At 40.6% G+C, this 65,372-nt stretch overlaps 2 protein-coding genes across 10 annotated transcripts; both read right to left on the bottom strand.

The window, feature by feature from the left end:
• Nucleotides 1-5,690: 5,690 nt before the first annotated feature.
• Nucleotides 5,691-31,619, bottom strand: LOC147135295 (uncharacterized). 9 transcript variants are annotated; one of them, XM_086054519.1, is made up of 12 exons: nucleotides 31,451-31,619; nucleotides 28,575-30,100; nucleotides 25,703-26,462; nucleotides 25,245-25,299; nucleotides 25,066-25,146; nucleotides 24,948-24,985; nucleotides 24,650-24,706; nucleotides 21,963-22,009; nucleotides 17,695-17,852; nucleotides 14,816-14,947; nucleotides 7,522-7,680; nucleotides 5,691-6,143 (listed from the first exon to the last, which is right to left on the bottom strand). In XM_086054519.1, exons 3-9 carry the CDS (start codon nucleotides 25,706-25,708, stop codon nucleotides 17,804-17,806), a joined length of 333 nt encoding a protein of 110 aa, XP_085910645.1. In that variant the 5' UTR covers nucleotides 25,709-26,462; nucleotides 28,575-30,100; nucleotides 31,451-31,619; the 3' UTR covers nucleotides 5,691-6,143; nucleotides 7,522-7,680; nucleotides 14,816-14,947; nucleotides 17,695-17,803. The 9 variants fall into 9 exon arrangements, 8 of the variants coding, with proteins under 8 accessions (XP_085910645.1, XP_085910640.1, XP_085910639.1 ...); XM_086054514.1 differs by lacking the exon at nucleotides 24,948-24,985 and adding an exon at nucleotides 17,492-17,605; XM_086054513.1 differs by lacking the exon at nucleotides 24,948-24,985 and having other exon boundaries at nucleotides 5,691-5,976; nucleotides 6,075-6,143.
• Nucleotides 31,620-34,984: 3,365 nt separating this feature from the next.
• Nucleotides 34,985-46,169, bottom strand: tmem38b (transmembrane protein 38B). The gene is made up of 6 exons (XM_086054334.1): nucleotides 45,673-46,169; nucleotides 39,464-39,620; nucleotides 38,539-38,723; nucleotides 38,336-38,423; nucleotides 37,555-37,672; nucleotides 34,985-35,579 (listed from the first exon to the last, which is right to left on the bottom strand). Exons 1-6 carry the CDS (start codon nucleotides 45,782-45,784, stop codon nucleotides 35,355-35,357), a joined length of 885 nt encoding a protein of 294 aa, XP_085910460.1. The 5' UTR covers nucleotides 45,785-46,169; the 3' UTR covers nucleotides 34,985-35,354.
• Between the last annotated feature and the right edge of the window lie 19,203 nt (nucleotides 46,170-65,372).

Genomic DNA, 65,372 nt, shown 5'->3' with positions numbered 1-65,372 from the left:
CATTGGCAGTAATCCACGCATTTAGCTAAACGTTCAATCGGATTCCAGTGATGTCATGTTGATACTGCTCACAGCCACTGGGGGGCATATTTGTATACTACCTAGAGGTTGCCATAATAGGTTGTGATGTTTTAACAGACAGTCATTTCAGTTGAACGTTATATTAGCCCATACTTTTCACTGTCTTCATAATTTTGACTTTAGAACCGGTAGATAGTCACAGCCACGGCTGATCATTTACACTCCTTAATGAGGAGCCAAGCCAATGTAATGTGATCAGCGATGTTAAGAATACTGTTGCAGTCTGAGTGGCACAGTAGAAACGTCGATGCTGCCTCTGCTGCAGGCTGGCTGCTTTCACTAACAAAGAGGATCCCCAAACAAAAGGTGTTCACATGCATGTTGTCAGTGCAAGGATGGCTTGGTGGGTGGTGGGGGCCGAGGGAAGGGAGAGGGTGTGGGGGGGTTGAGCTTGGGGCAGCGAGCAGGGGTGGTGGCGTCAAGGGAACCCCGCCTGATGGGACATTTATCTGCCTTTGATGGCTTTGTGTCATTGGTGAGGATTTTCACAGTAAATCTTCCGGTCATGTGGCAGCAGTTGTGTGCTTCCAGGAGGAAGTGCAGCAATCTGGGACAATGCACAGGTTGTATAATTATGGTTATGTCGGACTCAACACCAATATTCAACTGTCACATTGTGGCTCATATGAAAGCACTTAACACACAGTGGTTAACTTTTTGGGGGGTTTGATGATCTTAGAACAGAAGAAAACTTATCCTGAAAAAATAGTTCTCCGCAATTACTATATGAGCTGTACAGTACAGTAAATCATCCATCCATTACAATTGCTTAATTATATTCACGTTTATTTACAAGTAAATGCAAAAAATGCCTAAGTGTGTGGCCTGCAAAATCTTGATTATTGAGTCCACTCCACACACAAATCCTATATACAGTATCGTTCTCATCGGGTGGAATTAGGGCTGTTCGATTTCGATTCGTGCGGATGTTTGTCTCTGTGTGCCCTGCGATTGGCTGGCAACCAATTTAGGGTGTCCCCTGCCTACTGCCCAAAGACAGCTGGGATAGGCTCCAGCACGCCCCGCGACCCTTGTGGGGATAAGCGGTATCGATAATGGATGGATGGATGAAAAATGAAGTATTTTGAATGTCTTTTATTTCAACTTAATTTTTCTTTCTTTGAACTCAAAATGCCAGTTAATTTAACTTAATACACACAGAACAATCCACTGGGTTTAACAGCATTTTACTTACGCAATAGATTTCAGATCTGTTCTTAATTAAACCAAGAATGAAAGAAGAAAGTGCATATACCATCTGAAACGAAATCATCAACAAGAGAGAAGGTAGACCTTAGGTAGACTTCGGCCCCATTTTAGCAAATGTCCCCACCTTAACTGAAAAATGGAAGCTATATGTAGCCTACAGTCTACAGGGCGCGTCTTTGAGTGGCTACATTCTGTTCACGTCACATGAAGATATTTGCATGCAAATATTGAAAACATTTGATATTTAAGATTCTCTGCCCCGACCCATTTGTTGTGACTTAGATGATCAGATCTCATCTGATGGCACACTTATGCAAAAATTCAGGTAATTCCAAAGGGTTCACATACTTGCAACTGTAAACATCGTGTAGCCACTAATGAGCAGCATGACTCTTGTCTCATCAAAAATTGAAGCATTTATACTTTATTTTTAGTTTGAATTACTTTTACAATACATTGGTTTACTTTTACACTTATATGACAGTTCATGTTAAGCACTACTAAAACATCACCTCGATTGTTAATAAAGGTTTTACAATGGCAACAGTGTGAACACATTCCTATGGGAAAAGGAGGGACAAAATGACACATTATGAGAGTGTGAGGTAAATATATAAAATAATGAGACACCTCAGAGCGGTGTGAAACATATGATGTGTTATTCAGACAACAGATGGAATACCTTCATATGTTGTGTTGTAGTGACGCACGTAGCCCCATGTATTTCCCCAAACCATTACACTAGCACACATTATTGTTGACAGAGTGCCCTGTGGGTGCCAGGTAGCAGCCGGGGGTTTATCACACTGCTTGGACATATGGCCGCTGCAACAAATCTGATTAATATGGGATGGCCTCTAGTCCAGAGTGCAGGCAGGACAGACTGCACCACAGCATCCGGGTTGAACCACCAACCCACTCCAAGCAAGCCCAAACCTGCATGCAATCCCAAGCATGGCTAAAAACAGACTGATTAATGGGGAGGCACACGGTCCAAAAAGGTGTTTATTTTATATTTATTTAATTCATATTTAGCTTACGATTGGCTGGTAACCAGACCAGTCCAGGATGTACCCCACCTCTCACAGGGGGTTGCCTCTGTGCCAGCAAATGGATGGATAGCTGGATAATATGTATTTATGTCTTGTTTTACTTCATTATCTTATTACAATAAAATGTATAATTTCATTCCATTAAAATATAAATATGTTTCTGCATTTTACATATTAATTCTATTTGTTTCCTTATTCTTTCTCTCTCTCTCATGACAACAAGAAACTCATTGCATCGTACTTTCTCGATGTTCGAATCCTAATCCCACTCAATTGAACTGCAGTGCATCGTTCCACTTTAAAATGAACCATTCTTGAATTGTTTTGCACCCCATGTATCAAGATACATAGCGTATCATATTTCATTAGAGAGATGCACACCCCTAGTAACCGTAGTAGTCGTCACCTCTGTGGTTGAATGTGCGCACGCTCCCAGTGGAGGCCAGCAAGAAATGCTGAACCTCCAGCCATTCCTGACAACACTACCTAAGATAAAAGGAGAAAAAGAAGGTCACATGACTTCCCCATGAGCAATGTATGACTAACCTCAAAAGAAGCAGACGCGCAATGTGCGTCAAGAGATGACAAATAACACATCACGCAAAGAGTCTCCACTTACATTCACGTTTAACCTCGCTTCACAATCCTTATTTACAGTTGCCATGGCGACGAGGCGTTTGCAGTCTAAGGTGCCTCATCTTTGTCCCCTACCATTATCCGCAATAAATCTGCTCTCTGAACGGAAAAGTCCCCCAGGTGAGAGGGAACAAGCAAACAGTGGACAGTCCCTGGGATTAAAAACTGCAGCATCCACTCTTTCTGGCACTCTTTGACGGATGGATAAAGCCTTGGACGGCATCTTCCAGCGAGACAGTGAAAGGCAGAGAGAGAGTGAGACAAACAGACAGACAGAGAAAGAGAGCCCGGGGAGCCTTGAAATCCATAGACCCTTCTTCAAATGGCTTTGCAAGAGGTTTGCACTGAGCACACTGCGGTTGAAAGGGCCCATTAAAGTATAGCCAGGGTCCTCAGTGTGGCGCCGGGGCAGATTCATCACACAGACCTAGGCAAAGATAATGGCGGCTTGCGGCCAGGATGTGACAGGTTATCAGGTGGGACTCTGTCAAAACAACAGCAAAAGCATCTCTTTTTCACGCATTCCTCTGTTGTGCACAGGCATTCCTCTGTTGCCTGCCGACTGGGAATGAGTCTTGAACACACACTATTCCCCAAAAGCTTCACACTATATAAGAACATATAAAACTGTCGGAAACCTTTGCTTCCATCAGCCAATACAGTTTGGCTAAATTTGGTATGGTATGTCATGTTCAGCATTAGGATTGCAAGGGGTTCTAAACTATAGGGCTTGTACCGTTCCATTTTTTAATCAGCTGATTGATTTGCTGTTCGCAGTAGTCCTAACAAAACTATAGTTCAACATGGTTTGCTTGTGTAAGAGCTCGAAAAGCTGATGTCCAATGATTGGGAGACCTTCCGATTTTGTTTGGAATTTAAGCAGTCAGCAGAAATGTATGCCTGGTTAGTAGAGCTATGCGCGAATAGGTACATGATGACTCGAATACAGAAGCGAATTGGCCGTTAAAAATGAACATCGAATTAGAATTTTCTGCTTCTAGTCAGAACGGGTCACAGAGAAATGTTTGGGTGGCAACACTCCCATCTCAGTATGGGTGACGTATTATAGCAATGTTAATTAATCAGGGGGCGGCACGGTGGTCGACTGGTTAGCACGTCTGCCTCACAGTTCAGAGGTCGTGGGTTCGATCTCGGCCCCGGCCTCCCTTTGTTGAGTTTGCATGTTCTCCCCGTGCCTGCGTGGGTTTTCTCCGGGTACTCCGGTTTCCTCCCACATTCCAAAAACATGCATGGTAAGTTGATTGGACTCTCTAAATTGCCCCTAGGTGTGATTGTGAGTGCGGATGTTTGTCTCTGTGTGCCCTGCGATTGGCTGGCAACCAATTCAGGGTGTCCCCCGCCTTCTGCCCAAAGACAGCTGGGATAGGCTCCAGCACGCCCCGCGACCCTTGCGAGGATGAGCGGTATAGATAATGGATGGATGGATGGATAATTAATCAGGCCAAGCAGGGAGCTAGCAGCAAACTCCTTAATAAGAACAAAAAGGATTACTGGCCGTAACCGTGCCAAAACAACAACACTAAACAGTATATAGCTTACAGTGTAATTTTTTCCTTCGCATTCTTGCCCTCCACACTCTAAAAACAGTGGGGTTATCATCATCTCATTCTGTACACGTATGCATTCTACTTTATGAAACCATGACTGAGGCCCGCACAACAAACAACTGCACAACAAACAATGACCACCCCGCCACATGACTCACTGCTTAAATGGTTAATGAATAGCAAACGCAGATTTTGTAAGTCAGAGCTCTACTGGTTAGGGTTTCGAAACCGTACCGGTGTGAAACAAACTGGACAGCTTGGTGTCCTAAAAGTAGCTTGTTTTTGTTTCACTTTAGTATAGTCTGAATGTTCCTGCATTTTAATTATAAAGGTTCACAAAATATCAGAGCAGTATCGTTTTGCATGCTTGCTTTGGGGTGCCAGTCACAATAGTATGTAATAGTATACAACAGTATGACTGACTCCATCGTGGAAACGCGTTCTGGATCAGGATTTACTGGTCCAACCCGTACCAGGGTGAGCCAAACTGAACTTGACTACCGTACAAGGTGGAAATGTGTCTTTAAGCCAAGATTTCATTCAGTTTGATATGAGATGCATTTTTGGGCCATTCTAAAGGTTCCCAAAAATTGGACTCGTCCTATGTCAACTATGAGTTCCCTTTTGTTGGGGTATTGTTGACAATGGAGCGAGCATTTTGCTTGCAAAGGGTTTTACAATTGCCTTCAGTTTAGAAAGGTATAGGTTTTTGGCATTTCTATCGAGAAATTAGGAAATAAGTGACTCTATGAATAACGCTCCTTGTTAACAAGCAGACTGGCGGCGCCCCCTACCGTTCTATCCTTGTTCGGCCGGAGTCACGCGAGGGACCGATTCCAAACCCTCCATTGGAAATTATTGTACTTTCCATGCTTATAACGTCCAAAAACGGCGATCAATTGGCACCAATATTTATTGGACATCTCTACTAATGCCCACTTCAACATATCAAAAGGATTAACCTCTCCGTGGCTGATTTATATGAGAGAGAGGAAATGTGGAAGTCAGCAGCGCTACATAGGCTGGAACCAGCGCACACTGCTTTGCTTGAAAAGAAAAAAAAAAAAAACACTGCTTCTTTGCTTATCGCGGTTAGGACGGGCGAGGCATTAAACATCAGTCAGGATATTTACAGAGACTGAAGTGGAAATGAGACATGCACATTTATTTGGATGAGGAGTGCCCCAGATTTTCTTCTTACAACGCGCCGTCCAATTTGGAAGGTAACAGGCGAAATGGCACGTTCCAATGCGGCCACACTCTCGGCTGTGCAGTCAGCCTCGCTGGAACTTTTCGTTCGCTGTTCGATGAGGGCTTTTGTCACTCTCAAGCCGCTTCACTCGGGCAGAAGAGGGCTGCAAGCAAAAAGCAGAGACACCGCACGCGACTGCGAGACGACGTGAAGACAGGCTCATCTTCACCTCCAGACGCTAGGCGGACAGTAAGGAGCTAATGTTGTTGTGCTAATGCCTTTTGTTTTAATGGCCTGAAGCTAGTTGTTGCTAAACTTCCGCTGTGCCAATCCTACCTTTTACCGGGGAAGGAAGCGGGGGCTCCAGTCTGCCTGCTGCTGCTGCAAGCCGCGTCTTTCTCCCTCCTGAGACATGAGTTTAGCATCGCTAAATGTCCGAAATATAACCATATCGGGGTTTGTGTGCACATTCATGCTCTTGTCCGCTTCAGCTTGTGAAAGTGGAGGAGCAATCACCACTGTATTTTTTATTTTGTGGAGGTGATCATGATGAGATCACGTTTGATGTCAATAAATCAAAACTATTGTGCAGAACACTTTTATACTTTCACAGTTTGAAGTGGACAAGAGCAGTAATGTGCATTTGCATTTTGGTGGCGATCGGTCACCGTTTTAGACATCAGAACTGACAAAGCGAGCAATATTACCAAGCATGCCTTTCCCGCGTGACGTAGACCGCTGAGACCAAAAACATAACATAACATAAGGGGCGTGGAAATTTGTCGTAAGCCTAATCACAAAAAAAGACCTTAAATCACTACAGAGTCTTTTGAGGTGGGCATTTTAGTGCTAATGGCGTTTTTACATGCAAACCTATTATATAAGTGCCAATGTTAAGCTCACCCAAAGCAACGGCAAAGGATAAGTGCTATACAAAATGGATGGATGATTCAACATTATCCATCATCATTTGTAATGTATTACAACATTTATCATATCTACAAAAGTAGCAGCTTTAACATAAAACACAACAATCCTGTGTACTGCTAGAAACTCACAAGACATTAAATACATATTAAAGACATTTGAGGTTAACATGCAGTACGATCCTCGATAATCACTCCGGTTTCTCACATGACCCCATTGGAGAATCAATTGCCCACCCCAGATCTAAATTATTCATAGGTGTGAATAAGAGTGTGATTTGTTATTTGTCTATGAGCCCTGCGATTAACCCAAGAAAGTCTGGCAACTAGGCTGGGATAGGTTAAAGCTCACCCATGACCCTAGTAAGGACAAGCAGTATAAAAAAAAAATGGAAAGATGGATGGAACATAGCATTGTGAATCGAATTCAACTGTACTACTTAGTAAGAAGGTTGTGAAGCATTGGAAAACCCTCTGTTGTTGTCTTGAATAGACCTTTGTCGCTACAGCCGATTAGAATGTGGTCAGACAGGATGAGAAGGGAAGAGTGTACGCCGAATGGGAAGGGAATTGGGGCGGGGGGGTTGTTGCTGGACTGGCTATATTTGAGACACGTTTGTCATTTGCTCTTCCTTCCACCTGCTCTCTCCCTCCCTGCCCTGTCATGCATCCTGCCAAAGGGGGAAATGCAGCCCGATGTCTGAGGACAACAGCGGGACGGGGAAAGCTGGCTGGATGTGAATGAGAAAGAAGACAAGTTAAATATATGCGTGCTGGTGGTGCAGAAGCTCTATGTAAATCGGCCTCAAGATTGCTCCTGCTTCATTTGCTATTCATATATTTGCAAGGTGACTCACTCCAGACAAAGCAGGTGAATCAAGAGCTCTCCTTTCTCCTTCATCCTCACACCAGGCGTGAAAGCGGAAGTCGTAAGCCCTTGCAAGCGCCAGAAGATTCCATGATATATGTACTCCATCAGCAAGCTTCATTTAATCCATTTTGCCTGTCATAAGCATCTTGGAGTGCGGAGCGAGGGAAAAACAAGAGGCACACAGACACACAACACATTTTCAGAATAAGAACGACATTGTGCTTTGTGATGTTTGTCTATCATGCGATTCGCTAAGCTGGTGTGAGTGCTCCTCCAAGGTCGCTCTTTTTATTATTATCTTTCTTTTTGTCTCCACCAGGGCTTGTCATTCACCACAGAAACATGGCGAGGACGCCGCATCTTCTGAGGAGGGAGTCGCCTCTTGTCTTCTGATAGTTGACGAGAGGGAATTTGTTTGGTTTGGACAAAATTCCTCCCATAATGAGTTTATAATTTAGGTTGCCCATAACCTGAATTCTGCAATGAATCCAACATAACATTTTAAACCGTCGTACAAGTATAAAATGAATTTAATCACTGTATAATAAAACAAACAAAAAAAGTAAAACTACTCACCATATTGTTACCTAGTGGGATTTTAGAGTTATGACTGTAATGAAGACAGCCTTTGATATTTTAATAGTATTCTTCATTTTGTATTGAGCATGCCTATGTCACACAATGTTCCATTTCCTGGTTTCCCTCACTAGTTTCCGCTTGCTATCACCCTTCCATTGGGCATCAAACCCCCCCAAGAAGGCGTTTGACGCTGATGGCACAAGATCACCCGAAGGGTCAAGTTAGTGGTCACACACATTGATGCACACATTCAGACGCTTCCCTCTCCTCTGACGTCAGGTGGAGACGACATGGACCATGTTCACAACGTCATGAGATATTAAAGTAACTGCACTGTGCAAGTAAATGGTGGCCGTTTATAATTTGGCTTCTTTGTTGAGATTTGTGCCAGCGACAAGTCTCGGTCGCATCAGCAGATTTCCCAGTTGGCATGAAATTCCTGAGACGAGCGTCCATGTCAGCATTTTCTTCTCCCTCAGCCTCAGTGTGTGTGTGCGCGTGTGTAATGCATTCCAAAGATGAGATGAAAAGTATCTAAAGTTGCACTTTTTTGGAGGTCATTTCTTTTTTTCCCTCTCATAGGCAATACTGGAAATAGAATTCCTTGGTTCCTGAGTCATCCTGACATGATAAAGTAGTCAATGACTGTTAAGGTTAAAACAATAGAATATTCATCTCACATATCAATTTTAAAACAACATCGCTATCCGTCAAGCTAAAAAGAAATCTTTGTCGTCATCTTTTCCTTTCAGCTTGTCAAGTTATGAGTCTAACCTTGGCTGTCCCTCTGTTGAGCTCATTTCTAATTCTATCCATTCTGGTGACTCCTAAAGAAAACCTCAACATCATCATTTCCGCTACTAAGATTTCTGTTGTTTTCTTCTGTGCCACTGTCTCTAATCCTTACATCATGGCCGGCCTCACCACAATCTTATAAACCTTCCCCTTCATCATAGCACAGACTCTTCTATCTTCTATCTTCTAACAGCCCTGACAGTTTCCCCACCCATTCCAACATTATTTTTCAATAACAAGCTCAGTTTATGTTTTGTATTTTTTTTTTTTTCGGAAACATGATATTAGCTTGCATTTTAAATGTTATCAATTTGTTTTAGAGAAATCAATAAAAAACTGACAAGTTTAAAAATGCCCCCTGGTTATGATCAATATGGCCATGCCCACCTTCCCTCCCCGCATGCCAGGGACTGATCACAAGTTGTCCATCCAAAGTCATTGAAAACAATTCATACATACATATAAATATACATATAAATATACATACATACATGCATACAACACCTTGTACCTAAAAAATAGTCACACTTCAGAAGACCCAAAAAATGGCAGGTTTGTTCAACCATTAGCATTGCATCGTGAAAGAGAGCAAGCCATTTTAAACACATTAGATTGGTCAATAACGTGTGTGGACTGACCAATAGTATAGATAATAAATATACATACATAAATGTATCATTATAAATTACATACAATAAATTACATACAATAAAATTAATAAAATTCCTTTAAATTCTCGGAAGAGAAGTGTCGCCATATGTAACATCTTTTGCCGGTTCTACATCTGAAGTGTTTCAGTGATATTTGAGCAATTTTTTCCCCTCTATCTTTGCGCAAAAAATGACAATGAAGCCAGAGTATTGGTGGTAGAGAAAAGCCAACCCGACTCTGGCTCCGTTACACTTGGATCGTGAGTCAGCCAGCTAAGAATTAAGCAGCGAGGAGGTGTGGATTAAGTTTCGGTCTTCATTAGACCGAAGGAAGTAGCCGAGCCGTAATCCGTGGCCTCCCCGCGACCCAAACAAACATCCGCCTCCATACGTCCAACAGTTTCCCTCACCCTCGCTCATTCGAAATCAGCCATTGGATGAACATTTTTGGGGATGAGTCAGCAAGAACTGGAGATTGGTGGTACATTGTGAGTGTTCCAAGCATACAGTGAATTTGGGATGATTGTGATGACTACGCGTGGGAAGTGACAAACAGGATGGGGCAAGATTTCCCAGCGGTCCCTGAGGTGGACCTTACAGAAGTGGTGCGGCTTTATGGGAGCTCGGCCCATGAGTCAGTAGAGCGGAGACGAGATCTCTACCAAGGAAGAACAAAAAGGCCAAACTGTGGGAGAGTCCATTGGCTTTGTGGAATGCTTGTCTCCGTACCTGACCCGAAGCTTCATCACAATCCATGGAAAGAATTTTGCAAGTAGAAACATTAATAACTATGAATGTAACTGCAATATTTTGGGGGAAGTATTTGTTAGAAATTACATTTGAATTATGACTCTAATCACAGAAATGAGAATCCTAAAGTTCTGAAAAAAATAAAACTGTCAAATTATAAAATTGTTCATTTGTAAAAATAAATTACAGAATAAAAAAAATCTAACGAAAAAAAAATCAATATAATAAAATAGAAATGTTTTTGCTGTAAAAAGCACGTACAAATAAATTTAAATTTATAATATACAATCATTTAATTATGAATTATAAATGAATACAATTCTAAAGTTATATAACTACAAAGTTTGTGTTTTTATAATTATAAAATTACAAAAGTTTAAAGTTATGAAATAATGCAATTATTAAATTGAAAAGTTAGACTAAAAGTTCAATTATAACATTTTACAATTAATTAAAGTAAAATCCGGTAAATCAAGAGCTTCGCCTTTGGGCTCAGCTCGTTCTCCACCACGAAAGACAGATGCACTGTATGCATCACACTTGGAGCGTGGTCTCAGATTTTGAGATGCTAATTCTCATCCCGACCGCTTCGCAGTCAGCTACGAACTGCTCGAGCGACAGCTGGAGATCGCGAACTGATGAAGCCAAAAATACCACATCATCCGCAAAAAGTAGAGGTGCAATACTAAGGCCACCATGTTGTAGAGGCATGTCAACCGGGACAGCCCCACAACATCTAAGAGCCTTTCGGAACTCCGGGCCCCGCCACTGAGGAGCAGTTTAACCACCTTGATCACTTCAACCCCAGAGATAGGAGAGCCCGCTTTAGCTTTCCAGACTAGTAATTCCTCACAGGAAGCAGCGCCCCGTCTCCACTATACACATTGTTATACAAAGCTGACAAAAACAACCCAGTGACTCGGCGTGACTCTGTAATGAAATGATTCGAGCAGCCAATAATTAGCAGCGACCTTTGGCATGAGCGGCAATGAAGTCGCCTCTCTTGTTGTTCCTCAGCTCACTTCGCATGCGCCTCATCACCCGCAAGCAGCATGGCAACAGCCACAACAAAAAAACGGGACGGCGACAGACACCACGAGAGACAGCCTGTCAGGGAGTCTCCCGCTTTATATTAGGTAGCTAATATGTGGATGGAGATGAACACGGGCACCCAGGTGTATGAGGCCTCTGTGTGTGTACGCGCAATTCAATCAAAGCCAAGTCACATCTGCCTTCCTGCTCCCTCTATTCTTCTTAATTTCACTCCAATACGCCGAGATGTCGGCATGAATGATGGATGAGAAGAGTTGGTGCAGCAGCATCATCGGACTATAAACATTTTTTGTGCATATAAGGAATATCAACACATCTCATTCTACTTTCACATCACAGGCAGAGATTTACACTCAGTGGACATTTTATAAGGACACTGGGAAAGTCCAGTTAAAGAGCTGAAGCGACAATTCCGGGAACAAAATCATATTTTGAAAGGATCAAGTCAGAAGTCGGAATATAACGTGAATGAAAGCATAATCTTTTCAGTGCCAAGGGCAAATATTACAATACAATGGTTGTGCTATTATGAACATAAAATTGTAAAACTAAAACTGCATTATTCTAGGAAAAAAGTACACAGTTTATGAGAACAAAAAGGCAATGGCTTGACAAACACAAGTTGTAATCTTACAAGGACAAAGTTGTAATTTTATGAGAATAAAGCCGTAATTTTACAGGAGTAAAGTCGTGATATGATAAAGTCACAATCCTAAGAAACTAGTCAGAATTTTAGGAGAAAGTCGTAAACCTTGTGAGAAAAAAATATTTTTTCTGAGGTAAGGTCAACGTTGTTTGCAATTAAGCTAACAACAAAAAAAAATTATTGAAAAAAATGTGAGAAAAAGTAATAATTAAAAAAAAATTGTACTTTGATGTGCATTTTTCTGTAAGAAATTAAGAGTTTTATGACAATTTTTTAGGATTAAAATGACAATTTTTCAGAAATTTTCAGAAAATGAGAAAAACTCAAAACATTTCTCAGGACAAAAAGTGCAATTTGATGAGAACAAAGTTGTAAGTCAGAATTTTATGACTATTTTATGAGTCAAATCATACATTTTCTGCCAAAAAATGTGATATTTTCTGAGAATATGTTCTAATTTTATCCAAGAAAATTCTTATGTTTGCATTCTTCACTAAAAGTGTATTTTTAAAAAATCACAAGAAAACTAAACAGTTTTTGATGAAAATTCACACTTTTTATAGAGAAAAAAATGACAGTAATTAATAATGCCATAATCTTAAGAAATGAAGTCATATTATTATGAGGAAAAACACTACATTTTATGAGGGTTCATTTAAAAAAAAAAAAAAAATCCTAATCTTTCCATAAAGCCAGAATTTTGCAGAAATATCGATGCAGACTGAGACGGAAGCTCAAGAGATGGTTGGCAAATTTGTCCCAAGACACTTTTCCTGCGTGTGCGAGTGCGTGTGCATGTGTGTATGCGCGTGTACGTGTGTGTGCGTGTGCATGTGTTTGTGTGTCATTTGCTGAAAGAGTGATGAGATTTGGGCCAGCGGTGATTAGATGAGTCCATGTCTGACTTTAATCCCTGTTGGAAGGAGCATCAAGTTGCATGGGGCGGGCACGCACACACACGTTGACACGCTCGCTACTTGGCATCCAGATGTATGCTGATCTCCGCCCCCCTCCCTCCCTCCCCCCCACCACCTACCCCCAAACGTGCGAGAAGCTACATCTGCAACTGTAACATCGGCCATCGTGGCGTTCTCCCAAGCTGCTTACGTACAGATTTAACCTGCATTCATTTCACTCACACACATTCCTTTGTCAGACCGAGCACACACACACAAACACACACACACACAGTAGTAGAGCACCATGTGCCAATGATGATGCCAGGGGTTGGGAGTCTTTGTGAAATCAATCTGCATAAAGAAATAATGGTGTCAGTGTCTGTCCACTCAGTATCCTCTCCTCCCACTCCATCGGTATTAACGCAATCATTCTGACAATTGGGGAAAAAAAATATGAATACTCAAAGAATAAAGTCATCGAACGACACGAATGTCGTTGAACTATTAATGAACTCATTCATCACTTTATGAGGCTGAAGTCACCATTTTTATGAGAGTAAAAAAAAAAAAAAGCTCATAATATTATGGCCGAAAAGTTGTCATAAGTTTTAACTTCATGAGGATAAAGTTGTCATAAAATGACAAAGTTTTCATTTTATGAGGAATATTAAAGGGAAATTATGAGGCTGAACGTCTAATAAATATAAGAAGAAAGTTGCCAAAATGTTGTAAATTTAATAACAGATTTTTATATGAAAAAACGTCAGGCCTGAGTGACAGTGGAGTTGCACTAGTACAAGACAGACGGATTTTACTAGGAAAAAAAAGGAATTTCATGAGAATAGATCCCCGTTTACAAAAGTTGTAGCATTTCAAGAAAAAGTCAGAATTTAACAATAAAACAGACATTTTATCAGAGCATTGTTAAAACAAGACATTTTACAACAAGAAATAAGTCACAGAGCATTATGTTAGGTTCAGTGAAGAGCTTCATTTGTCTTTGATGTTCGCCAAACATGCATTTGGGTCATTAAAGATCCAAAGTTCATGAATGATTGCCATTTGTCTCTTTTTTGCAAAAATCCATACATTCGTATCATTGAAAATCTTTATTTGTCTTTGACGTTTAAATAATTATGTGTGTTAGGTTGAAGAGCCTAATTTGTCTTTGATGTTACAAAACACATCCGTTAAATTGGGTCTTTAATTGCCTTTGAAGTTGACTAAAACCTACAAAAGGTTCATTAACGATCAGCAATTGTATGATGTTTGGAAAGTATCTTCACTATTTGTTTCATTGAAGGTCAAACATTGTGTGTTTACGATGCTAAATTGCTTTTGATGCTTATAGAAAACATGCATGTCTTTGATGTTGACAAAAAAAACAAAAAACATTCGGGTCTTTGAAACATACATTTCGGTTATTGAATATCCTAATTTGTCTTTTAAATCAACTGATTATATAGAACTTTCACGGGCTCATTGAACATCTTTATTTGCCTTTGATGTTCAAGAAATAATGACATTAGGTTAATTGAATATTGTACATTTATAAGAAAATGTTGCAATGGACATGAATTGGGAGGAATTTGGTAAAGAAAAAAAAAATACAGACTATTGACATGAAGGTGCCGTGCATCTTCTTGTCTTCCCCTAACAACCATATTGCATTAGTGCTTTTTGATATTCTGCAGCCTGTCGTGGGTGACACATCTTGGGGAAAAAAAAAATGCTTTCCTCAAAAGGTGACCACGGTGCAATTAGTATGCCACCACGAGCGTGACTGCGATGGGAAACGCACGAGCAAGGAGGAAAAAGATGATGTGTGTGCTGAGCACTGAGAAAGAAGGCCCTAATATGCATGTCAGTCAAAAGATAAAAACCAAGCAGAATATAAAACATACTGACCGGATGCTGTTTTTTGGAGGCGGTGACCTGCAAATGCGTTTACGCCAAGAAGTGACGCGTTTCTCCTGAATGTCATTCCGATCCGGACCAGAGTGACACTTCAATTAAGTAGCAGCTCCCACCAAACTTTACCTGTCAACGCAACGCAGTGCACCAATGGTTATCGGCGTTGACTCAAGGTTGCATAACATCCACCTTTATAAACGTCTTTTTTAACATCAGTTAAGGGCTTAAACAAATCCTCGAGTAATTTGGGTACCTCAGGTTCTGACGTCACGTTGTCTCAGACCAATAACTATGAGGAGAGATTTGTCTGAAATCTCATTAATGTTTCTAGATAGGAAAATAGTGTGCTGCTGGGCACATTTTAAATTTACGTATAAAATGTCGAATATCGAAAAATGAAAAACAGTTCATCGTTCATTATCTAGTGAAAATTTGTATTTTGGCTTCAGGACTTATAACCAAGAAAAAAATGTATATGCATTTTTTTTTTTTTTTTAATTGAATTTTTTTTTAACTTCCAGCTAAAGCTGTTTTCCCAAATCCAGAAGACACACTTGGTAGTGTTCCACTTCTGGACTGCGTCTCTGCAAATGTTATGTCCACAATGTTGGCAGCAACATACAGTATGTTCCTCTTAGTCATGGTTTGTGAGTGATCCTGACATTGTTCATGCACTGGCCTACACGGCTCCGCTCCATTTCTGGAAAACTGCACTGACAAAGGAATGCGAGCATATGTTTGGAATTATAAATGGTGATGTGATGATGATGATCACTACGCCAGTGTATTGCTCATGCTGCACCAAGAGAGAACGTCTAGAGTTTCTAGACCTGCAATATGTTCCTCCTCCATCAACAGTCGTCGTTTCCTTTCGGCTTGCCCCATTAGGGGTTGCCACAGCATGTCATCCTTATCCATCGAGGTCCGTCTTCTGCATCCTCCTCTCTAACATCAACTGCCCTCATGTCTACCCTCACTTCATCCATCAACCTTCTCCTTGTTTTCTTTCCCGGCAGCTCCATCCTCATCACCCTTCTACCAATATACGCATCCTGTCTCCTCTGGAAATCTCCAAACTATCCAAATCGGCTCTCTCCAACTTTTTTGCCAAAAGTTCTAACCTTGGCTGTCCCTCTGATGAGCTCATTTCTAATCATATCCATCCTAGTGACTCCTAAAGAAAACCTCAACATCTTCATTTCCGCCACCTCCAGCCCTGCTTCCTGTTGTTTCCTCAGTCCCACTGTCTCTAATCATGGCCGGCCTCCTTCCCCTTCTTCTGAGCAGAGGCTATTGTATCACACAACACCCCTGACACTTTGCTCCACCCATTCCAACCTGCTTGGATCCTTTTCTTTACTTCCTTACCGCACTCATCATTGGTCTGGACTGTTGACCCTAAGTATTTAATGTCCTCCACCCTCACTATGTCTTCTCCCTACAGTGGTGTCTTTAATTTGTCCCATGACCAGACTCGTAACTTAAAGTGGAAATCAGCCCAAACAAATTTTTTTTCAAGAATATGTTCTATGAAAGTCCACTAGTTGAAACAATGATAAATATTGCGTTTGTGGAATAAGAGTTAATCCACCCGTTTTTAGCCATCTGTGGGGGCGGCCATTTCGTCACTTCTGTCAACTGAAAATGACATCACAACTACTCAGGGCTCAGTGAACGACCATTGACGGCTGACCTCTTTTCTGAAGCTGAGCAGTGATTTTGTGAGGTCATTTTCAGTCGACAGAAGTGACAAAATGGCCGCCCCCAGGGATGGCTACAAAGGGGTGGATTTTGCTGCTTAACTCATATTACACAAACGCAATATTAATGAGAATGCCTTGTTTCAACTAGTGGGCCTGCATAGAACATATTCTTGAAAAAAATATGTTTGGGTTGATTTCCTTCTTTAAAACACCCATACCTCAAATCAACTTTCTGTATTGAAATGAATGGAAGAGCCATTGATCCCCCCGCAAAAGACAACAAATATGTTTGTGTTTTTCAATAAGGGTAATAGCACTTAATGGCATACTTAAATTGAGTGTAAAATAATTTAACACACATTTTTTGTTTCAGTTCAATGGATGAAGTGCTGCTCCTGCTAGTCACGATCTCAGTAATCCCAGAATTAGTTGTTCTTCCCAGAGGATTTGTTGGGAGTCATTTTGTTTCTGTCAATAAGCTTGCATTTTTCAAAGTCACAATTTCACAAATGTTGCACAGAACAACCACAGAAAGTTGGGTCAAATTCACCCACATAGCAGGTCAGTCCAGTTTTGACCCAATTTTGATTATTATTGACTCAACCTTTTTAGTGTTAAAAATTTGGGGTAAATTGGGTTATTTTTACCCGTGGTTGTATTCCATATTTTGATCTATCAGATTGGGTGGAAGATTGGATTTGACACTGGTCGCCATTTTGTACAATTTGTTGTTGTATTGAAGTTGAAGTACATTTAATATAACATTCTTAGAAAATCTTGCTGGTCAATTCCTCAACCCAATGAGCTGGTTATAAATAAACCAGCACTGGCTTGGTCCCTTTTGGACCCAGCGCTTGATTAGTAGCTCACACAATTTGGGTTACTTTTAACCCAGCGGTTTTAAGAGTGTGTGAATTGATGCCATTATTTTCACATTCCTCTAAAACAAATCCTTCTGTAGACTCACCCGGTAAGACTTGGCTTGTTATCCGTCTGGAATGCATATCCGTGCATGTCAATTCAATGTGGCGTGAAGACACACTACTCTTCTGTGTATAATCATATTCACGCCTCACAGCAGCTAAGCAGTGTGAATAAATGCGACTTAAGAAGCCGATACAGTTACTTTGCAGTATGTTGTGTCGTAGCTAAAAATAACAGCAATTTTACCTTCATTACATGAAGCTCTCCTCTCTGCTTGTCTCGACGCTGCCGTGTGATCGTTCTTCATCGGCGATCACGCTGTATGGTGATGGTGATGATGACGGATATAATAGCATCAAGGTAAAAGAGCCATTATGGGGTTCCTGGTTGTTGATATTGTGTCCCTGACGGGTGATGACAAGGCTCATTAGCAGGGAGAAGGTCAGCAGTGCTAAGCTTGTGCACTTAAACTGGATGATGATTGATAGCCAGACAAAACGCAAATAACATATTTACTCAAATACACTGCCCAGCTGCTTCTGGGTGAATTTTATTAACCTAAAATTCACAATAACCTTTACAGGTGTACTTAATTGGACCTTCTCTAAACTTTTGAATGCACATCTGCAACTGTTTGGTGTTTCAGTACTTTTTGTATTATAAAGCGTCTGAATACCAAAACTCAATTTGAATCGATATTAAACAAAGATTCTTCGTCATCATGCTGATCAGTTGACAACGTTTATATGCAGTCAATAGACCTTTTAAAACCTGAATATTTGCAGTATTGGGGTTTTTAAAAGCTATGTAAATGCACGCAATAACCTGAATATGCCCTTATTCGGATATTTTAAATTTGCGAATATCATGCCTGGGTTACCCCCTTTTCAACCCAAATATGTGTGCATGTATATGTCGATCGGAATACCCCGATTGCATGGAACACTGTGTGCATCCTCAATCGCAAGGAACCTTGGTCTTGGAAGTGCATGTATGGAATCTTGGTCTTTATAGTACAGGATGTGCTTGTATGTTTTCTGTCTCTACGGCAAAAATTACACCGTGTGTGTATGTAGGCACATATATGTGTGTGTATAAGTCTGTGTGTCTGGCGTCCAACTCACTGGAGATACACAAGCAGAGGTAAACAATCTAAACTCAGAGATGCAACACAGAGGCACACTTTTAGAACGCGGAGGAAACCGACTGCTTTATTCCTGTGGTGTGTGACGTGAATATAATGCGTTTTATTGACGGTAGAAAGTAACAAGCGGAAATGACGTCTATTTGCGTCAGGACATCTGTGCGTTGCCGTTTCAAACGGGTTGTTCAAATGCGGGCGTACCTCTGTCCACTGTCCACGCATGTCAATTTTTTTCTTTTTTAATACTTCAGAAACCGGAATTTTGACCTTTACCCAAATATTCACAGCATGTATACGTAGTCAACGTGACCAAAACGAAACCTAACAACTGATCAACGGTACCTCACCATTTCGAGGCTTCAAACAGGATGACTGAGTTTAGAGTAGTTCTCAGCAGGTTGCAAGAGAAGTACTCAGAGATTGGAAGAGTCAAAGAAAGGCATAGAAGTGGATGTTTCACGGATCGAGCATGACACATGACAGTTTGTTGCAGCATAAATTCAACAAAAGCTTCCAATCCGTTGGATGGCTTGCAGTAATAAACCAACATAAGAATAAAGCAACCCTGGAAGTTTGCAGTCAGTCAGTCATGAGTGCAGACGTAGGAGGCAGATTAGTAAAAGAAGATTGTGGTGAAGGATTTGGGGATGTTTTCAATAATTGATTTACAGGATTGTAAAGGGGCGAGGTGCTGGGCTTTTCCTAATACCCTGTCAAAATGTGTTTTTCTAACACACATATATACATTGGCACCCGCACACACATATATACATACATACATCCATATAGTAAACAGTCAGTATATCGTCGCTGTCACGAGAAAAACACTTACCCTCCATTTTTTATCATTTTCTTATTTTTTCCTGAATCGTGTTTCTGCATTACAGATATCGCATTAAAGTGAAAACGAAAAACGTTTCCAAAATTGGAGATAAGTGTTTTGCACAGGGCAGCGACGATATACACATGCACACACACATACACATCAAACAAAAATGTCACTCAATGGAGCGCAGACCTCCTCTAAGTCTGAATTGGTAGTGGAGTGTTGTAGGTAAGTCGTCTGGGACTTTATGCTCCTGTCAGGGTGGGGAGCAGGAAGTCGGGGCTCCCCTGCTTAAGATGCCGCCCCCGTGACCCAATCTCAGATCAGCTGAAGAAAATGGATGGATGGGTGGTATTTTGTTTATTAGCAGGCTGCTTACTGGTTTATGGGCGATCATAAACAAACCAGCCGTACCATTACGGCAGTGGGGATTCTTCCACCTTTGTCATGATCCTGACCAAAATGTACTGGGCTCTCATTGGGATCTCATCTACTTAGCACAGTCACATGTAGTCTTCCACTATGCTGTGGGTTGCGTTACTTCTTAAGTCCCAATTTTAAGGTCTGAATGTGGTCTCAGTGGCTGACTTTTCAGTCGCTGTTCATGTAGTCATTGGGCAATTGTTGGAAATTTCAGCAGGTCAGTCACTTGGGATGCAAGCTCAATTATTAGTTCACAAAAAAAAACAAAAAAAAACTAGTTTCCAATGTGTGTTCATTTAATCTTTCAGGAAGGCATCCAATCAAGACTCACACAAGTTGATGAAATTTGCTCGTCTATTTCTTTCAATTTCTGAAATGCAGGAATCAGACAAGGTCAGATCTGAGCTTCTTTCCTTTCCTCGCGAACACGTAGACCCGTGGAGGCGAAGTGACAAAAGGGCGCTGTCGAAGATGCAACCCTCACATATATAGCGTTGTCCTGTCAGATAGGTCTAATCAAAAATGTTGGTTCGGATCTTCTCCATCTCTGGTTCATTACTTCAAGGACCAGGTCGTCTGTCCCGGAGACATCCTTGGTCACAAGGACTCGTACCCCTGTCAGATATCCCTCAAAGCCACATTCCATTCCACGCGGCAAAGTTGTATGCGTGCACTTATGTGAAGGCCTGTTGGTGTGTGTGTTACACAAGACACAAATAGTTTTCTTTCTTGATTGTTATATGACTGCTTATGTGTAAGGACATTTAGCTGTTTGTGTATGATGACCATTAATGTGTAATGCAATTACCATCTGATCAACATACGGCTAACATATTGGCCAGTATAAAGCCATCCATTGGAGTCAGTAATGACCAGCCTGATTCTAATATTGGACAAATCCTTCACAGTCAATATGTCAATAACCACAGTGGTGATGTCACTTGTTTCCATCGCAGCTGGAGTGAGTGGCACAACACCACAATGTCCTGTCCTCCCCAGTTGCTTCCTTCGCATCAAGTGCGTATTTCCTGCTCTTGTAGTTGGATCCTCAGTTTTTCATCCATTTCCTTGCTCCGCAAACTCTACGTCTTGCTTGCTTTCTAATGTATTCTCCCCCCCACTTGGTGGCCTCCAGCCTGCCTTGCTCTTATGCTCGACAACAATGGAGAGGGAGGAGGTCACTGTATGCCTCATCTAAGCTCCACTCTCTTTGGCTCTCCTTGTGTGCCCTCTCTCTCACTCTCTCTGCATTTTCTGTCTTTCTTTCTGCCTCCTCAGCCCTCTGGGTGAGGTCGTCCTAGCAGGCTGCCGCTATATCTATCACTCTGACTTTCGGGAAAAGAGCTGAGACAAGGCACATTGAAGCAGGCGAGCACTGCAGAGGGGCGATATTGTTGTTCCACATAACAGGAACAGGAAAACCAAATCATATCTTGGCCAGAGATATGATTTTGTTCATGTTAAGTTTGAGTGACAATAGCCAACAAAAGGTCTGGTTGAGGAATGTTCCTGTGTTTTCTTCTCCTGTTCCTTGGTTGGTCGAGGGACAGCAGAAAATGTTCCTTAATTGTCAGTCATATGCTCAAAGAATTACATTTACTATCCAAGGTTGTGGATAAATGGTCCATTAAAAAAAAATACATCTCAAAAACCTACCCCCAATTTCAATTGTTTTCTTAAAGAAGCATGTTCGCTGTTCAAAATTGTCAACACGGTTCATTAAAACAAAATGCGATGATCTGCACTTGATTTGACAGCATAGAGCAGGCGTCGGCAACCAAAGAGCCATTTCGACCCGTTTTCCACGCAGAAGAAACCACAGTCGCAAACACTTTTTGACATGTAAAAAAAAGTCAAATCTTTATACTTGTAAAATAGTGTTGCTTGTGAAATCCATGCAGTCCATCCATGTTTCAGAAAATTACATTGTATTTATTAAATGAACACATTTTGAATTCTTACCAAAAAAAAGCGCAGGGTTGAAGGTCTCTTTCAAATGAATTAAGAAGCAAAGTAAACAAAAATTCCTGAATTTAAAAATAGAATGGAAAAAAATGGCACCATTTCACTGAACAATGAAAATAAATATTTGAAAAATAACTACCTGAATATGTATTTTACCTGGTTAATGAGACTTCTGCTCCTGAACCTTTGCGCACAAGCAGCGTCTGCAAAATAGGGTGGGAAATCATTTTCATCTTTTTAAAAAGCTGCCATGTTTTTAAGAAAAATCCTTATTGGTGTGTGTGTGTGTTCATATTACATTACTCGTTCTCTTTTGTGTGTGGCGTCCCGAAAGTGATCCGCACGCGCAGAAGAGATGGTGTCACACACGACCTTGTGTTTACGGAAGTAAATTTGGTGCAGTTTGTCGGGGCATTTCGAGAGTGGAGCGAAGCGGTAAGATGTAGAAATACAGTATTTGGGTTAAATGATGAGGCAAAGCTTTTTCTATCTCATTTCATGGGGACCTCACTAAAGATGATGTCACGTCATAACCGCGTGTAAGAAACGAGCCGATTGGAGCCATAAAAGTCCATTATGCCTCATGTTTCAAGTGGGATTAAATTAAAGTCAAATAAAAGACAATACTGTACTCAAAACAACTCCCTGCTTATTTAGAAGACATCATGCACGTTTTTGAGACAAATAACATGCACTTAAATCGGACATTTACTTTCCCAAGCCACGCAGAGCCGCAACATAGGATGGAAGAGCCGCGGGTTGCCCACCCCTGGCATAGAGTATGTATCAATCTGACTATAAAAAAAAAAAAAAAAACAGAACTTTACTGTCAATCATCTGCTCAAAGCATTATGTTCACTTTCCAAGGTTGTCCCACACCCAGTTCATAAAACAAAAACAACAGCTGTCCTGATACCGTCGCATCATTCAATCAGAATCAATATACCTTGATTTTCAATTATGTGCTCAAAGCATTACATTCACGATCCAAGGTTGTGGACATTTGCTTTGCTGAAACTATGCAACGGTTCGATTGGCCTTCGTCGACACGGACGTCTTCAAAAAACACGACACCGTAAGACATGTTTGATGCATGAAGAGTGTATGATTCATGGCACCGAGGAAGGTTTTGATGGACAAGGGGGTGGAATCGGCACGTGTGCTTGTTTTTTTTAATGCATGTGACCTTCAGCGGTTCATCTCCTGCTACTCCGCCGCTCAAACGTCCTTGAGCAAGCTACTGAAGCCTGCAGCAGCGGCCGCATCATCATCATCATCATTCGTGTGTCATCACCGTGTGAGATGGAGCTGCTCGCTATGGCAGCACCTCCCATTGAAGCATAGCAGCATAAAGCACTTTGGAGTTTTGCGAGAGTAGAAAAAGAAAAAAAATCCCCGCATCTGAATAATACACCGTAACCGTGTATGTCTCACGTTTTATTTTTTCAGAAGCAATAAAAAAAAAAGTGTAGTATTTCATAAATAAACATCCTAAATGACTGTTAGCAGATAGATTAAGCACCAGAAATTTCAATCGGGATGTTTACAGACATAGGTTAAAGGTCATAAAATGTTTAAGCAGACTAAATGTAAAACAGTAATAGTTTCCTTTGATGAATGATTATGAAAAAGAAAAAGAAATTAATTGTCCATAGCTTTGAATGGTTATCTTTATCTGCCCTGCAATTGGCTGGCGAATCCCACCCAGGATTTACCCTGCCAATCAATCAATGCTCAGGCTCACCCGCATCCATTGTTGGATTGATGAGTACGTACGAGACTTGTATCCATGGCTAGTAATGTAAAGACACATCTTCAAAGCATCGGTTTTACATTGAGAATAAACAAAAGTAGAAGCAATTCAATTTTTTAAAACCAAGTAACGGAGAGGGCATTTGAGGTATTTAAAGGGGGAAGTCAACGCAAACATTTTTTTCAAGAATATGTTCTATGCAAGCCCACTAGTTGAAACAGGGAATTCAGATAAATATTGTGTTTGTGGAATAAGTGTTAATCCACTTGTTTTTAGCTATCTCTGAGGGTGGCCATTTTGTCTTCTGTCGACTGAAAATGACATCACAACTGCTCACAACGACCAATCGCGGCTCAGATTCAGAAACCAGGTCGGCCGTGATTGGTCGTTGGGAGCAGTTGTGACATCATTTTCAGTTGACAGAAGAAAAAATGGCCGCCCCCAGAGATGGATAAAAACAAGTGGATTAACACTTATTCCAGAAACGCAACATTTATCAGAATGCCCTGTTTCAACTAGTGGGCCTGCTGGGAACATATTCTTGAAAAAAATATGTTTGGGTTGACTTTCGCTTTAAGGTAGGGATTGCTTACTGGTATTACTTGAGGGACTAAGGAATGCTAGGTAGGTATTTAAAGGTAATTCAGGAGTACAGATGATTTAATAAAGCAAAATAATGAACAAATTTGAAGTATTGTAGCTGTTAAAAGTAGTTATTTTTTTACTGGTATTACCCAAGGTTTTTGAGGTAATACTTAGGTGCAATTGGTTTATTAAAACAGAGTAACTGTGAGGTGACTTATGGCATTTCAGGTAGGTACTGTTTATTGACATTACTTGAGCCATAGATGTATTGTAGGCAGGTGTTTAAGGTAATTCAGCAGTACAGCCGATTTAATAGAAGAAAGTAACAGTGATCATATTTGACGGATGATAGCTATAGCTTATTGGTATTACTTTTGATATATGGTAGGTATTGTAGGTATTTGAGGTAATTCATGGGTAGCCAACAGCTTTCCTCTAAAGCGTGTTGTGTTTTATTCCTCATTGCTACAAAGTGAATGAGGGCGTGGACATGTACAGTACTTACCAGTGTCACGGCTGCGTAACAGTACGGCGAGTTGAACCTCAAAGCAAACACCACAACCTGAGCAGATTTTACAGTATTGAACATAAATTCACAAGCATGAGAATACAAACAACAAGAGCCGATGTTACAAAAGGTCAACGTGGAAACAAAAGTAACAACCCCAACAAACTGAAAGTGGACGGAATGCCACAGGAGGCAGTTAACAGAAGCTAACAGGAAAACCAAAACTAAAAAAAAAAATCTGTGCATGGCAGAGAAAGATAAACGAGCACACACACACAAAAAACAGCGTACTTACAAAAAGGCAAAAGATGAGCGGTAGTACTGGCAAAATATCTAGAATGTTGGATTGCAAAACAGGCATAAGCTGTGGCAACTAGCAAGGTACAATAGCTCAGCAACTACTTCTTGCACACCTGCGTCTAAATATCTCGTTGATTTTAATAGCAGACAGGTGCAGTGCAGGGGACTCTGCCCACCGATACACCTCCAAGGAACTGCAACACAAAAAACAAAACAAACCAACAACAACCAGCAGACGGCAACGACGAAACAGGATATGACAAGTAGCCTTGTACAATGTAAACAATCTTACCAAAGGTTGTCAGCGCTTGAGTCAAGACACCAAAACGATCGCAAGCAGCTCTTGTCTTGACAGCAGTGGCAAAGCATCAATAATATTCAACTTTGTGATAATATTTCACTGTCACTGCGCCAGTAAACATTCGGTTCATTATCCAAGGTTGTTTGCTCTTGGTTAATTAAAAGAAAATAACAGTCAACAACTCTTTCCTTGATAGCACTGAGCATCTGTGAAAATATTTTTATTGTCTAAGGCTGTCGCAATATAGTTAATGAAAACTAATGAATAATTATAACAAAAATTGGAAACAAGAAAAAAAACATTTTCGTTAACAAAATTAAAGCGAAAGTGCTTTTTAAAAAAACAAAAACAAACTGAAACTACATCTTATGTTTATAAAACTAAAACAAACTATAATTATTATAACTTTTATAAAACTGGTCAACACTCAGGGCGTTAAAACAACATACCAGCATTCAGCACTCGTCTTGGGTGTGTTGTTTCATTGCTCGTATCCAATACAAATTGAATGGGGGCTTACTGTGAAGAACGACTACTTAAAAGCCTTGAAAAACAATGTATAACAATGTCTTCAAAAAGTGTCCACGCTCATTTCATTAAAAATAACGGCAATGAGCAAGCAGTCCCCGCTCTGCAACTGGCTTTGTCACTGATCCGCTCAAACATTACATTCATTACCCAAGGTTGTTGACCCTCGATTTATTCAAAACAAAGTAAGAGCCACTGTGTGTGAGTCCTGGAGGACAAAGACTATGTCATTACAAAACATGCTTGTCGGTGGTTGTTTAGCACACACTTCACATTACACGCGGGAGAACACACATAATGTCATGATGTAAACTCCATTCTTCACTTCAAGCTCATTCGCGGTATGCTGCATCAGCAGAGGAAGTCTCCATTAGGTCCTCCACCTCCGTCACCGTTATTGGACCCTGCCGGCGGCCATGTTGAATGATTCATCCCGAAAAGCGCTGACTCGTGGATTTGTTGTGGCCTCATATTTCCAAAGCAATGGCGCCTACAACTGATCCTGCACATTCAATAATGTTACCTGCCTGATTTTCAGCAGAGGCCATGTGAAGGGGTGCAAAATGTTCACATTTTCTATCCATCTATCCATTTTCTAATTGCGCTTCAGTTTCACGGGTGAGCGGAAGCCTATCCCAGCTGACTTTGGAAGAGAGCCGGAGTACACCCTGGACTGGTAGTCTGTAAATCCCAGGGCACACATATGGACAAGTAACTACTCACACTCACAACTACACACAAAAAAGTCTTTAGGGTGACAATGTAGGACATAGTACATGAAACGGAAGGAGTTCAAACAAACAATTTAGGCTTTTTGTTTTTAAATATTGAGATTGAAAATAGTAACGCAATGTATTTATGACGTGGTTTTCAAAACACAGCGAGACACCCAATGCACTAATATCAAGCACCCTGTAAGGCAATTAAAGTACACCCTTTGAGATGGGTCAAAACGGGTGAATTTTGCTGCTTAATTCATATTCCATATTAATCAGAAAAGTGTGTTGATGCTGGGCCTGGTCTGTTGAGTGACTTGGGGGTCACATGAGGACACAATTAGCTGGCTATTTACTAGCTATAGCTTGAACTACTCTGGTGTGTAGTGACAGTGCCAATTTGGCAGGTGTGCCAAGAATGTGCTTCACTGTATTCTGTTACTGTTTTTTAAATAAAGTGATTGAAAGAGCACAAGTGGTTGTTTTCATCGCCCTCTATCCAAACCACCTGTTATGGATTATAATTTGTTCTAAATAGGAGCGGTAGGCTTTATTCAATTAGCAATCAATGTTAACTTTACTGAAACGTTTTTTTCCACATGTTGGAATGGATCAACGGCATTTAAATGAGGAAAATTGATTGGGGATAGTAAATGGAATAAAAAACTTCTTGTCCCATGATATTGACCTTTAGTGAACCTTGATAACATTGGACTCCAATGAATCGGTAGATTGTTGTAAAATGATTACAATTTCATCTTCTAAATCAAGATACCGCTGCATATGAAATCACAGTTAACATGTGCCTCATAATTGATGTTTAAGGACCTGCATTGGTGTGACATTCCAAGATGGAGGGCATTTTAGTCGTGTTCCATTAACTGCTGGCTAGTAAAGGAGTCTGTGTGTGCGTGCGTGTGTGCGTGTGTCATTTTGGGCATTTGGAATTCTGTGCCAGCTTCTAGATTGAACAAGGAGGAGTGGGAGGGTGAGTGGGAGTGGAGGGGAGGGGAGTCGGGATTACACATCTGCCTCAGCCATGGCACTCCTCTTGCTTGCCTTCTTACTAATGAGAGCGGAAGGCTTTGTTATTGTCGGGAAGTGCATTGTGGGACAGAAGAGAAGATGTCATAGATTTGCATGCATGCTGTCCAGCTTTGGGAGCTTTGCAGTAGCTATACTGTATGCACTGTGAACAGCGCAGACATGGAATTGGATGGGCAAACGCGATCTTGAAATTTCCCGGCTTCAGAACTAGTGTCATGGCCGTAACAGAGGCAGGATGATACCGGTGTGTTTTGCACTGCCTATAACAGCAAACATTTGTTTTTCATGTCACTGTTCTGTATAAAGGCAGTGATGTAGAATTTGTTGACCTGTCTTTTTTGTTTTTGTTTGTTTAAGTACTGGTTCAAGTCCTTACATAAGAGTACAAAAGTACAGACTAGGATGTACAGTAGTCAAAACCACAAATTTGTTTCCCTCTGTTTTCGAATTACATATTACTTGTACAGTACTGAGAAGAAAAAAAGCTAGCTAGTGCTAGCTCAGCCGTTTATGCCATCACTATGTGTTGTCGTAGCTTTGCTAACGTCGAACTGAAAATGCTAAATTAGCCCATGATGATAACTGAAAAAAAGTATACCTTATCTGTAAATCATTTTTGAATCTGACTACTCCAAACAACTCTCTTGAATAAGACAGTGGATGGAGAATATCTGTTGCATCATCGTCGTTATTGGTCCCAGGTGCGCAATCCTCCATGTCACTGCTGTTTTTTTATGCCTCATAAGGCATCAAGATCTCAATTAATCAAGCTCTCAACTGCCATTGTCATCTGTGGAGGTTGAAAAAAAGCAACAAGCCTGTTTTGACAAAATAAGGAGTAAAGTACAGATGTCTTTTTTTTTCAAATGCGGGGCGGCTACAATTGTGATCTCGTAATGTCTCATCTTTGGAGGTAGTACCACAGCCATAACAATGTCTGTGTGTAAATCACTTTTTATATTTCCTGCAACAGCTGTAATTATTTTTCATTTCATTGCCTGTAAGGGCCAGCATTATTTCACCTTTTTACCTTGTCACCGTTCTGTGTGAATGGCGCCGACACTCAATGGAGGCAACCTAGCAATTGACCTGCTTCAGAAGTGTTTCTGTGTTTTACATTGCCTGTAAAATCCAGCATTTCCCTTCACGTGTGTACACCAACAAAGGGTTTGTGGCCTTCCCCGTCCCTGCTTCGCCATTCTTTCTCTCTTTCTTGCTTCACAATGACCTCGGTGGCGTTCTCATGGCAACACAATCTGCCACATCTGAAGGATTGGATTCTTCCAGGACACCGGGAGCTCCGCTGCCCTCCGTCTTTCCTCCTCGTCCATTCCGTCCTTCTCCCCAGTCTTTCCTTTAGTTATTTCATCCTTAGCGTCATTTTTCAGCACTGCTGGATACATCAACGGCATCTTCTCTTCATTTCATCATCCAGACCGATACCAACAATATGTGCTTTTTATCACTTAGTCGATCAAAATGCCATTTCGTCTGCTGCATCTGACGACTGGTATTTACCTCCCATGGGGTTTTCTCTGTCTATTGTAGTGGCAGTGATCATCATTTTAACACATTCAAATACAGTTGCATGCTTTGTGTGTGTTACTGCTCCATGTGTGTTAAATATCAACTGTTTCAACATTTAAAATTACCATAGCATCTATGCTAATTTCGGTTAGCACGTCCATGGTGTTTCATGTAGCATTAAACTATGAAATTCAATGGTTTCCTTGAGCATTTTGGACATTAAATATGAATTTAGAAGAACACATGTTTAAATTGGCTTTCCACTGTAGTGAGTGAAGCACAAAGTTAACATTCCAAGCATGGAGACGAGAACGGCTTTTGACTCACTATTAACTTTAGTGACTGATGCAATTTTGACATCTTGCATGCAGGTGAAATCATCATTGAAAGGTTAATTTGAAAAATTTATATCTCACACAGGAAGGGAAAAAAACCAAGTTTTGGGGTTTCTGCTTGATGATGTGCAACTAAAACAGCAAGTTTGCTCCATACAGGTGGATGCATATTTGGTCAAAGGAAGGACACAGCTGTTCCTTGGCTTTCTGAAGCCATCTGCGACACCAATTCCTCCAAACCTCCAAATCAAATCCAAGCTGGCTCTTTGTGTGTGCTGCTGTCATTTTTGCATCCACAAGGTGGGCTGGCACTACTCCTTCCTCTTCCCTCTCTTCCTCCTCTGACGCCATTGTAAACGGGACGAGTGCGGTTGCATCGCTGTATTACGGCGGGATAAAGTATCAGTGCTGGTAATCTTCCGTGGATTAATGGCTTCTTCTTTATCTGCGGCGGCGGCTGCTCCGCTCAGATGTCTGGGCCGGGCCAGGAGCCTCCTGCTGGAATACTAATGATGGACAGCTCCTTGCACTCCTTACCCCTCCTTCATGTGTGTGTGTGTGTGTGTGTGTGTGTGTGTGTGCGTTATAACAACCCCTTCCGAGACCCCTGTCGCCTCCTTTGTGAGGAAGTCGCTGCCTTCTCGTCCCGGCTGACACCCACTTTGCATATAAGAGCGGGATCGGCGAGGTGGACCTGAGGAAGAGGAAGATTGAGCGCTTTATTGGAATGAAATGAAGCAGATTGATGGAAGGCAGAAGTGAATGAAAACGAGATACAATGGAAAATAAATGCTTTCCAATCCTCCCTGTCCGCAAGGTCACGTTTACCCACACATGTGGACCCTCTAGCCTCAGAATATCTAGTAGGTCCTTTATGAAACGCAAAAACACCATCTGGCTCCTCGGTGCAGGGAGGAAGAGGAGGGGGAGTGACGGAAGCACACCATGTACCAACCACTGGCCATGCTGATGTGAACAAAAGAACACTGAGTAGACCTTGTTGGGAAGGTAGAACGTTCAAGAAGCTATATTGTTTGGAAAGTGTGCCGTATTTCTGCAAATAGTGATAGTAGTTTATTAGATCCAGACAAAGAGATCCAAACATATTACTCCAGCTCTAACACTGGCTACCAGTCAGCTGTAGAATAGAATTTAAAGTTGTGCTACTGGTCTATAAATCACTGGATGGTTTACATATCGCTGGCGTCGGGCCAAAACGTTGTACGTCCGTAATAGTCACTTTTCAGGAGACCTCTAAAATGTCAAATCCTTTCAACCATTAGCATTGCATCATGAAAGAGAAAAAGACATTTTCAACACTTGAGATCACGCTAAAGGAAGCCATTCAAAATGACAGTCGGACCGGCCTATAGGCGATTAGTATTTGGTCCGGCCGGACAAAATGGTGGATAAACGGACGGTGGAAGGGTACCCCGGCTGTAGGCGGAAGGCGATACACGGACCGCAGATTTTTAGTAAAAAGCCCAGCTCTGCATGTAGCCTTGGGGAGGTAGAGGAGCTTTACCGCCATCTTGTGGCATCTATAGGCAATTACTCATGTATTTTTCTAAGTCTCAACAGTGCTCAGTTCTTACATTGTTTTTTGTTTGTTTGTTTTTTAAAAGCGTTTTTGCTGTCAAGGCCCCTAGGCTGTGGAATTCCCTTCTGGGAGATATAAGGCAGGTGAGCTCACGGGCTGCTTTTAAATCTCCCCTTCACTCTTAAAGTTTGGCTTTCACTTTAAAGGGGGTATTTGCAGTGCTAAACTGAGATTTGAAGGTAGCCTCACTTTACTATTCCCCCCCACACACAAGTCTCTGACCGCGCATGAGGGCATGTCTCAAATTCACAGAGAACGCATATTCACCTTCAACAAAATGGCAGTGCTAGGAATGCTAAGCTACAACACAACAAGTCAACGTAACGTTAGCCAAGGCTGCTACAAAAGTAGCATAACCGAGTCGTAATGGAATATTACTATAATGAGTTTTATTTTATAGAACGTACAATTAATTAAAAATCAAAAAGAGATGATTAAACTTACCCGTTGAGCAGAAATGTTGCTAATTCTGTGTAGCATCTAAATCTTGTCTGCTACCTGTGGCCCCATCACCTCTAAAATGCAGCTCGTATGTTCACTTGTTTTGTCTCTGTCCGATTAGCTACTGAGTGTTCTATGCGCCGCTTCTGTTTGCTAGTACTTTGCTAGCCGCGTAGGGTTGCCTAATATGAGTGAGCCCGCGTTAAGTGCATGACAAATGAATTTTGTTAGCCACGCCTTTAATTTCTGATTGGTTGATTTTCCTCAATGCAGTGTTTCTTGCAAGTCAAATTACAGGCACAATTAAGATGATGCCACAGAGGGATAATTTTGTCACACCATTTTACGTGTGCCCCATACAAACTGACAGTGTTAACAAATATGACAAAGTGATTTTTTTTTGGACTCTCTTGCGTTCTATTACTGTTTGTATAAATTGCTCACTAGTTTTTTGGTTCATTTGGCTGTTCATGGTGAAATATTTTATAACTTTGTTTCAAAAGGTGCAACACAAATAAAGTTATTATATTTATATTATTATTACAGTAGGTCAATGGTATCAACCTCAAGGCTCGGGGGCCAGATCCGGTTCGCCACATCATTCTATGTGCAAGCAAATTATGTGCATCAATGTCATGTTTCTTGCTTAAAGGACCACAATTGGAGGGCTGGTTATCGCCAACAACCTCACGATGCAAGGCTTAACACGATACAGGGGTCACCATAGGATACCTATCCTGATTAATATATGGCCTACAAGGCAATAGGTATCCCGATATTTTACATTACTAACAGTCTTATGTATACCCAAATGGTATTTTTATTATGCTAGATGGCATAAATGTGTTCTTCTTCTACTGTTAGCAGCACTTTTGGTTTACAGCCAGCGCTGTGCCTGGTTGAAATGTGCACGCACTGCACAGCAAGGATTAGCTTTCAGACACATGCCGGCAAACTTTATGAATGAATGTACAATATTGATTCTGATGCCTGCGCGTCGATACGTGTATTGTAAAGATTTGAATTGTAAAGTTCACAGCCATAATGCACCTCCCAAAGGAAACCAACTATGATGTGGCCTAACAATACAGAAACATAATGCAATTTTGGTGGGGTTGTGAGCAAGCGAAAACCCTGAAAAAATGGGTTACTATAATGTTATTTGGCCGAAGAATAATCAAAAGAAAGCAATCAACTATGCTGGTGTAGGTGTGAATGTGCAAGCATGTAGCATTGGATAACTAAACTCCTCCTCGCTGGTGCACATCACAGCATTGTGTCCTCTTTGATGGCACGCCTTTGTCGCACAACCATATGGGTCTTTTAGTTTCTGAAAAAACAAAATTTTCTTTGTGTCCTTTAAACCTATGAACACTACACCAAAAACATCCTCCGTGTTGAAAGCTTGATGATCGTTCCGTGTGTGCTATTTGCTTCTAATGACATTGTTTTGCTTTTTATGTCCAAATGTCCTCTCAAGCCCAGAGATTTATCAATTTGTCCCCTCGAGCATAGAAAACGCGCACGCACATACACGTACACAAGCATGCAGCTACCATTGGCTTCACAAAGGACAAACCCCGCCCCCCTCCCCAATCCTAACCCTCCCGGCCTGCAGCTGCTCGCCAGCCTGTCAGTTCCCAGGCATCAAGAGGCATCAGTGCATCCTGATGACACCAAGTGGTCATCTCCTGCACTGCATAGTGGATGTAGAAGGAACCCCCGTTTATCACGGGGGATACGTTCCAGAGCCGCCATGTGATAGATGAAAATCTGTGATAAAGACAAACCATATAAAACATATTACTTCTTTGTTGCTGTTGTCACGCAGTGTTAAGAAATGGGAGAATTCACTTTGAGGAAACAAAGACATTGTTTGCGGTTGTGTGCTTTCCTCTAGCCGTTTATTTGTCCATCCGGTCAATGTTTACTTTAAAACTGACACATAAAACAAATGAGAATTAGCATTGTTCATTCAAACACCAAAATACTCATAATGTATCTTCCATGTCCCACCCATAAAAAGTTTAATGTTTCACAGTTAAAGGAAGTTAACCCAAACATTTATTTACAATAACATGTTCTATGCAGCCCCACCAGTCTAAACACAGCATTATGATTGATTATTTTGTTTTTGTGGTATATAAGTTAAGTAGTAAAATCCACCCGTTTTTGTCCATCTCAGGAGGCGACCATTTTGTCACTTGTTGTCAACTGAAAATTACATCACAGTAGCTCAGGTAACAACCAATCACGGTTCAGCTTCAGAAGACAGGTGAGCCGTAATTGGTTGTTACCTGAGCAACTGTGATGTCCTTTTCAGTTGACAGCAAAATGACAAAATGGCTGCCCCCTGAGATGTCTAAAAATGGGTGGATTTTGCTGCTTATCTCATATTCCACAAATGCACTATTAATCAGAATGCCGTGTTTTGACTAGTGGAGGCGTATAGAACATATTATTGTCAAGAATATTTTTGGTTTGATTTCCCTGCATCAGACAAAGCCTCCTGGACATCGTTCGAAGAACCCTCACAAGTAGCCAAAATGACCGCTTCAAATCAAAATGGCAGACTTCCTGTCATGTTCTAGGGCAAGTCATCAAACTTGGCCTCCATATGCTACCAATTCATGAAGACACATTTAGTTTGAAATGTACCGCAGGTGCATCATTTCTCGCGTTTCATCATCTTTGCTTGTCTTCCTCTTTTCTTCATTTGGATTCACTGCAGGGATCCCACTGCACCAGGTGCTGATGTTACACTGATGTAACTCTTTATTCTATAGTGGAGTCCACACGTGGGCACCATCACGCTTGTTTGCGCTCCAGCAGCTTTTTTTTTTCCCCCTCCATGAAGTGAATACGCATGGATACAATGTTTCAGCCAACAGTTGCGTAATGCTGACTCAGACACACATCACATACATTTTATTTTCACACCTGAGTATACATTTCTATTTTACTTCTGTTCTATTTTATTGTGAACACATACTACTAATTATATTTCTATGATTGTGATTTCCTAAGGAGGTTGTAGAAGTTATCCTTTGAAAATGCGAACATTGGAAAATGTCTATTTACAGAAATAGGGTTGCATATTGTCTCCTAATTATGGTGAGAAATCATTAAGATGATCCGTGTCTTCATTGATAACATATACCAATAACATTATTAGAGATAATTTGACCAACATTGTTGTTTCAGATGTGTGCATCAAACTGGTAGACCTTCACATTAGTCAGTACCACTCAGCATCAAAAAGATTGGTAAAAACCTGAGCTATATGGATATTACCATTTGACCATATTATTTCACTTATTTCTTTAGTGATTTTAATGCAAAATAAATTACTGATGAATAATAAAGCCAGACTTTTTTTTCAAACTGAGGGCTAACAGCTTTGTTTAAACTACAATATTCACATTTAAATGTCACTTAATCTTGACACCAGCAACCAATCATTTTACGGTAATTGTAATTTCATTTCACGTTCGCTTACAATCCATTCATCAAAAAGCTTTTCGTCATTTTCAAAAGTGCAATGGTCATTTCATTTTTTAATAAATTAATTACCATATAGAATATAATCATCATAGAATACAAAAAATGATCATACCTGCTTACAGTGTAGGAAAAATAGAATGTGCAGGAAATGGCAGAGTATTTAAACAGAAAAAGCCATTCAAGTGCTTAGCATTGATCCCCAAACCCAGAGATAAAGCTTCATTTCAGACTATAATAAATATACATTTCAAATTAAGACAAATTTTGTAGCAAGTGTGCAATGGGCAGAGAACAGCACAGTGCTGTACCTCCAAAATAAGGCAAAGTTAGCTTAAGAAAGACATTCCACCAAGGCAACTATGTTCACCAGCATGTTTTGAAAGCTTAAAAGGAGAAGGCTTCGTCAGTTGCTCTTCTTCACTGACTTGACTTTGGTTTTGAGGGACCCGGTCGCCCCGTTAACGGGAGGCTCGCGAGTCTTTTTGGTCGGCACGCTAGTGGCGACGTTATTCGTCGACGCCGCGGTGAGGGCGGCGTACGGGGAAAAGCCGGCGAAGAGCGTCTTGTGGAGCACCGATTCGATGGGGGCGAAGGGCGACGTCGCTGAGCCCGTCAGCATCATCCTCGTCTGGAAGATACACAAATATATAACAATGAACCACCGCGCCGACATAACGAGTAATCTAAGAGAATAAATATCATTAGTAAAATGTGATTTGATTGAGACGTGACGTCCCCTGCAATTGATTGTCGACACAAGTTACATTCAGTACGTGTCTTTAATTTACTTAAATAAGACAAAAGCACAGTACATCAATTTGTAATTCATTTCAATAATAAAACCCTGGCAGTTTCGTAAATAAAATTTGTACGTTTTAAAATTTGCTGAAACCCGCAATCATGTATGCGACAGGCCAAAACTTGATGTAATGTAAACATACAGTAGACGTAATGCGTGCAGTATTTGCTTGTCATTAGTAAAAAGTTGAGTGGGACGAGCGTTATTATGAAAAGGAAATAAAGAATAAACAGCGGGACGGAAAGGAGATTGAATCTGATGAAACGCCTCGTTGTACATTTGTGACTGATCAGAGGTGAAAAGGCACTGACGGGTTTGCCAGACAAGGGTCGGATGACGCAAGGCTATGAAAATGATGCAAAAGCCGCCGCCCTGAGGGTAACACCAAGCTAACAACGGCAGACGAGGCGAATAAGGTTCCAAAAGTTAAAGGGAACACGGCCACTGTTATTTGGTGGTCCAATACTTTTGTCCCCTAGTAGCATGGGGGGGAAACCTACAGCTCGTGGGCCATATATGCTTCAGCATGAAATTTAGAGACATTTTTGTTTTGGATTGCCACTTAGCCAAAGAAAAAAGAAAAACACTGCCACTGGACTGCAAATTATGCAGTATCCAATTACCAGAGCTGGGCACTTGACCCTTTTTTGCCGGGCCTCCGGCCATATTCATGAACACTGTCGGCTCCCGCCCCGTTCCGCCCCCTTACCCCCCAAAAAACGTCGCCGTGGGAGAGATGCTAACGGCAGAGGCTTTTAAAAGATCATTAGCTGGCTAATTTACAATTCAAACCCGCTGTGGACACGCTTCAAATGCGCCAGTAGTATTTTGCGTGTGCTTACTTGCATTGCGAGCCCCGGGGTTGGGTTTGTCGTATTGTATGTATAATTATTTGGGTCCAACAGACGGCCAGAAGTCGCAGTCAACAAGTTACTTATTTGCCACACTTTTTCCCCTTCACACTTCCCAGCCTTCAAAATAATAGCATAGCAGCAAACCACTATACACAGCAGGTTTGCTAAGGCGTATTTCCGGAAGTAGGGAAGACGAGACGGAAGAAGTGCATGAACTCCACCTTGATGTGCCGGCGTCATCCTGCGCGCAGCTTAATCTACTCCCGCCTAAAAAGAAGCCTTTCACCGAGCAGGCTGAGATGAAATTTGGCCGCCTCGCGAGCACGTCACACGCATGAGGGCCGATTAGTGGGCCGGACTAAAATCCACTTCCGGCCATGCTTGGTCCAGCCCTTTTTTAAAATTTGTCAGTCCCCACCCCCGCCACAAAAATGGGCATCCGGCCGGGCCGGAGGGTCCGACAGGTCCGGCCCAGGGACGGACTGCCCAGCTCTGCCAATTACTAATGTTATGAAATGTTATGATAAAAAATATGACAAATACTGTCAAATTAGTGAACAGACAATTTCTCAAGGGGCAGTTTTGTTATTGTGAGCACAGCATGATTGCTGCAGCAATCTTATCATTTTGGAGGTCTACGAACGTAAACATTGGCTGGATGGCGAAAGAAATGCATGACGATATGTGATTTTATGTCTCTTTCACCAAAACTTGTGGGAAAACACAGAGGAAGGATTAAAAGCTATCAAGAAGGACTAAGTCAGCAAGAATAAGGGCGGTTGTTCGCTTCTCTTGCGTGCGCCTCAACGCCCCAACTGTACCATCAATCTTCCTGCAATATCTAGGGGCTTGCCCACAATATCAAAATAATTACCGTACCGTGATATTAATACTGTGATCAACTCAAACAGTGAGACTTATAGATGGTTAAATCCCTAGTTGTGACTGACCTTGTTGACCACAGTGAATGTGGTGTAGATGAGCATCAAGTGGTGTGTGTGGAGAGGCAGGTAGTGAGTCTGCTGCAGAGCGAACAGCACCGCCCCGATCAGGGTCACCTTGGTGGGGCTTTAACATGCGCGCGCGCACACACAGACACACACGCACACAAGCACATACACACGCAGCAATAATTGATCTTTAAGAACTTGGTTGATTATTGATTAAGTATGTCTTAAAGAAATAATAAAATGGAGTGCACTACAGTATATGGCTACAACTAGCAGAGGCAATTTTGATTGACTCTCAACTAGGTCGCTGTCTAAAGAAGGCAACATAACGTTAACATTGGACAGTTTGTGGAGCTACATCCACACTGCTACAACTCCAGAGGACAGCATTACTTTATTCAGTACGTAGCATGGAAATAGCAGTTCAGAGCATTCAAAGAGTCTTCAATTTCATTTAAATAAAAAAAATAACTGGAAATAATGAAAACATTTACGACAATAAAAAATAAATTCTCAATTCTTCGTCTTAGGAAAAAAAAAAAGCTGACAAGCCCACAATATGCATTTTCCACAAAAAAATGATTTAAAAATGTCCAAAAATATTGAAAAAAAAAAATCTACAAATAGCTGAATCGCGACTATTTAGGGTCCACTGAAATGGTCAATTTTGCCGAGAGAGCCATTTTGGAAATTCAGCCAAAAGTGCATCCTGTTATGAACCAACAATTGTTTGTTTACACTACACAAAAATATGGAAAAGAGAGCTTTCCAAGACACTCACTAAGACATTTTGAGAAGCTCGTTGGTTTCCGGTTTCCACACGCCGCGGACGAGCTGTTCAAAGTTACTAATCAGACCGCCTCCAGCGCCTAGTGAACACAAAAGTTTAGATGTGATCGGGTATCCCTCGCATTACCAAATGTTTTTTGACACTTCACAGTGAAGAATCACTACTGATGGTTATGCTATGAGTTTCTTGAGTACCTCTGGCCCAGCCAATGGCGATCATGACCAGCAGTCCGTCCTTGTATTTGCTGCGTGCCTGTGTGACGCCACCCAGCACCTTCCACGTGCGTGTCACTTCCTTCATTCCTGACAGAACTAAGCGCAACGGAGGATGGGCCGCAAAGCCGTAAACCAGGTCCAGCGGGCAGTAGAACACGAGGTACCTGTGGGACCACCAAAGGAAACTGTAATCGTCAGTGGTGGTAGTAGCATATTTTTCCAGCAGAGGGCGCTGTTGATTCTTAAACTCAAACTTTCAGTAGCCAACAGGGAACGACTGACTGGTTTCCACCTGTTCCACCTTTACAATGAAAAAAATAAATTAATTTAATATCAAGATATGGTTTTAAATGAACACCCTTTACATGTATCAATATTCTTTTTTACATTTTTTAACTGCATCTGGATATTTTTAAAATACAAAAAATCCTGATTGGTCTAAAACGGTTTAAAATGTGAACAACTGGCAAAATTAAGTAAAGTAAAAAGCATAGCTAAGCCAACCCAAATCTATGGCCATCTTTAGCAGTGAATTTTTTAAAAACGGATGTACTGTACTGTATTTGATTGGCTTTCTTTAAGTGCAATTCCATGTTATACCAGCAGAGAGAGACACAGTTTTCAAAGTTTAAAGATTGAAGCCACTCCAACTGCAACCTTTTTCTGAAGTTTCAGTAAGCGTTAACACGTCATGCTGCCTTCACAGGAAATTAGGCAATTCCACATAATGTGCATGTGAATGGAAACAACACTATCACTGTTGATTATTTTAAATGGTCTAAGGTACCTTTTTCCCCATCTGAGGCCATTTGAAATTTTCAGAGGGCCTCAATTTAGGAAGGATTTGTGTTTACTTTTTATGTTGTGTGTATTTGTGACCTTACTGCTGTTTGTGTTCATTTACCAGAGGAGCGAGGCGAGTAGGACGCCGGTGCTGTTGGAAAGCGGTGCCACGGGCGGTTCGGCCAGCATGATGCCGGACAGCACGGCACCACCGAAGCAGTACAGCATGGAGCTAAACCAGCAGGCCAACGGGCTCGCGCGGGACACCTCCAGTGCTCCTGTACGGCAAAGTAGTACAGTACACACATGAACTAGACCCAAGCAAACAAACACAGCCTACAGTACAGTCTAGTTAAGTGGATTAGGGGTCAAAGTGCTCGGCTGATCGCCTCCAGTTAAACAGCACTCAATCCTGCCTCCTGTTCCAAACACTGGACTCCTTTTTTTTACAGTTTAAAAGCATTTACACGCCATTTAGCATGACATCTTGTGACTGTGTGACACTGAATAGCAACATTCATTACAGCAATAACCTACAATATCAAATACAAGAGCAACAATTTGATAATTCCAAGTTATTGTCATAGGATATTGGGTATGGCAAATTGACCTATCAGTTTTGTTTGGTTCAGGAATTTTTAGCTTGTGCTTGTTGCATGTTCAGGTTTATATAGGTGCATTGGGTAAATGTCATTGTGACAATCACACTGTGAGATGCAATTTATTTAACAAGGTTTCATATTATTAACTGTAAATTGATTTGATGTGGTTATATAGTACATCAAACCAGGTGCAAAATATTTTACCAATCCAGTGTAAATATTCAAATGTTTACTTTGCACTGGAAAAGTTGGGCCTCGAGGTCAAAAAGGTTAAGAGGTACTGCTCTAGACACCTCTGTTAGACCATTTAGTCCCAGCTCCACCTGGCTGTTGCACTTGGCTAGACCTTCAGATAATATGGATTAACCACAGATTAAAGACTACAAGTGAACTGGTGATAAATTTAGAAGAACTAAACATCCAGTTCATCCAAACAGTTAAGTGTATAAAATTCAACTTAGGGATGCAAAAATTTGGAGCAAAAATTGTGTTACTTGTGCTATAAACATGACCATTATTTATGCTTTTTCTAAACTTCCTTTAAAACTTTCTCAAAATTGACTAAAAATCAATCAATTGTTTGTTTGAGCTGCGTTTGTGCTTTAAAAAGTGATTTTATGTTTTTATAATATTGAACTATTCTCCAGTGGGTATAATGGCAAATTTCCTGCAGGTTTTTTTCACCCCCTTCTCTCTCACAAACTGATATCTGGACTTTGCAACATCTTTACCACGCCCTTCTGTCCCAGTCGACATAGAAAGAAGCCTTATCTCTTCTTATTTCCAGCCTGAAGACATTCTTCACCATGTTGTCTTTTAAACTGCTCTTTCCTCTTCACAACTAGCCTGCTTCCCCTCAAATAAATCCAATGTCCACAAAGTCATTGCGAAGTAAACTCTAGTGACAGCTCTTTGGCAGGAAACGAGATAGCTAGCTAAATTGTGGCCAAGGACATTTATTTACTCAACAGCAGATGGGGGACAGGAGCCTTCACATTTACTTCTTATATATTAAAATCTATGTCAGGTAAAAGTGGAGTTTAAAACAAAATTAAACATGACTATTATGGAGAAAAGTAAAAGTAAAAACCTATTTTCTTAAGGTGTTTAAGTGCAGGCCTGTTATGTACTGTAGGTACATAACTGTGATCAAGTTGTGTAAATGCCAGCAAGCAATGATCTTTGAGAAAAGAGTTTGTTTATAGTCTCACATTGTACACTCAAATTGAATTGAATAGAAATGGCAAGAACGAGACTCGATGTGTAAACATTGTTCAAGTGGAAGGCACTCAAACATATTTTTTTCAGGAATATGCTCTATGCAGGCCTATTAGTTGAAACGCGGCATTCTGATTAATATTGTGTTTGTGGAATATGAGTTAAACAGCAAAATCCACCCCTTTTTAGTCATCTCAGGGGGCGGCCATTTTGTCACTTCTGTTGACTGAAAATGACATCACAGTTGCCCAGGGCTCAGGTAATAACCAATCACAGCTCTACTATTTTCTGAAGCGTAGCCATGACAGGTCGTTATCACAGCCCTGAGCACTTGGCATTTTCAGTTGACAGAAGTGACAAAATGGCCGCCCCCAGAGATGGCTAAAAGCGGCTGGATTAAGTCTTATTCCACAAACACAATATTTATCAGAATGCTTTGTTTCAACTAATGGGCCTGCTGGGAATATATTCTTGAAAAAAATATATTTGGGTTGACTTCCCTTTGAAAGATGTCGTGTCCAAGATTAGATCATGTGGCAGGTCTTCACACTTTTTAATTCATTTGAAAGACTGGTCGATCTGGTTCGAGCTGCTGTTTTGGTTTGCAACAACGTCCAAATAGGCTCAGCAGTTTAATGTTCATGTGTGAACAATAGCGTCTATAAAGTGAGAAAATTTATAAGATTAAGTCTTACTCCTTTTTTATTGCTTGGGGCAGGTGTTTATTTGTCAAAAGCACCCAGCCGCAGGATCAGTCAGAGCAGTTGATTCTCAACCAACATTATTTTCCATAAGACTTCATCAGATGTGCCGTAGGAAATTACCTCATTTCACTTAAATGGACCAAAAAAATCTATATTTATCGACACCATGTAATATATCTTTGTGTATAGTGACAGGCCCAGATTTCAGAGTAAGCTCGTTTGTGAGTAATTTCAGATGAGCTCATCATTACTTCAGTATACAATTTTTGCAACATTTTTGTTTGCTGGTGTGCCATGACATTTTTCTAATGTAAAATATGTGGCTTGGCTTATTAATAGTTGAGAAACTGCACTAGATTGAGGTAGAGGTGGACGATATATATCATTGTCGATATCATCGCCAATCTTGCTATCACGATGTGTAATTTTACATTATCGAGTATTAATACTGTCAGTCGACGGCCGCAAAGTATGAGGAAATGCTGAAAAATCAGTGAGCATTGACGGCAGAGGAGGAGGAAGGGATAATCATTCGCCGAATCAGCGGGCAGAGCCCGGTCACGTGACTCGGTCCGCACTTCAGCCGAGCTTCAAGTATGGAGGAGTGTCCAGCGGGCAATAATAGCAAGGCGCGAGTCCACGTCGTCCGTACAGTCTGTAAACGGTTTGGGGTTGACAAGACTGACATCGGTGGGAATAACATTGTTAGTAATTCTGTTGCACCACGAGCCATATGGATTACGAGGAAAACTTGGCGAACGCGCAAGCACGCTAAACAAAAGCTTAAACGCACACACTCAGAAAACAGTCGCCAAGTTGAACCAACAAATATAAACGCACGCACGCACTCACGTCAATCGCGACATCCTGGATGATCGGTTAACATTCAGTTTACATGCTTTTAGTCCACATCATTCATAATTTATGTATTCCCGAGGCATGTTGCACAAACTACGACGGTTTATCAGTGTGACGCCAGCATACACCCAAACATGAATAAAGTCACAAGTCTACATATCACAGCGACGAATGAGTGGGAAAATGCACTTTTCGCGAAATCGCAGTTTTGTTGTTCAACCTTATTCTGAATACGTTGGACAATGTATGAGAATTGGTGTTGTCATGACATTTTCTTTCCCCTCACTGGGTGACACTTCGTCACACGTCACATATCAAATGCATTTTTTCTCGTTCTGATTGCTGTAGTTAACACCTTTTTCTCATTCTGATTGCTCTCGTAGTTGGCAGTGGTACACCAGTACTAACTGCAGCTCAAAATGTCACATCATTATGGAATAACAGCAGAGACAGTTAAATGACATAAATATTTTCAAAAATCGATGTAAGTCTATACAAAATTCTTTCTTCTTTTTTGTTAAATATTGTCGTAGAATATCATTATGTTTTGCAGAAGCTATATTTGGTCATTTCAAAGAGAAGTTGTTCACAAACACTGTCTATCCACAATTGGTCTGTGAAGCAAGTGCAGATTTAAAATATTTTTTGTAGAATATCGTCAAATTATCGTTAGAGTTTTTTGAAAAAATTTCGATATATATATATATATTTTTTTCCCCATATCGCCCACCCCTAGATGGAGGGCAACTATTTGAGGAAAGATTTATTGGGCCCTCAGGAGTCCCTCGCAGGATTTGGAGTGTGTGCATTGAAAACGAGTCAACATTACACACGGGAAAGGAAGAGTAAGCGATGAATGGCCAAAGGCATTCCTTTCCTTTTTGGGATAAAAAAAAATTACCTTCTTTAATGTTGACTTCCGCACTTTATTGCAGCGTAAATACTGTGTATGACACTGCTACGTCAACACACATATATTTGCATGCGGTGCATTTGCGAACCTCCCGCAAGGGCGCGTTGTCACGTGTACACTGATATGGTCACAGTGGGGTGTCAAGAACAAAGGGTGAAAAGGTTGCAGGCACTCGGATGCTTTGTGAGGCAAGTTCCAAAATAGACCACTCTAACTTGACCACAATGAATTCTATTTGAGAGCAGTTCAAGTCCACCTGTTCTTTGCGCCATTATCACTGTGATATAATGTAATATATAAAACGACGAGGATACATGCTTGCATTTTGACACAGTTACACACTCCCGATACGTCTAAGCACGTCTTGTTGCCCTTTAGTCGCTGTCCAATGAAAGCACGTGTCGCTAACAGAGGCATTTTTGTTGTTTTTCTGATAAAACCAACTTGGAGATACACGCTTTTGATCGGACAGTGGCCTAATGTAATATTGTCTGTACTAATTGAATGTTGGTTTACTTGCCTATAATTTGCTTGAGTAAATAATCCAAACATAAACTGGAATAGCTTGTTCTCAAGTAGAATTCAGAACAGCTTGATGACAGTCAGAGTTTGTTTGGTGAACATGGTCATAAGCACCTTTTATTCGTACATTTTAAACCAAGGAGACTACGTTACTGTTTTTCAGCTCAATGAAAAGCATGTACAGTGAACCCCCATAAATTCAAATATTTACATGTTTTTATGCACCCTATCGCCCATTTTTGTGCTCAGTCCAAAGCAATCAAAACATTGCCTTGCAGATATTTTGTGGCAACAGCAAGGCAATTTAAACTTTTTTGGGTGTGTTTGTTACTCCACGATTTTTGCTATTCACAGCAGGACTTGGACTATCCTCCACAACTGATTGAATCTCCTACTTGTGGGTAACCTCAAAACATTTTGCATCAGATGTTTTGTGCATGCTACTTCAGAGGCATATTTCAGAAAAAAAAGTTGTGTTTTTGTTATTTTTTACTACTCCATTTTTAACGCCCAGTTATCTTGTGTCTCAAAAGATTATCCTGTGCAATATTTCTGTGGTAGGCCACCCTGAAAAACAGACTGGGCTGACCATCATAAATGTTAAACGTCTTTGATATTAATGAAATCAGAGGTTTTGTGCTAGCTTAGAAACATATTTTCCTGCTGATTTCTGAACTTTTTATCACATGTTTTCAATGGGTTCATTTTAATTTGGTGCATGAAGCATGTATTTAAAATTGGTGGTTTTCATCTGACGACATCAAATGTTTTGTGCTATTTTGGCGGGATACTTCCACTGACATTTTAGTCATTTTCTGAACTTTGTTCTTAACAGGTGCAGTTTTTCAGATAAATGAAGCATGTGTATACAATTCTTCTGTTTGTAGTCTACACCAGGCGTTTTGTACCACTTTAGAGATATATGCTGAATCCCCCACCACCCCAAATTTGGCAAAAAAAAAAAAAATCGGGCCCAATTTTACTTTAATTTTCCACCACTTCCGATTGAAGTCAGGAAAGGCCCGATGTCTTTATAAGATTAACTCAAGCGATTATCAAGAATGTGGAGTGTGTCACAAATCTGCTTAATCTCCTCATATATTTCAGTGCGATTTAGTGAAATATTTATTTTCAGTGTGTGTACATGTGGTGAAATACGTCATCTACCGGAGCAGTGTAGTGATTAAAAGTCTTGAAGCGTCCTCCAAAGTTTACCTTAGATAAAAATTTCTTAGACTAGTAATTGGATCCTAATAAGGCTGGAGGAGAAAACTCGTAAGAAAAATTGCAACTCCAGTACTTTCGCTGTGACGACAACATTTGAATAACACGCTTCAGGCGTTAATTGTCATAAACGCGAATTAGTCAAACCAACTGATTGAATGACGAAAACATTTGAAAAACACGTTTCAGGCTTTGCCATAAGCGAATTAGTCAAATCGACTGATTGAATGTTTGTTGAAGGACGTTTGGGACCCTGTTTGGCGTTGAATGCAAGCACACCTGAGCTTACCTGGCTGCTCTCTCAGAGCCATGATGGACACGACGTAGTGCGCCAGATCAAAGAAGGGAAACATGGACAAGTTGGCCAATCCGTGAGACAGCTCGTCCAAAGAATCCATCATTTGCTAATAAAGTTCGATAACTTATACTGTATATATATAGAGAGAGAGAGAGAAAAAAAAGACAAGGCACCAGTCCAACTCGAAGCATTTGAACGAGCGCCTTAGCTTGAACACAGATGTACTTCCGCCATGGCGGCAATACAAAAAAAAGACAAAGTTACTCTCAAGGCATCAGGAAGCTTTAAGCATCAATGTCGCTGTTAGTCACCGGGCAACAGGTCGGCTCTGAACCCCCAGTGTTCATCCCCTGGCGGCGGCCGTTTTTACAACGCTGTCATGGTCACATAGCAGGAATTCCTGCTCCGTGTTCCGCCATAGTCGCGATGCTGCAGGAGGAGCCAGAGCCGCGTTGCGATTGGCTCAGGGGGAGAGAGTTGAGCCAATCATGTGCCGGGAAGTGGCACAGGACCGACCCCCGCCACGCAGTACAGGTCACTGTGCTGTGTTTTCATGGAGTAGCACCTAACATTACTATCGATACAACGATTACCATAGTCGACATATTGAAATTGACACATAAAACTAAAGCTTAACTAAAAAAAAAAGTATTTCTTCTCAGTTTTCATAACCATCAAAAACAAGATGGACAATTTAGTAAAACTCAGCACATTTGTTAGCTATTTTTTTTGTTTTCTTTTATTCTTTTCAACGGAAAACAACATTTTAGCTCTCTGTTGGTCATTTGGGTTGCAGGTGAGCTGGAGCCTGTCCCTGCTGACTTTGGATGAGAGAGGTGGGGTACACCCTGGACTGGCAATCACAGGGCACATAAAGACGAGCGTTCACATTTACACCTCTTATATTTCTGAGATCTATTGCCTATTAGCTAATCGATGGTAAAAAAAAAAAAAGAAAAAAGTGTTATTACTAATTTAAAAAGCTGCTTAGCTGACTTTATATAATGATATTATAGCATTAAGCAACATTAGACTTTTATTTGAAACTATAGATTAATTTATAGCCTATGTGCTACACACGTTTGAGTGTATGTGTTTGTGTGTGTCACTGTCAACTGTTTATCTAATTTTAATAAAATAATATTTACACATAATTTAATCATCGTTGCAAATGATTGATGATGATGATGAGGATGATGATGATGATGATGATGATGATGATGATGATGATGATGACGATGATTATGTACTTTTGAACCTGTTTTTGAACACATTTGTAATGTGAAGGTGTCGTGTGGTCAGTGTTATGGTGACATCTACTGGTAACCAAAGGTGTCAAATCCAGGTCCAGAATGTAAAATCGGTGCCACAGTTTGACTTCAGCCACAGATGCTTCTCTACAACGTGCTCCCCGGGAGCTTGTTTACTTGCCGGTTGAGTAGAAGTGCCCGTGGTCAGTGACTTCTGACAAGTTTCATTAAAATTGCTAAATTGTGTTATATTTACACCCAAATGTGCCAAAAATCGTGTACCTCTATGTTGTTGAAGGACGTTTGGGACGCTGTTAGGCGTTGAATGGCAAGCACACCTGAGTACAATGACTATATATAACGTGTATGATGCGTTTTTATTTTCAATATTATACTGTACCTCCTAAGATAGCTTTTAAAATGGATATATTGGAAACGAAACCAAGAAAGTTGTAACGTGACCAAATGGCCACTAGATAGCAGCAAACAACCATCCACTTCTTCAATTTAACATTATGTTACCTGACATTAGTTGTTCCATTCTTAACCCACAATCAGCAGTCTACTCAATCAATCATATTCTGTTTGTTTATAGGATACTAGTCAATTGAGAATTCTTAGGCAAAGCTACTGGCCACAGATGCTGACTAAAGCTGCTTGATAAAGCAGCAGTCTTAAAGTGCTGACTAAAGTTTCTGGTTAAACCTTTATGGCAAAAACTGCTGTCTTGAGCATCTGGCTAAAGCAGCTGGCTGAAACCGCCAGGTAAGGAGTCTGTCTAAAACTGTTGTCTAAAACATGATTGAAGCTTCTAGGTACAGGTGCTGGCTAAAGCTGCTGATTAAACTGTTTGTTAAAACTGCTGGCCAAAACCGTTGGCTAATGCCAGCCTAAAACTGCTTGTCAAACTGTTGCTACATTCACACCATTCACACCGCTTTATTCGCTGGCATTTGACCTGGGAAATTTGAAAATTGAATGCCACAGCCACTTCATTCAGCACACCGGAGAGGGGAGGCGCTTCGGTAGTAGACTACAGCATTTTTTGACATCGTAATCAATCCTCCTGTCCCGACACATTGTATATTCAAATAAAATGACAAATTAAATAATATGAAGTTCAAATCTTCCTTAGACAACCACAATTATGCCATTCCCGTGTTTCAATAATATAAAACACAACATGCAAATGAAAAAATGATTTAATAATAATTTTAAAATATATATTTTTTCATGAATCTCACTGGGTGGGCATTCTGTCAATCCGGGTGGGCCTGGGTGTGGCTCCGCCCCTGAAGCCTGGTCTCTTTCTTTCTAATCCCAGTAGTGGTAGCTGACCGTGTTATATAGCTCGGGATGTCCACAAACGGCAAAAATAAACTTTTCCTCCATTTTTGCGCTCTCCACACAAACCTAAACTAAACCTGTTGGTTAAAGCAGCTGAACAAGACTTTTGGTTAAAACTTGCTGTCTCAAAACTATGTTTGTTAGTTTCTTTCTAGGACAGGAAGAAAAAACACAAAATCTCCCTAAAAGAGCCAAAGACCATTTTTGTGGCTGTGTAAATATGTCAAATGAAAGCCCTCATACACCATTACATCTATTTCAACAGCACTGGCCATATTGGAACCTGAACAACCTTTGCGTGCTGTATTGTTTTGTTTATTGTTTTTGCTTAGCATTCTTTACAGTACACAAACTGGGATCAACTTGGCAAATGTACAACTATTTTAATAGCAACAACTGTTCATTATAGCAATCATTGAAAGAAAATAACCCCTAAAAAACGTGTTGTGCTTTGAAAATTCATTATGTTATGTATGTATGACAGCAGTTTTGCTACAGACTCATTAAACGTATCAAATAACATTAAAAAATCTAAATAAATAAAATAAACGTGACTATAGAATGCCAAATAAAATTAAAAAGGCATCAAATACACAGATACAAAGTCAAACAATATTAAATAAAAAGAAATCAAATAAATCCATAGAAAATACCAAATAAAATAAAAAAATACATATAAAATCTAAAATGAAAAGCATACAAGTAAAATAAAAAGACAAAAATAATTGAAGAAATGCAAAATAAAATGAACATAAATCTAAAATACAGAACAAAACAAATGAATAGAAGATAGAAAACAAATGTGAAATGAAAAATAAAATACAAAATATATGTCTAAAATACAATATGAAATAACAATAGATTTTTAGAATACATAATACACAAATACATAATAAACAGTACTTAAAACATATATTAAATCCAAAATAAAATCTCCCCCCCAAAATATTTCTGAGGATGCCGGATATAAAAGCAAAGAAAAGGAACATACTGCCAAAGTGAAGCTGCGCATTTGTGAACTTTTCTCTCAAAGCCAACAGCAGAAGTCACACTGATTTGCAGTAAGTCTGTTTCTGTTTTGTTTTGTTTTGTGTGTGAAAATCAGGTTTTTGTTCTCTGAACACAATGACGTTAATGCACCTGTAAACCCTATAGTATAGGGTTTACTGGGGCCCACACCATGTCTTGAATTTGATTGAAAAAAATCCCACATTTTATTTGACAATAAACAAGGGTTCAGTGAATGCATATATGAAACTGGTGGGGTTCAGTACCTCCAACAAGGTAAAGAACCACTGCTCTAAAGGTATATTTCTATAAAATGCCACAAATCCAGGTTCTTTGAGATCTCTCTGTCGCCCCTTCAGGGACAAAGCGGCATTACAGGAATATATCTATCAATGCTAGCTGACATAATACTGTTCTGTGACCCATTGATTTATTTATGAGGCTTGTATTTTAGTACACGAATTTTGGACTGACGCGCCACATAAAATGCACATGGAAGGTCAGTGCAGTGAGTCAGCTAGTTGTTTTCGGCCTTAGGGACACGAAATATATGTGGGACATGGGCTGCCTCCGAGTCTGGCCGGAATAAACTGGCAACCCCCTGACTACACACACACACACACACAAGCACACCCCCACACACGCACACACACACACACACACACACACACACACAATGTCGACACACAAACATCATCAAGCATGTGCTGTCCTGCCAAACACTCGGAGGCACGTCATTATCGTATTAAATACGCATAATTTTGGGCCCTGGTTACGTCCTTAACCAAATAATAACCTAACAACATGCACTCTTTCCACAGTTTGATATCATGCTGGCGGCTTGAACCATCAATTTGGACTGAATAATTACAAGAAGGGAGGATTCTTGACTTTGTCATGAGTCACGTTTCTGTATATGGAAAACAGGTGGGGCACCAACCTCTTAGGTAGACTACATACAGTAACAGGACAACTCTCACATTCACGTTTATGTTCTCCTTATTCCAAGTTATGCAATATAATGCAGACCAAAACACGGGTGTATATAATTCTTTGCATAGTCACTTGTTGCTAGCTTTAATTCATACAGCACCATTTTTTATGCCCATAAAAAATGCATATGCCAATCATGCCCATGTTTCCTTTCTTACTTGAGGGCACATAGCTACAAAGCCCCAAATGACAGGGAAAGGACAAGGGGAGTCCTCAAGAACTCACACTCTAACTTTGTGTATTTGTCACTCTAAATAAATATATTCATCAATTCATTCAACACTTGTAATTTTACATGTTAATTTTCCAATCACTATTGTGCCCCACCATATGCAGCAAATGACAAGTGTTAGTCAGACCGCGTGGCAGAGGGACCAAAGATGTGGTTTCAAAGTGGTCACAAGCATTCGGGCAGGAAGTAACAAGAAGAAAGTAAAGAATCAAGGGGTCTAGGCCAACATCAGATTGATTCATGAATTGACGAGGTGTCTGATCAAGGAGCGCTTCAGAGGGGATGCTGCAGAAGGCCTGAATAGACAGTGTCAATTGTTGTCTTTTATCTGGCCTCTCGTTTGGGAACAGGAGCCTGACCGATAAAATCTATTTTAAACACCCTCCCACATCCGGCCCCCCCAACTTTCTCCTTGCTTGAACCACTACGTCAGCTCTATTGATAGCCAGATCAAGCCCCTATGTGTTGCTGCCCTCTTTTCTATACCTGCTATCTATGTAGCATCCGTGTCTAGGGGTTGAGGGAAGGGTTTGTTTACATGACAACGACCTTGGGAAAACAGGGATGATGTTCCATCGTTTTTTTAGGTTCGCTGTATATTAGTCAAACTTATCACCATTCACACGGCCTTACAAGAATAGTGGGGAGAAAATGAATGCTTGGACCCCTCCTTGGTGATGTGAATAAATTGCACAGGCCCCAAATTATCCCCAAAAATTTGATTGGAAGCTGGAACTAGGGCAGACCAATTAATCAAATACAAATCAGTTCAAATCACAATGTAGTAGAATGCAAATTTCTAATGGCATGCACTTTAGAAAAGAACAACAACAAAAAAACGATTATTGATAATTGAATTTAAAGTAGAGCATCGTTAAAACTGCATGCGTGTACGTCATACAGACCGACTTGTACTTTAGGTGCTGCTGTTTTGGTTAGCAACACATTTCAAATGGGCTCAGCAGTTTAACTACTGTATTTTAATGTCTGCATCAATGTTTTGAATTCCTGATGGAAAAGAAGAGGACTTTATTTTGGAGAGGCCTTTATTTTTACTCAATATACACCCGGGAAAAGTTAGGGATATGTTTATTGAGGGAGGTATTTCTTTTTTCACAGTTTTACAGTGGTTGCCATAATTTGAGAATACATGGTTATATATGGGTTTTAAATGGGAAATACAGTCTGTACATTGATTGAAAGAAATTATTGTTTTTGCTGTACAGGGAAATAGTTTACAACATCCAGTAAGACGTCACAATGTTATTCTGTACGTGCTACTGTTTTGGCTAGCAACAGACATGTAGACATGACTGTTTTAATTGCTTACCAATAACAGTGTTACATTCAAACACTTCCAATTGGACACACACATTTTGTAATGTTTACAGATTGTAAAATGACAGCAAAAGACCAAAATGACATGACTGAACCATTTTCAGTTGGGAGCGGCTTTTTGTAAACAATGTCTCAACTGAATTGTTAAAAACCCCCATGCACACCCACATATGACCCAATTAACTGGTGGTTTTGTGTGTGTGCGCGTGTATGTGTGGCTTACTCTCCTCAAACATGTCCCGGCATGTCTCTTTGGAATGCCTGTTATGTATTGTGTCGGGAATTTGTTTTCCTCACACTAATTTATCTGCCCAAAATCCCGAAGGTCATTGCCCCCCGAGCTTATCCGCCGCACCGGCGCATCAGTGTGGGAAAAAAAGAAGAAGAGAAAATGGAATGTTTTCTTAAAGAGACAGCCCGAATAAACAAACCTCCTCCTTCACAGGTACTGGAGCAAATAATGAGTGAATGGACGGGCCCTTGTCTTCCACTGGAAACAACAGCGTACGTGTGTCTGTGTGTGTGTGGGGGTGTGCGTGCGTGTGTGTGTGTCTTTCCCCATCAGTGAGTACACACAGTGAGGGGCGCCAATCAGTAGCAATTATACTCAAAGGCGAAGAGAGTCAAGTACAGCATTCCTCCTCAGCACGACAAGTACTCAAGTCATTCTTGATTAATAGCGACGTCTGTCTCCAGCATGAAGACGAAATTTGTCTCCTCTCAAATGCAAATACATTTGATTCCGGCACACAAACTCCTTGTGCATTCCCAATGGCAAAGCTTCAAGTGTTTTCTTTTTTTATTCCAAAGTCCAAGGCCAGATAATTAGAGCAAAAGAGCAACACTCAAAGAGTAAATTCCTCAGAAGGATGTTAATTTCAAACTGCTAAAATTAAAATCAAATGAAATGAAATGTGGTTATTTGTTTTTGAATAAATTAACTATTAGTTCAATTTATAGTAATTAAAATACATTTAATACAAACATAATATTAAAATATTATTTGTTACTTATATCTTTCTTTTTTTTATAAGTTTCCCGTGTATCGTCTAACGTCAGCAAAACAGGCGTCTGTCAGTGACGGACCGTTCCGTCGGTAAGACGGAATGCCCACCTCTGCTAACAACCCAGGCTTAACTTCGCTCCTCCACAACATACAGAGATCTGACTTAGATGATCGATACATGCCACTTCAACATACTTCCTTAACACCAATTATTGTGTTGCTATCAACAAGTTCTTTGGCGCTAACTTTCAGCATCTTCAGGTGTTAAAAGAAAGATCACAAAAATACGAGCACTGGGTTTCAGGAAACAGGTTAGTTATGTTTTTCATTGGACAATATACTGTATGTAAATAAGAATTGCTATAAATTTCCAGCTGTGGCTCAGCTCAGAGCGGGTTGTCCAGTGACCCAACGGTCAGCGGTTCAAATCCCAGTTGTGACTGTCCACTGTTGAATGAAACCCAAATTTGCTACCAGTCGAAGCGCTTTTGGGCACCGTGACCACTCCCTTTTCAATTAATATTCCTTTGATTACACCAGCTTGTAGAGATGTTGGTAAACCACATTTGGAGGGGCTCCAAAATGACATTTTGTTCAAATGTTTGGCATATGTTTAGATCTCTTCCGGAAAGTTATGTGACAAATGCACAAAGTGTGAACATTCCGAATAGAAGTGTAGAATAGAAGTATTTGCACAAATACTAAATCCAATGTACCCGATTTTCCATCAGATTGACAGCCAGTGTTTTATTATGACTCTACCTTTTCTACTTGATATTTGAATTAATTGCATTAGGTGCATGTGCATGTTACTGTGCAAAAAACGCTTTGACCCATTTTTGTTTCCTGATGTTGCTGTCCCACCAGTAAATAGGCTTCTTTGTTCTCTAAAATGCTTCCAGTGAATCGCTATGAAAAGCTTGAATACTCACTGCCAAGATAGATGGAAAAGCGATGCAGCGATAAGAGAGTTTGGGAGTGTCTTTGCAGGAAGAGAAGGGTGGGAGGGAAGGAGAGTGCGAGGGGACAGTGCAGACTGCTGAATCAGCTCCCACCGCACGGTCTATTCCAGATCGTCCCGGAGGGAATGGTTTTGCTCTTCACTCTTCATACCGCTGAGGGGGCAGGGGGCACTAAGCGACAAGAGGGGGTCAAGTTACCAGGGTGGGGTCGCATGACTGTCGCAGATGAAACCATGAAGAAAAACACAGCCCATTCCAAAAAAATCAAACACAGAAGAGTAAAGTAACGTGAAAGGTGGAATAACAATACAATCATACAGAACGCTCTACTGAATATACATATTTTTTGAACATACAGTACAAAAATCTGGTGCGGCATTGCCGTGTTCCTCCATGCAACTGAATGTATATATTTCCAAATCAGCAAAACTGATCAAACTTGATGCCTCTGGCATTTCCGCCCTGTCAGCCCGTGCTAGAACAATGGGGGGCGCCGCATGGAAGGTCGAGGCTTTCACACGTATGACAGAGTGACACTGGCATGACTCAGAAGAGCCTTTCTTATTCGCCTGCAGGAAGGAAGTAGATGAATGCCAGGAAGTGAGGTTCACTCAAAGAAGCCAACGGCTGAAAGGGCCTTGAAATCCATGTAAGGCTAATATATACTCGCCAAAACATTAAGTACACATGCCGATTCCGGGGCTTATACTCGCGAATTTGCCCAAATGGGCCCCAAATGAAAGCATGTATCCCAGACAGATGGGCGATGCTAAATTGAGAGTCTTTTTTTGCCTCTGTCATCTACTATAACGTGGGCAGAATTGGCGTCAAAAGATTAACAATCATCTTGAGGACTGGCCGTGAAAAAGAGGGTGCAAGACACAGTTTGTCGCTGCTGCTGACTTGATTGCATTTCTTTTTTGTCCGTTTTTCCCACAGATACAAACACTAGGCCTAAAGGTCCACCATTAGAAAAACATTGGAATTCCACTGTGAGTGAAGACGCCATGCTTTTTCCCATGCATGCGCCCAAGATAAGCCTCCAAAATTAGCATTCCGTCTCCCCTCCGGCATGCATTCATATACACCACAATCACACAATCATTTCTAAACCCTCCCCGTCCGTCTCAGTCTATCTTCTTTTCCATCAGCTTTGTCCTTCATTGCTCTTCCGTGTGCTTCTGCATATACTTTCTCTCCTCCTCATCTCTGCATAGAAAAAAACCCCATTAATTTCAAGGTTTTCTGCTTCTTTGTTGCGCCACGTTTTCCTTTGACAAAGTGGAGCAACAAAGCGTTACAAAAAGGACCAGGGTGTTAAAACTATGCATGCAAACTGGTATCCGATCGCATTGTATCGTCCAGTTAATTATGCAGGTTTGTCTACAGTATACGCGAAAAGGCTAATAAACATGCTGTGATTACTTTCTATGGAAGGCAAATTGGGCTAAATCACTTTTAGCATTTTGTACAGCAGTTTTGTGCAACAAGCTCATTTTGTTGAATTCAGCTAACAAGTACACACCTAGCAAAGTTATTGATGTATTGTATCTCATAATTCATAATAATCTCATAATAATTTATCATTTCAATCGTTTCTACTCTTTTTTCTATTTTATATATATATATATATATATATATATATATATATATATTTTTTTTTTTTTTTTTTTTTTTTTTTTTTTCGTTTCAACAAGACAGCTTCCATGGGAGGGAAATATATATTGAAAAATATAGAATTATGAATAAGACTTCACTAAAATGTCATGTCATGTCATCTTCCAAACCGCTTATCCTATATAGGGTCGCGGGGAGTTGCTGGAGCCTATCCCAGCCGTCAATGGGCGAAGGCAGACTACACCCCGAACTGGTCGCCAGCCAGTCGCAGGGCACACATAGACACTGTCACTGAGCGGGAATCGATCCCACGCTGCCCGCACACAACTCAGGCGTGTGTACCACTACACTATCAGCGGACACTTCACTAAAATAGGATTAGAAAATACAGTCATTATTATATTTAATACAGAGTACTTATCCAATTGGTAAACCAGGGTACAAATAAACGTGTTCTCCATTGTGCTAGTAGCCTAGCAGAGTGTAACCCACAATACCGTAAATGGGGCAGTTATGAATGAGCCCCAAGAATTCTGCCTACAACAAGTGACATGACCCGGAAAATCTAGCTAAAACAGAACTATATTTCCGTTGTGAAGTGTTAGGATTAATGGCAAACTATTCCTTTTAGTTGTTGTTGTTTTAAGTAACAACACGACCAGACGTAATTAAATACAGTGCCCAAAAGGCCAGACATTATAAATCAAATTGATGCAAGCAGACAGGTGGGAGGATGCTAAAGCCAGCTGGCTCTGTCATGGCCGCTTTACGCGATACCTCCCCAGGTGTTACTTCTCTCAGTAGGGCATGGCTGGTGTTGCATTCTTACTGTGTTTGCGTGGCTGTCTGCAGGACAAGGCAACACTTTCAAGTCAGGTTTCGGTGCCAGCGTGTGCGTGTTGTGTCACGCTCTCATTGAGGTGGGCTCATCATGGCGGGCCTTGGGGTGTTTGGCATCGAGGAAAAATGCTCTCACGTGTGAATACTTTTCATTCTAAAAACCTGACTCAGCAGACGAAATGTATCTTGTCCCTTTTCTCCGTTTAATACATGATTACATAGATATATAGTTTACATACATAGCTTATATTGATAGTGATCCAGTTTGGAGTATCAGCGTTAGCATGTTACACTGCTTCAATGTACTACATGAGTCAAAGTGACTCAATCATTTATTGTGTGAAGACGAAAATATGGACAGTATTTATTTAGCGTTTACCAGAATGCTAAGCTACATTAATTTTACTCATACTTTATACTATAAAGTTGAAATGATGTGAGATGTGTGTCACATGTACGTTGAACGCATGCTAAAAGGCTAATATAAGGGAACGTGCTACAGTTCCTCAAGAGTTTTCAGTCGAAAAGCAAATGAGCTGAAGCTAGATATTGTACAGCATTTTGTTGTTAGCCGTTCTTTAAAATAATTTTACTAATGATTAAAATTAGGTTTTTTTCAGCAACAGGTAAGTAAGTACTTACTATAGTCAACATAGTCGACATTACATTTTTAGGGGAATGCATCATAGGTTGCCCGCCCGCTGCTTTAGGACAATGAGGGGAGTGTGCTTGAATGGCGTAAAAGGCGAGTATGGTGTACTGTACGTTCCCGCGGGCATGATCTAAGCAGACCTCTGAACACAGTAACCTACACCTGCTGGTATCTAGCAGACAGGAAGCAGTGCACTTTCGGCTCTCGTTTCACTTCCCCTCACAGCTCAACAGCAGGAAGGGAATGTTGGTAAGACCTCCGATGATGATAGGCTAAAATACCACAAGAGAAGACCACGTGCATTTAGAGACTGACTAGGAAAAATTTTTGCAAATGTGACAAATGAGTTTCAATATGGACCTCAATTTGTGATAATTTCCACATCTTATTGGGCAAAACACATCATGTGACCTGGATGCGGCATGACTAAGGATGTCCTGCTGACAGCTGCACTTCCTGCAGGGAAATCAGATGAAAGGTTAGCATGCGTCCGGATTTTGGCATCAGATATGAGAAGCATAATCATGTGTCCTGGTTGGTAATCAGCAGTTTATTTGGCAATTGAGACATTTTTGGGACAAGAAACTTAACAGACAGTTCATGAAATCCTTTACGAGGAAGTCATTAAAAGACGAAATTAACCCAAACATATTTTTGTCAAGAATATGTTCCCAGCAGGCCCACTAGTTGAAACACGGCATTCTGATTAATATTGCGTTTGTGGAATATAAATTAAGCAGCAAAATCCACCCCTTTTTAGCATTCTCTGGGGGCGGCCATTTTGTCACTTCTGTTGACTGAAAATGACATCACAACTGCTCAGGGCCCAGCTTAAAAAAATAGATGAGCCGCGATTGGTTGCTACCTGAGCCCTTGTGAGGATAAGCGGAATGGATAATGAATGAATGAATGAATGACTTGTTGCAAGGCAGAGTACTCAGGGCACCCTCATACCTACCCCATTGGCTAAAAAACAAAAAACACACTATTGTCATGATCTGTATTTGCATACAGTTGTATTGTTTTGAACACATTTAGTTTTGTTTTGTATTATGTCTTGCTTTCTTATGTTTTATGTCCTGTCTTGCTCTTTAGTATTTTTGTGTGTGTGTTTCCACCTGTGCTCATCAACCGGGTCACTTGTCACCGTGTCTACCAATCAGATCCCTCACCCATTTGTGTCTTGTCCACGTGTTCCTCGTTGTCCTGTCACTTTGCTTCTGTGTAGTTTCTAGCAAAGGCGTGGTGGCTATTGGAAATTTCGGGTCTTTCCTGAAATTCCACACCATTTCCAGAATTTGCCCCATTTTTTTTTTTTTTATTTGAAATACATTTTTTCAAGACATTAATTGCAATAGATGTGTTTCAGATATTTAGAAATGAGCAACTTTTTGTTTTTTACTCTGAGCATCTAGTGACTAATCACGTGGTCATTCATCCATCTTTGCCCGCTTTTTTGTCCTTCATACAAATGTCCCCCACTCTTTACTCATTGCCCCTCCTACCCCGTTTGAACAGCAATGTTTGTTGGGCTTTACTGGAAGTGCACAAAAGGCTTTTGTGGTGCTGATAAATTGTGTCTGAACGTATGGGAAAAGTTTAACCATGCATATATTAGCATATATGCAGCTATGGTGTCCGTGATTCACGTGTCCTTACAATGCAATCGGTGTCGGACGACTTCACTCGCATGAGATTTCTGTGGTTTGTTCATAGTTGAGAGAAATTGCACCATTAACCTCGCAAAAGTGAGGACTTGTCATCTGAAAAGGAGAAAATGTATGAGTGAGAAGTGCAGAGGAAGCATAGATGAATAGATGGGAGGTGTGGTGGATGGGTGGGAGGGGTGCTCTACAAAAAGAACCCCCCCTACTTTTAATGAGACAAAGAAGAGGAAAAGAGAAAAGTGTGAGAAGTGAGCATGTCTGATGTGGACAGACAACAGCTCCATTATATCACCACTCTGAAGGAACATTCCATTTACTGTATTTAGGTTCATTTGTAATATGATTTGTCTGGACCCATATTTTGATGAATACACATGCACTCGGATATTTGGTGGTTTTAGTGATTTTCCTATGTTGTCAGTTTTCTGCGGTTCTATAGTTGTATGAATATTATATTTTACGGTTTACATATTCATGCATTTGTTCTATTGTATTTATTATTAAAGTTATTACACTTGAAGGAAGGTATTAATGATTTCATCACAATTTTACTTATTGATTTAAATATTTTGTGTATTCATATTGTATTTAATTAATAATTGTATTTATTGTATATCATCCTTTATTTTAGTTACGAATCCTATGAAGATTACGAGGACAGATATTTGCTTATTCAACATTATAATATTTTATTTCAATTTATATACTGTATGCTGTTCTGTGAAAAACACTTTTGTCCAATTTTAAAAATATATATATTTTCAAGTTAATGCAATGTCTGCAATGCAGAAACCACATTCACGTAAAAATAAGAAAAATGAAAAATAAAACTGGACATAGGTGTTTTTCACGGGACAGTGACGATATACACTCTTAATATTGCATTCCCATTAACTTATGTTGTATTATTCATTGTTATACATTATTTAATTGAATATGTGCAGAAGCCATTATTTATATTCAGACACAATTTATTGTCATTTATAATTGTTATTATTGTACATTTCTATATTCAGTATTTACTCTCAACTCATTGAAACTATTTTTCATGAAGCCAAACATTTATAATTAGATGTTTTGAATTATTTATCCATCTCACTGACTCACTTGATTCTGTGATTACATTTTACTTTATTTCTCAAACCATTGTTATTAAACCACATACAAACATATTTGACATTTCGTTATTTGTATATTTTTTTGTCATTTATAATTCTATTTTAATACTGTATGTTTCTTTTACTGTCAACCCACAAGCGTCATTATACATGAAGGCAGGCATTTACATTAAAATGACTTATGTTGCGGTTGTATCGTGCAAACACACACTAAACACGCACAAGAAGAAAGCGCAGACGTGTGCTTGCAAGCATGCAAACACAAACAGATGCTAACATGCACACCAGACGTTGTTTGATGATCATGCTCCCATCTGCAGTGTGAAACTACATAATTCAACAGCAGGGAGACACAAAACCCTCAAGATTGCGCAATGACGATTTTTTTTTTTTTACCCACACGCATACATACACAGTGTACCACACCAGCTGCACAATAGTTTCTCCCAGGCTCAGTGCAAACGGTAGATCATGAATCTAAAAGCAATTACCACTGCAGGACATGCGAGATTACACAATGCACACATACCAGAGAAGGCTACCACTGCACGTTTTTGCTGACACTCCACCAATGAAAAGGCATGTTAAGGGTCATGAAAACACACGGCAAGACACACGTTCATTTCCCTCTCTCTGTGATTTATGTGTCATTTATGAGGGAGATGGGCCATTACCGACATTTTTTTTCACCCTCTTCTTCCCTGGGCCGAGGAGGGAAAAAGGTTGTAACCTGGGAGATGGGATGTTTCGTCATATTTTCCACTTCCTGTTGCAATCCGCCATCGCTTATCGTGCCCATGTGTGTGAGTGTGCGTGTGCGTGTGTGTGTGTGTTTTTTACCATTGTGCAATTTCCCAACTGAAAGATCCATGTTCTAATGTCCCTGTTATGCAAATCCAGAGACAAAAAAACATTTAATGGCCAAATTGGTCACACAGGAAAATGTTGTTTTTTTTACACACATACACCCGAAAGCATTTTAGATTTGATAAAATAGCTAATTTTATAATGCTGCCTTGAGCAAAATAAAGAGAAAGGCCAAAGAGCAAGGTCCATGAGCAAAGTTCATGAGAAAGGCTCCTTCCGGTTGCCCACGAAAAAGCTCCAGAGAAAGGCCTATGACTATTGCTAATGACAAAGGTCCCCCGAGCTAGGTCCAAATGAAATGCCTATGAGCAAAAGCAATGAGAAAGCACTATGAGATTAGCAAGGCCTATGATAAGGTTCAAGAGAAAAACCCAAGAGCGCTTAAACGAGGCCAGTATGCCAGAACCATGTGAAAGGCTTGTGTCCAAGGCATATAAAACAGGCCCATGAGCCACAGCCATGAGAAAGGACCATGAAATGTACCCCCACACTCTCAAACAGTTCATATAGTATATTAGCGTTAGCCTATTACTGCCAAAAACTGTTACATTTTCCCAATGGAGTATGTCAGCAATTCCTGTAATTAAGAATGCATACAGTCATGGTTGACTGGGACTGCTAATTCTTGAAGAGGGATCCCCATCCGAGCCCACCCCTTCCCTTTTTGAGTGTGAGGACAAAGGTTCCAGTGTAGGAAAACATTTGAATGAATGAAACCCCAAACTGACCACTTTTCTGCCAGAGTAGTAGAGCAAGAAAAAAAGCTGCACCTGTGGCTTTTCTGTCAACACATGACAAGTTACACTAAGAACCAGACTGGAATTTCTGGTTAAAACCCCTCCACAACACCCCCCACCCGACCCAAACAGGTGTTTATTAGGACAACAAACTTCTTGGTCAAGACAGAGGAAAACCGGAAAAACACCGATGACGATCTCTTCCAGACAACAGACTGGTGTTAAGATTTTGCCAAATGTTTACACTAGCAACTGACGAATAACAGAATAACAGATGCTCAATTTTTGGTAAAATGCCCAGCTCTGTTCATATAAAGTATATGTATAAGTGCTGTCAAGAGATAAAAAAAAATGGAGATTAATTAATTAGGATATGTAATTAATTAATCTAATGAATCTATTTTTAATCTCATTTAAAAATTGCTGGGAAAAGTCCCGAAGCCTCCATTTTCTGTATGTATGTATCTGTATTTATGATGGATATCTTTTTTGGGGGGGTTGCGAGTTGAGGTCCAGTGATCTGCGGTTACAGAAATACTTTAATACATTACTGGTAATAGGGTTTAGGCTATTTTCTAGCTTCTAATTTTAGTACTAAGCTAACAATAACATCACAATAAAATTATGTTAACAACATTTTGGTGACCCAGGTGAGCAAAATTTCTAACATGACACATACCAGACTTTAGCCAAAGCCAAAACAATCTGCTGTTAGCATAGAAATGGGAAGCAATTTCATTACACAACCTATTCACACTGTACAACAGTGTTGATTAATTGTCATCATTAGTGGTTGCTGATTATTGACCATCATATGAAAAAGTATTTCAGTTTCATTTCATCCCTCATCTTCTCTCTCAACGTACAGAATAGTTCATCACACTATTTTAATTTAGCATCATAACATTCTGCCTTCATTTTGTGCCTGATAATAAATTCATTTGTCAGGTAATTTAATCTTCGGGGCAGATGGACAAGTGAGGCGAGTTAACATTTCTCCCACAATCCCATGGGGCAAACTCTCACTCGTCTGACTGATTATAGTGAACAGTGCATCTCTCCTTACGCCTCCTTCACTCTGCATGATGTGGCGCAAAAACAAAAAATACACTTGTGGTTTTGTGTGTGAGTGGGGGTGTGCGTGCGTGCGTTGGACTGTCAGTGTCGTAATGGATTTAAGTGCCAGATGTGTCCCTGTTACATTATAAATGATATAGATTTTGTCATCTTTGTGTTAATTCACAGAGCAAACAGAAATAAAGACTTTAAAGGGGCCACAAAATAAGGAACATTCCAGTCATGCAGTGTCATATCATGAAGTGAATGAATTCCCAGCAGCCTGTCCGAGGTTTGACAAATACTAAACGGTCCTTGCATAAGAGATAAAAGCCACAAAGTCATGAAAGTTGTAGTCATACAATGTCGTATCACGAAGTCAGTGCATGATGTCCCACGTGTATGTCTGAGTTTTAGCAATAACTAACCGGTCCTTACGTACACAGAATGAAACTAAATGACTTGAAATGAGCCACAGTCAGGAGAGTTGGAGTAATGCAGTGCCGTATCATGAAGAAGTTCCCAACAGTCTGCCAGAGGTTTGACAAGTACTAACGAGTCATTGTGTGAGAGAAAACAAAGCAAAACGACTTCAAATAAGCCACACAGTCAGGAAACATTCAGTAATGCTTTGATCATGATCATGAAGTGCATGAAGTCCCAGCAGTCGTCTGGGATTTCACAAACACTAACCGGTACTTGAAAAATAGTAAACAAAACATAAAGGCCCCTATTTTCGTACTCAGGCGCCTGTGCGCTCAACCTAAACACAGGCGCATCTTCATTTCGGGACTAGGGCAAGTCTAGTCTACCGCGTTTGGGACCGCATTGTGCCTCTGTGGGAGTTCCGGCAGACTGAACTGCCACACCCCTGACGCATCTTGGCAATTTGGGGACATGAATATACTACGCTCTACGTCTTCATTTTCCTGCTGGCGCAAGTGTAGAGCGGCGTATTTGTGAATTTCGTAGACACGCTACGCGTTGCTCGGCATTCCGGATGACGCGGCTGTCATGCCCCCGACGCATCTTGCACTTTGGCGATAAAATCTAGACTCGATTTTAGACTCACAAAAAGCAGGCCTAAATGGTAGCATAGGTGGTGTAACGCAATTTAGATGGATTTGATTGCGGCACAGTCAGACATATTCCGTGCTTAGTGGATGTCTGTGGTGAATGTCATTTCATATTTCAACTGCGTGACCAGTGTGGGACAATGTCTTAGAATTATTGGAGAAATCAATTCATCCATCCATTATCCATCCAATGAATTAATATCATTGGCCTATCATCTTAAAAATATTTTAATAGCATCCCCCGACCGTGCAACACAATTGTGTGTGTGTGTGTGTGTGTGGGGGGGGGGGGGGGTCCTGCGTGTGTGTGTGCATGTGTGTTGGGAGTGTGTGAGGGTCACACCCGGGTGCACACGCAGGATCAGGGATGCAAGGTGATCTCCGATTACCCACGTCGCATGCATGGCCGACTGCATCATCCGCAAGGGGAGAGCTTGCAATTTACCGGTGTAAACACACTTTGCGCGCGGACCCCAGCGAGTCAATTACTGCTTCCACAATGTACACTTCCACCTCCCTGATTTTAAGGGGAAGGATGGGAGCCGCTTTGATCGGCTGGGAGTTGGCTGCTTCCATCCCCACAAAGGCGCACAACAGCACCCTTATACCACATTCTACCTGTGCAAAGTCTAGGAATATAATAAAAAGAAATTCCATTCATGTGCACAGTTGGACTGCGCTTTGCACTAGACTGACACGAAAATAGAGCCGAAGCCACAAAGTCAGGAAAGTTGCAGAAATGCAGTGTTATTTCATGAAGAGACTCAGCAGTACTCCTCATATTTGATGACAAATATTAACCGGTCCACAGCACCAATTTCATGCCATTAAAAAGTAATTACGATCATCAAGCACACACTCAATAGACCATCCATCCACATCATTAAAATCATATTATGGAATATATCTTTGAAATAAATGCATGTATTTCAAGCAGGGCGTGCATGAGGTGGATGATCGCAATGATGCCAGTAGTGAGGGTCATTAATGCAGTGGCCATGTATGAATACGTAATGAGGCTGATTTGAATGCAGATGAGGTGCATGTAGAGCAGGTCCAGGCACGACGCTGGCTGGGATTACAAGTTGGGAAAGACAAAAAAAGCCTCATTAAGAGTCTGCTCGGGTATACGCCGGCAACATGGTTTGTGTTGGCTTTGATGCTGCCTCAGAGATCCAAATGCAAAACCCACACAACACGCCGTGCAGCTGCCTTTTCTTCTTACATATTTCGTCATTTTGGATTGCAGGCAGTTTTCTATCTCGGTGTCCTCAACACTTCGGATAACTCACTCGGCAGCACACGACTTTGACGACTCGTAGTGGAATTTCAAGGTTTAGTGGTCAACGACGTGGAGAGAACATGATAAATGTTTGAGTACTTCATTGTAAAAAAGAGAAGTGAAAAGACTTTCGCTTGGTATTCATTTTATTTTTTGTGTTTCCCTAAAAAAAAAAATAATCTATATAATACCAATTTCAAACTAATGTATGATTTTCTTGTTCAGGGTGGAGCTATCTTTCTGTTGATCAGTCAACTAAAACAAAAACCAACATTGAAAAAATCTAGCGGATTACAGTACCGTAGGAATAAGATCAGTATGCAACACTGCACAATGCAACAAAAAAAATTAGGTGGTAAACATGGAAATGCAAGCTTAATCCAAATTTCTCTGAACGGTACCATTTTGAACTGAACTGAACTATTTAGTGAAAATATTACTGGCAATACTTTGAATTTTAAGATGAAATATAAATTTATGCTTCCATGATTTTCTTTTACCTTGTAACATTACAAATGTCAGCAGCCAGTAGTTGTTACTTTGTAAATAAACACTTAAGGCGTCCAACATTTTATTGGCTACACTTTGTTGACGTGTTATTTTCAGCATTTTAATGGCTAACTATAATAATTTTTTGTTTGTT

The sequence above is a fragment of the Filicampus tigris genome, chromosome 15 (genome assembly GCF_054856515.1).
Source record: "Filicampus tigris isolate MCC_2025a chromosome 15, RoL_Ftig_1.0, whole genome shotgun sequence".
Classification (NCBI taxonomy): Eukaryota; Metazoa; Chordata; class Actinopteri; order Syngnathiformes; family Syngnathidae; genus Filicampus; species Filicampus tigris.
The sequence above is the reverse complement of the archived record's forward strand: the minus strand, read 5'-3'. Positions and strand labels throughout refer to the sequence as shown.

Coding starts and splice junctions, on each gene's coding strand:
- LOC147135295 (XM_086054514.1), bottom strand. Junction 25,147..25,244: donor TCAAGCGCTGACAACCTTTG/GTAAGATTGTTT, acceptor TTTGTGTTGCAG/TTCCTTGGAGGTGTATCGGT. Junction 24,707..25,065: donor AACGAGATATTTAGACGCAG/GTGTGCAAGAAG, acceptor AAATCTGCTCAG/GTTGTGGTGTTTGCTTTGAG.
- tmem38b (XM_086054334.1), bottom strand. CDS start 45,784: ATGATGGATTCTTTGGACGAGCTGTCTCACGGATTGGCCAACTTGTCC. Junction 39,621..45,672: donor GGCTCTGAGAGAGCAGCCAG/GTAAGCTCAGGT, acceptor TTTGCCGTACAG/GAGCACTGGAGGTGTCCCGC. Junction 38,424..38,538: donor CGCCATTGGCTGGGCCAGAG/GTACTCAAGAAA, acceptor TGTGTTCACTAG/GCGCTGGAGGCGGTCTGATT.